At 43.4% G+C, this 53,114-nt stretch overlaps 1 protein-coding gene and 2 long non-coding RNA genes across 5 annotated transcripts; 2 read left to right on the top strand and 1 right to left on the bottom strand.

Annotated features, from left to right (window-relative positions):
• The first annotated feature begins 8,538 nt into the window (after positions 1-8,538).
• On the top strand, positions 8,539-11,640 carry LOC122175300. Its single transcript, XR_006177383.1, has 7 exons — positions 8,539-8,628; positions 8,702-9,640; positions 10,317-10,425; positions 10,547-10,733; positions 11,129-11,185; positions 11,418-11,448; positions 11,524-11,640. It is a non-coding gene; the product is annotated as an uncharacterized LOC122175300 (long non-coding RNA).
• A 417-nt stretch (positions 11,641-12,057) lies between these two features.
• LOC122175299 lies at positions 12,058-15,460 on the top strand. 3 transcript variants are annotated; one of them, XR_006177382.1, is made up of 7 exons: positions 12,106-12,125; positions 12,368-12,548; positions 12,702-12,846; positions 12,932-13,123; positions 13,237-13,339; positions 13,422-13,572; positions 14,245-15,460. It is a non-coding gene; the product is annotated as an uncharacterized LOC122175299 (long non-coding RNA). The 3 variants fall into 3 exon arrangements; XR_006177380.1 differs by having other exon boundaries at positions 12,058-12,548; XR_006177381.1 differs by having other exon boundaries at positions 12,058-12,548; positions 13,221-13,339.
• Positions 15,461-23,802: 8,342 nt separating this feature from the next.
• Positions 23,803-46,385, bottom strand: LOC122175298 (cadherin-related family member 1-like). The gene is made up of 9 exons (XM_042862857.1): positions 46,360-46,385; positions 40,454-40,549; positions 39,254-39,358; positions 38,268-38,357; positions 37,760-37,846; positions 35,261-35,404; positions 33,159-33,237; positions 24,762-24,802; positions 23,803-24,128 (listed from the first exon to the last, which is right to left on the bottom strand). Exons 2-9 carry the CDS (start codon positions 40,535-40,537, stop codon positions 23,934-23,936), a joined length of 825 nt encoding a protein of 274 aa, XP_042718791.1. The 5' UTR covers positions 40,538-40,549; positions 46,360-46,385; the 3' UTR covers positions 23,803-23,933.
• Between the last annotated feature and the right edge of the window lie 6,729 nt (positions 46,386-53,114).

Below are 53,114 nucleotides of genomic sequence, written 5' to 3'. Positions count from 1 at the left end.
CAATGCTCTGAACACATTCTGCCCTAACGTTATGCCTACTGCATGAGCAATTAGCCAGAATTAAATTGTTACTTACTTCCTGCCAGACAACAGCAGAATTTAAGAAAACAAAAAACAAAGAATAGGTTAGTGGTGTGCCTACTGATGCCATTAGCTTCTAAACAGCCCATCTGAAACAAATCTATGTAAGCACAGAGGGCAACAATTGCACAGGGGTCAGCAGTTGGCAGGGAAAATATTTCAGGACAACATTACCACATCAGTAAGGATTACCACAGGATTTAAGGTTATGCTGTACCCTGCTATATTCTTATTTAAAGGGATCATTGTACTCACCCAGAGAAACGTGCACCACACTGAGAAATAAGGAGGGGACAAAATGCCTTACATGCTTCATCCCACTGCAGAAGGGGACAATTTCTTCTCTGTTTTAAGGATTTTAATTGTTTTTCTCTGAAATGTCCAGGAAAGCGTCCTTCAGGCTGATGCAGTGGAGAAATGTGCAAGAGGCAGTAACAGATGCTAAGATGTTAAGCGGATGACACGTCTTAATTTCTAAGGAATTTAAAGAAGCTCCTTCCTACCACGTAATTAGACCAATTACTTTGCAGGGAGCTGTGGGACTCGTTTCTCAGGCATGATTTGAAGGAAGCAGTGCACCTCTTAGAGGTTTGGCTGTGCTATCCAAACATGAAAGTCAGAGAAAAGGTGAATCTGAAGGTTGCTTTCTTTCTGATGTCTCTAATTCCCTAAGCCAGCCCTCTGCTTTTAAGAGCCGGAAGAGGTTTCTTTTTGTTTCAGTTATAGAAATTACAACAAACTATAAAGGAAGAAAATCTAACACAAGCAGCAAAGAGTAAATACTGTTGTTACTGGATTAAAGGAAACAAACCGCATTTATGATGGCAGAAAATACTTAAAATTGCACACTAAAAATATAGAAATCAAAAGCTTTTTTTTTTTAATTGTGAGTTGGCACCGTTATTAAATGCTCTGCACATAAAACCTGTCTGTGTTAGTTTAAACTATATTTATCATCCAGTTAATTATAGAGCTAAAAAGCAGCCAGTGTGAGAAGCTGTTGACAAAGTTGTTGGCTGCTGGAAGAAACTCCCTCAGTGGTGATGCCTCTGGTCAGGGATGCTTATAAAGAGGGTTAGCTGTTTGGATGTGACCTGAGGCAAATGATTTATTCTTCTGCTTTGTGAAGGTTTCTGCAGCTATCAGATAACCTGGCTGAACTACAGTGTCTCTGCTGTCAAGTGTATAATATTTAAGATCTTTAATTTGTTTTGTCATTTTCAGTAGAAAAATAACCAAAGCAAAGCTGTTTTACTATCCCACTAGCCTGTTTTGAAAGGAAATGTGCTCTTTTTTGTGTGGTTTTGAATACTGGGTTGTGGTGAGAAAAACAAATACCAGCATGCAATTGAAATAAAAGAACAGGCTTTTACAAGAATAAAAGCAGAAGGATGAGTTCCTGTTAATGCTGTTTACTGTTTGTGTTCTATTTATTTGCATAAATGAATTTTGTGGAGGGCATCAGGAGTATTGGAAATTCAGACTCAGATTTCCAAGCCTTTTTTTTTTTTTTTTTCCCCATCACTTGCAGCATAATTCACGTGACTGTTGCATTTAATTGCTTGGGAGTGGCCACTCAGAAACTGAGACAAGCTGAGAAATGAGTGGATGTTAAGAGTAATTCTTAATGTTGTAATGCCAGGGGTGGTCTGAGTTGGCAGAGATAGTATTTAAAAAGCAATAATGATTTTTCTGAGCAGTTTTTCCCTTCTTCTCAGTAACGGGTACATTGCTCACTTTTTAACTCAACTTTCTCATTCAGTGTTTCCCCACATCAGTAGCATGAATCTGGAGGGTTCTTCTGAAATGATACAAATACGTATGAAAGGCTGAAAATAAGCAAGAATGATTATCCTCGTATCTTTCATACGCTGTCATCCTAACATAAATCCACTGGAATTCAGGCAGTTCTCATTTCTCCCATTGAGAAGATGGTGCTGTTCTCTTGGAGAACTTCAGAACGTTAAAACTGATAGATTTCACAGCTGCCTTGCCCTTCCCAAAACTTACTGACGTGAAGATTTCTAAAGAGCACATGTAGCTCTGTATGCTTTTCCAGTACAAAATGAAGTTTGATATAGTTGAGTTAGAGATGTAGTGTGGGCTTTAATTCCAATTGCCTCATTAGTCCATGCCTACATCATTCAATATACTTCAGTTGTCACGTGTATGTAGCAAAACCTAAAGTGTGTGGGAAACAAATCTGACCATTAAATTTGCATAACATAGTTGTGTTGCTCTAGACTGTGGGCACGGGGAGAAACAAAACATACACTTCAGAAAACAATCTACAAATACAAAGAATCAACAGATTAAGCTGGATAAATGTAGTTCAAGAACTAGCAAGGAAAATCTTTTACTCCTTCCTCGTGGGAGTTCTATTTCAGATAATTGGGCCGTAGAGTGTAAAAAGCTGAACTACCAGCTTTGAATTGTATAATGCTTATGGTAAGAAGAAGATAAGAAGCATTAGGACATTTATTGAGGTTGATTAAACATGTCAACGAAGTGGAGGAGAAATCCACAAAACCCATATGAGTGCAAACACAGTATTATTAGATAAACCAATAACTAAAAATAATTTCAGGTACGCATCTCGCTTAGTAAAACTACACTTATTTTCCATTTGCAACACTATGGATTAAAGGCATAAAGACTTTAATTTCAAGGAGAGTTAAGCTGAATACAACAAGAACTCAGGCATTAAATACTTCTTATATCACATTTTTGTTTAAAACAGGAATTAAATAGTGTAGAGGAAATGCTAATTCATGGTCTGAAGCAGTGATTGAGCACCTGGCGGGAAGGCAGGGCCAACCCAGCAGAGCTCAGGTGTACGCAATACACCTGAGTGACGAGAAGGGCTGGAGCCAGGATCCACCCCTTCCCAGCCCTCATTTAAGGGTTGAAAGTAGAGGTGAAGGTATCTTGCTGGAGATCCCTATGTGGTTTTCTGATGGTAAGCAGATTCTTTTGTTTCTGTGTCTCTAGCTGTAGTGCTTGGATGAGCCCTCTCTCACTGTAGTTTAAGACCTTTGCTCCTCTTGTCACTGCTGTGCTTTCTATCATGTTATAAGTTTGCATTCAAAATTGGAGTTGAGTTTTAGGTAAGTTTAGCTTACTTTATTTTCAGCTGTAAGGCAACGTTAAGGCTGAACAAATATTGAAGCGTACAAATTTCAGTTTGTAGTAGGTTGATGTGAGTTACTGAGACAAACTGCATTTGTGTTATACTTCTCCTCCACAGGAAGCTTTGAGTAACTCATTAAAAAATACCATATGGGTAAATGCTTTGTTAAAACCAATTCCTCTAGAGAGAAACTGAAGAAGTAAGAGCTTGAATATTCTGTTTTCCTGTCAAGAAAAGGTTTCTCTCTGGTTTGTAGAGTCAGAGCTTGAATCTTTACCTATTTGGATAATTTATTAGAACTCAGTGTGCTATGAGAGGAAAAAAGTGGATTGTACTGCTGTGTACTAGAGAAGCAGTGAAGGATGTTGTCTGCCTTTTTCTGATGCTTTTAAACATGTTTTTCTCTCTAACAGAAATGGATGCAAACAGATCTTCAAATGCTGCCTGCAGTAAAGGGAGATTATCTGGATACTTTACAGCAGAAAGTGCTGTCAGGCTGCCCTCCTCCCTCTTTTATACAGACTAAGTATTAACCTTGTAACTTAGGACTTAAAAAGTAAATGTATTCTTTTGCACGTGCTTTTCTATATATCCCAGAGTTTTACCCTGCGGCCTTTTTGAAAATAGGAGCTGTCCTACTTGTGCTGGTGACTGAAATGAATATTCATAATTTGAATATCTTTATATAATTGTTCTTTAACAAGTTTCTTTATTTTCTTCAAATGTTCTTTAACACCCTGCCTTGAGAATAGTTCTTATTTTTATTGTAAGTTATCTGTGTAAGAGGCATGATGTGCATTTACAGAAGTTTATCTCTATAACTAACAAAATCTTCTTCTATTGTCTACTAAATTTTCCTGAACTCTTCTCAAGGTGGTGGAGAGGTTAGAGGAGATCCAGGTCAGCTGAGAATCTTCTGTCAAGATATCTCTGCACATGAAAAGGTAGGTACTCGTAGTAGTGCAATTTCAACCAACGCAGTGAAGGCAGTACGATTTTGCTTGCTTAGTTTGTTCCTCTGTGAATCTTAAGTCTTGTTTGTGAAGTCTTGCTGAAGACTGTGCACAAACAAGTCTGTAGAGAAACAGCAAGTTTCTGAGAAATGGTGTTAATGAGCCATGTGTGCTCCTTTTGCTTGACTGATCCTCTGTAGGAGAGGGACAATATTGCTCTCTGGACTTCTAGAGTCCTCCAGAATTTTTCCTCTCTGAGGTCAAACTATCTGGCATTTTAATGGTAAGCTGACCCTCATTTATGTCATGGTTAAGTGTACTCAAATGAAAATATAAGGTCAAAATGATACGAAAATAATGAGTAGGAAGATTCTAGAAAGGCAGTGTTGGAAGTATGCACTCTCATTTCCAGCACCTCTAGGCTACCAGAAGCTTAGAGACAAATAGCTTTATATTGTCCTTCTGATGGAGGAGTAAATGCTCCTCCAAATTCCTGCTCCAGGGAGGAAGGGAAGGGAAAAGACATATGGAGTTGCTAGTGTTTTTAATATCACTATCCATTCAACTTTGTGTTGGAAACATTGAGCCTGACTGTTTTCCTGTACTTGGTGCAAAGATAATGTTTACTATCCAGAGAGAGGAGGACTTTGTACTAGTGTTAGAACGAATTGTGATTAGATCCTATTTCATTCTGTGTTCTCCATTATCTTGTTTGCAGACGCGGTAAGGTACTGCAGTTCTGCACAGCTCCAAAGCAATTATCAATACAAATACAGATGTGAGTATTTGAAGCACTCAGGATCTCATTCACCAAACCAGTAAGTGTTTGTCATGTTTTTTTTTTTTTTTTTAAATTGAAATAATCACAGGGCCAAAACACTTACAGACTAGCATGGAACCCATTTTGTGAAAATGGAGAGGTTTTCTAATGCTTCTATGTTGGTTTTTTTTTTTTTTCACTCAATGGAAAGTTATCTCATTCATGTAAGTCCTTAGGGTAATTCCATAAACATCAGAAGTCTATTTTCTGGCATTTATTTTTCTTAATTCTCACTTAGGTACACTTCAAATTTCAGTATAACTTCTACAAGGCTAATGTGTGAAAGTGACAGCATAATGATGCTTGTTGAAAAACCAAACAAAATCCAGCTATAATACAACAGCTATTAACTTCACTAGCACCGTGTCATGAAAATGTTTCAGAACACGAAAGTATTATTCAGAAACACTGCAGTATTATCTTCCAAGCAAAAAATGTTTGTTTTTTTTTTTTTAATTTAAATGTATTGTATCCCCTTCTGCAGTGTATATGGACAGGTACGAGGTATGTTAGTCTTACCTTAGCTCTTCACAAAGAGCTTGCCGTAGAATAAAATGTCACTTCTGCGTGAATGTAACCTCCATGATAATTATAGTTGAGATACACTCACCTAGCTTTGGGGTTAAAAAAAAAAAAACCTAAATGTGGGTTTAAAAAAAAAAAAACTTTTGAAGGCATACAGGACAGTAATGAATTACGTTGTCTCTGGGTTCTTAAAATACTGTAACTTTCTCATTGTTGAGCCTCTGTCACATATTCTGATTTGCTCTCAGAAAGAGAAATATCTCTTTGCTAAGGTTTAGAGACCTCTTTAGGAAAGGGAGAATATATCCTAAAAGACTTTCATGTCACACACAACTTGTGATGATAACATGTAATAGAATCACCTTTCACATGTTAAAGCTTGGAGTAATGTGTTAGAAATGGTGAGTTATTTAAAAAAAAAAAAAAAGTTAGGTTTGCCAGTTCATAACTAGCTATGCAATTGGATCTTCTGGTAGTGGGTTCATGGTGTTTTTTATTCATTTTTGTTGGATTTTTGTCATCCAGCTTGGAAAGATTTTCTTTAATTTTGTCCTTAATTGTGTGGAACTGTTAGTGAATCTTCTGCCTTTCATAGCCTTGTTGTACAAAGTGCTCCTTACAGTGCTCAAAATGGGATGGCCTTTTCAAGCACATCCAGTGCCCCTTTCTGAGGAGAAGAGTGAAATTAATGTCTTTGAAATTCAGTTGGAGCCATTGCTTTTTGCAGGGTTCCTGCAAGCATGGAGCATTGTTGTGTGTCCAGGTGTTCTGAGCAGCTGGAAGTCACTACCAGTTGGAACTATGTCACCATTTCTTTTTAATGCTAAGGTGATGTTCTCCTTAGTGTTTATGTACAGTTCTGCAATTTTGACGTGTTGTTTAAGCAAATGTCATGATCTAAGATGCAGCAATATGGTTAATATATGCAAGTACTGACTATGAAATTTTTTCTATCACATTTGTTTAACTCTTAGCCCCTTTGAGAGGTGTGCAGGAATGTTAACTTCCTTCAGTACTTCACTTTTTTTTTTTTTTTTTTAGAATGCAAAAAACTGTTTATCTGTCAAGCACTGTTACTTCTACTGCTGATGAAGTCTTACTGCTTCAGTATGCCTTGACAAACTTATGATGCTCTTGTCAGAGATCTGTCAGCCTCACCTCTGTGCTGGAGGAGAGTTTGGAACAGATTCTCCTGCAATCTGTGCTAGGGCATGTGGAAGAGAGGAAGGTGATATGAGACAACTAGCATGGCTTCAGTGAGTGCAGATCCTGTTTGAACAACCTACTTTTTTTTTTTTTTTTTTCCTATGATGGAGTAAATGGGCCAGGGAAGAGCTGCTGATGTCAACTATCTGAATTTTGGTAAGGCTTTTTACACGGTCCTCCACAGCCTCCTTCTCTCCAAATCCCTAAGATAAGGATTTGATGGCTGGATCATTTGTTGAATGAGGAAAGTGAGTCAATGTTTGGAAGCAGCTCAGTGATGAGTGATGTCCCTCAGTGGTCAGTACTGGAACTAAAGGTCTCTAGTATGTTCATCAGCATCATCAAGAGTGGGATCACTCTTGCCCTCAGCAAGTTTGCAGATGGCACCACGCTGTCTAATACTGTGAACAGGTTTGAAGGACAGTATGTAATCCAGAGAGTCCTAGACAACCTCAAGCCGTGGGCTCTGTAGGACCTCAACAAATCCAATTTCAGATTCCTGCACATGGGTCCCCAAGGTTCAGCAATTCCCACTATGGATACAAGCTGGGGGACGGAAGGATTGAGCAAAGCCCTGCCCGAAAGGACTTTGGGGTACTGGTGGTTGGGAAGCTGGACTTGAGCCAGCACTGTGCCCTTGCAGCCCAAAAAGCCCAAAGCTAAAATCTGCTTTTGAAAATCTAGTAAAACAAACAAACAAAAAACAAACAACAACAAAAAAAAAACTTCAATTTCCTGCTTTTTGTGACAAAGGCTTTTTTTTTTTTTATGATGAATGGTATTCTGCTTCAGCACTGTGAGTGCTTCTGAGCCATTACTGCTTTTTAAAAGAAATTTACCTGTCTGATAAATATTTCTGCCTGTCTAATGTTTAGCCTTGTGCTTGTTACATCCTGTGACAAACGGTATCTAAGGTGCAGGAATTTTATTTCTTTGGAAAGGGGTAATACTTACTGGGGTTTGAAGCATTTTTTTTTTTTTTTTTAATGATGTGTAGATCTCCTGGGGCTTTAAGTAGATGTTCAAAACATGTCTTTCACCTGTGAAAACAACGCAGCACTGATTTTTGGTTTTTTTAAGTGCTTTGCTATGTTTTGCCTTGAATGTCTCCAGGGCTGGGGCATCTGTGGCTTCTCTGAGCAACCTGTTGCAGTGCTTCACCACCATCCCCTGAGTCAAGAATTTTTCTCTTAGTATCTAACCTAAACCTCTCTTGATTACCTCTCTCTGAGCCATTTTCCCCTTGTTCTGCCCCCATCTGCCGAGGGGGAGGGTGGGGGGGAGATTTGTCTCCCTCCTGCTTTTTTTTTTAATTATTTTTTAAGCTCCCTTCAAGTCCTAGAAAGCTGCAATCTTCAGTTCTCTGAGCATCTTTGTGGCCCTCCTCTAGGTAATAGTGTTTCAAGATCTGATAAAACATTCCTGGCAGAATAGGCAAACAGTTTGATTTCTATATCGACATGCTTGGGTTTGATAAGGTTAGCTATGAGCTGTGTAGTCTGTCTAACTTATGATGTATCTTCCTTGTGTTATTTGAGAACATCGTTCACAATTAGCCTGTTAGAAACGTGCCAAGCAACCCTATTGTACATCTTTTCGGGGCTTAGTCAATGCGGGTATTAACTGTAGAAATGATGGTTATCTTTCTGTATTGTTAGTCTTATTATTATATCTCAGTTTGTCTGCCAGTGCCTGCAGCTCGTTCTTTGCCTTTTTCAGCACTTCAAGATTCTCTTGGAATGTCGGCCGACCCCAGGTGCGCCCCGTCGGCATCCCGGGGCGGGGCCGCCCCGACGCCTCTCAAGCTCCGCCGGAGGCCGCAAGGAGCTGCGAGAGAGCTGCTGGGGTTCGCTGCGTGCGGGAGTGGTCGGCGGTCCTTCGTTCGGTCCTTGCGCCGTTGGGGTGGAATAGCGGTACGAGGGGCTGCTTTTAACGCGAGACCTCGGGATTCTATGCGATGTTCTCTGTTGCGCTGTTTCGTTTCAGGCTGGAGGGAGGTCTCTCCTGAAGAGAGATTCAGCCCGAATCGGTGAGCCGTTCCGGTAACAACGGGACCGCGGAGGAGGCGAGCGCTCTGGGGCCGTTCGGGACCGTCCGCCCGCAGCAAGAGGCCGTCCGGTTCTCGCCGCGCTCCGTTCGGGGCTGGCGCGGAGCTCCCGCCGGGCTCCCCCGGCTTTTCTTCGTCTCCGCTCGGCTGCTGTCTACTTTCGGGGGGGCCGCCGTGCGGTTCCCCGAGTCCTAGGGTAGCCGTGGAATGTTTTCAGCCTTTCCAGGGCTTTGTAGAGAGTAGTTCAGTTTCTGCCGCTCTCATCGGTGGGAACGAGCGGGACGAGGCCGTATTCCTGCGGCCTCGGCGGTGCTGGGAGTAAGAAGCAACGCCAAGGGCTGCTAAAACGCGAGCTTTTTTCTATCGCACGCTGAGCGAGGGTTGCAGCAGAGCGGCTTGTCCACTCGAACCGGCGAGTGTCTGGGAGTCGCCAGGTAAGTCATCTGTTCCTGGGGCCGCTGCTCGGCCGTTTTTTTTTTCTTTGAGATCAGCACGGAGCCTCCTTTGCCGAACCGCCCGAGACAGAGCACGACCGTGGGCCGGCCTTAGCTTCCCCTCCCCTCCACCCCGAAGGATGTTGCCAATGATTCGGTCCCTCCCGCTTCCAGCACAGAGTGAGAGACTGTGGATTTCCTCAACCTCCCCTGCCCCTTATGGATAACTTCAGGAGCGTCATCTCATTCTCATAGTGGAGTCACGGTGGGACAGCTTGCACAACTGGAATGCTGTTGTGGATGGCTATGCTTTGTGTTTTGTTTGTAGGTTTTTTTTATCAGTAGGGAAGACAGAGCAGTGAGGTGGTGGAGTTGCTCTTCCGGTGAGCTAATTGGAACATACTGAGGTGTGCCTGGGAACAGATGAAGAACCAGGGGTGCTGGGTGAGGCTCAAGAGGCAGTAAATGTGGGTAATGTCACTGGGGGTTTTGGGGACAGGCGGGGATGAGGAAGCCAATGAAATTTTATGCACGCAGCTGAAAGTAACCTCAGAACCGTGTGTGTTAGTTCTCTGCAGGTGGCAGAGAAGCCAATGAGGAGAGGGGTGCTGCCGAAGCTTGTCCTCCGTACTGAGGAAGGGCCAGCTGCAGACAAGAAGACCAGGGGAGGCCTAGAGTGCAGCAGCTGCAAAGCAACAAGTAGGAATGATGCATGGGTCTTGGAAGGAGCAGAATTCCTCCTCTTAAAGGACTTAATTGGTGGTGTCCATTAGGTTAGAGCACTGGGAGAGGTCCTCAAGCAGTTCTTGATGCTCAGGTGTTACTTCCACTGTGTTCAGAGGAGGTGTATCTCTAAAAGTAAGAAAAAGAGCAGAGTTAGCAGGAGACCTGTGCGGGCAAAATCAAAGGGGAGGAGGAGGAATAGATGGGGTGAGGAGGGCTAAGGCCCACTTGGGAATCACTTTTGGGAAGAGAGGTCAAGACTAACAGGAGTTCACAAGTTTAGCAACAACAGAAATAAGATCAAGGGGAAAATAGCAGCCTGCCTGCTTATGATGCAGAGGCCTTGTTAACAGAGGACGGGAGAATGCTGGGGTGTCCAATGCCTTCTCGGTTTCAGGGGTCACTGCTGAGGCGGCTCCTTCAGAATCCTGGATCTGGTGCGGAAGAGTCTTTAAGGAGGGGTGACCCTGTCTCGATTGCAGAGTAGCTGGTCAAAGATGATTTAGGTAAAATCCATGTCTTTAAGTACCTGGGCCCTAACAGGGGATGTACTGTGTGTGCGGAGGGAGCTGGCAGAAGCAGTTGCTAGGTAGCTCTGTATCACATTCTCTATGCTCTCTCTTACAGAAAAGATGGCCAACATCACCACTATCTCCAAAAAAGGGCAGTAAGGCTAATCAGCCTCACCTCCTTGCCTGGAAAGGTGAAGGAACAGGTTGTTTAAAATGTCATCACTAAGTCAGCGGAAGAGAAGAAACCGTAAAGGAATGGTCACAGTGGATTCTGCAAGGGGAAATGTGGCCGGATCAACTGGGTAGCCTTCTGTGTTTCCCTGTTAGATGTTGCAGGGGGTATGTCAGTACAATTAGTGAATATCTTAAGCACAGGAGTCTTGTTTGCATGCTGATGGGAGGTATGCAGTGTTTACTGCACATCAGAAGTTCTATGAAAATAGAAGGAGGAATGACTTCACCACCAGTGATGAAATAGGCTGCTGAGTCCCCTTTTCTGGGTCTATTTGGGGTTGGTTTCCTGGGTGATGGGCTTTAGCAAAGTGGGACTGGACAATCTATCTTATTGCAGGGTGGTTGGCCCAAAGGTGTGAGAAGCTTCAGCAGCAGCGGGTGGCCTGGGGGAACGAGCTTTCGGACCTGAGGGCTGTCCTCCACGGCAGCCTCTTGAATGTGCTCAATAGAACTGTGCTTGCAGGTTTAGGGCCAGTGCGGGGACTCTGACAGCGAGACTCCGGTGCCTCTGTGAAGCGAGGTAAGCCACATCGTTATGTTCCATCCCAGGGGCGAGTCAGGAGTTTCTGGCTGGGTGCCAGGGTAAAAGTCCTTTGTGTTTGATGGTGATGGTTTGTCTTGGTTTCATGTTCAGAGTGTGGCAGGTCTGCTTCTGGAGCAGGGGAGGTGAGCAGCGCTGCCTGCAGGAGTATGGGGTCCTGGGGCCATTGTCTCTGAGGTCCAGCACTTTAGAGCTGTTTCTCTTTCCTCAGGTTCCTGCACAGCTGGTGTGTGAGGAGCGAGGTCTGCATCCTTGGTTGCGAGCTGCAGAAGAAGCAGAGGGGGTTCAACGGATAGGCATGAGTTTGTGTGTTGCAGGTGGTTCCTTGGCTGTGGCAGACCTCCTAATCCCTGTGTTGGTGTGTGGTGTGTACTTCCCCGGGGCTCCTGTTTATTCCTTTTCTGTTGGAGGCTGGTTGAAGCTGCGGCTTGTGTAGAGGCGAGTTGGGGTCTCAATTGGTTTAATTTGCTTGCTGTGTCTGCTTGTTCAGTTTTCCTTAGTGGTTGGATGTTTGTAGTGTGGAGTTGATGCAAAGGGTTGTTTTCTTTAATTGGAGTTGGTGTTGTTTGAGCTTAAGGGGAGAAGCACAGGCCCCACAATCTGTGAATCATCTGGGCTGCCTGGGTTGTTTTTTTGAGTAGAGTGGTGGGATAGTTTGTCTCAAGTCCAGTTTGTCTAGGGCCCCAGTCCCCACAGCTTTTTAGCAGGTGTCCCGGTTCCTCCTGTTCTCATTAGTGGGAACAAGGTGGATGACAAGGCAGATGGGGCCACATCTGCAGCCTTGGTGGTGCTGGGAGTCAGAAGCAAAGTCACAAACTGCTGAAACAAAAGCTTTCTCTGATTGCAGGCTGTGCAGGGGTTGCAGCAGAGCTTCTTCAGCTTGAAGAAGCTGAAGCGATGAGCGTTTCTGAGCCACCTGGTGAGATTTCTTTTCTTAGAAATTGCGTTGGACTGCCGCTTGACAGCCTCCATTTCTTCGCAATGAGCTCGGCACCAGTGCTGCTGCTGGGCTCCCACATGGCTTCTTGGAAGTGCTGAGACTGAGCGTGACCCTGGGACAGCGTGACACTCAGTGCCCTGAGAGGGCTTTTCGGGTGCTTCAGCCCCTCCCGCTTGCAGCACGGGAGTGTGTATTTCCTCCCTTCCTTTGTGTAACTTCAGGTGTGTCATCTCACTTGCATTGTGGAGACAAGGCGGGACAGCTTTCAAAACTGGAATGCTGTTTTGGATGGCAGGCTGTATTTCTCTGAAAAGGAGACCAGCAACTATGGCAGCATTTGGTGAGAGAACCGGGAGCAATGAAGAATCGCTGGAGCGCAGGGGAGGAAGGAGCATGTGGTAGGTAAGTGTGGGTAACCTCACTGGGGGAGTTGTTTTTACAGAGCAGGATGAAGAAGTAGATGAAGCTGTTTGCACACAGCTGAGGGCATCAGTTCTCATAGTAGACCAGAGCCTGTCTGCTGTTTGTTAGGAAAGCAGAGATTTCTCATTGCAGGAAGTTCCAGCGATGCATCAAGGACAACTTCTGCTGCAGAAGATGGAGGACCACTGCCAGAGCTCATCCTCCTTACTGAGGAAAGGCCAGTTGGGGACTGAAGGGCCATGGGCAGCCAGGAGAGCGGCAGCTGTGTGGCAGAGGAGTTGAGGATGCACCTTTGCGTACCGAGTTGGCTGAAGCAATTTTGAAATAGCTCTTTATCCTATTACTTGTGGTGTTTCCTGTAGGAAAGGAGCCGGAGGACTGGAGGATAACCAACATCCCTGAGGAGTTCAGAAAGAATGAGAAGGACGGCTCGCACAACTACAGGGCAAGCAGCCTCACCTCCTTCCCTGGAAAGGTGAGAGAATGGCTTGTGTGAGAGGTCATCTGCAAGCAAGAGGAAGTGAAGGGGTTTCTAAGGAACAGCGATCAACCAGGTAGCCTTTTCTGTTGTTGAGAGCGTGTGCAGTTTAAGAAGGGAGGGATGTGTGTGTTGTGTGGGGGAATATCAGTGCTGGTTTTAACTATTTGAAGTGTTGGAGTCTTGCAGATGGGGCTGGATGTATTTGGCAGTAGAACAGAAGCAGCACTGTTGTTTGGGAGCACCAGGAGTCCTATGAAAAGAGGAGTGTTTTCTTCAGTGGGGACACAAGGTAGGTCCAGAGGGTTTTGTATGTGAGGTGTGTTACAGAAGACCTTTAACCAAAGGAGCTGAATGGGAACATGTCATTGCAGGATGTCAGCGTGAACAGGACAGGATTCATCATCAGCAGGGGCTTCAGACTAGAGGGTTGCCCTGCAGAAGGGATGTATGGAGCTCTCAGCTCAGGTTCAGGGCTGGAGAATGGATCTGGATGCTGATACAGCAGTGCCTTTGGGGAGTGAGGTGAGACTTTTTTTTTTTTTTTTTTTTTTTCCCCAACTGGGAGGTGCTTCCTGGTGGAAAAAAGTTGTATGGCAAGTTGTTCCCTGGAGGAATGGAGTGATGAGAAGTGCTGCCTGGGTCTCCTGCAGTCTTGTAAAGTAGCTAGTGCTGCAGCTTGTTTGATAGCTCTTTTCCTTAGGTTTGTTTGCAGCTGCTCTCTTTGCCTGGGTTGAAGTTTGCTGAAAGCTGTAGTTGCAGGAGAAGTGCTACCAGGTCTCTGGTTCCAGGTTTGGGCTCAGTTGAGGCCTTGTTTGGTTTTGCACTATGTGGTGGTGGGATAGTTTGTCTTGTGTGGCATGTTAGTGATTGTGCAGGCTTTTCTTTTTTTGCAGTTGTTGGTGTTAGTTGTTTGAGGGGAGAAGCTGTTTAGACTACCTAGACATGCTGGCCTTGGAGAAGCCAGGCGGTAGCGCTTTGCAGAGTGAGGCGGAATCGCTTGTCCTTCTCCAAGCCTTTCCTGAGAGAAGAGATCCTGCAAACTTGGAGAGCTTAGCTAAAGTGCATGAGAACGGGTCAAATGCATTCAGAGGATGAACACTGAGCGTGCTGGTGGTTACTGCCAGAGAAGTTGGCTGTGGACACGGCCAGGCACACAAACTTTTTTTTCTTTTTTTTCTCTGTTTTTAATTGCAGTTCCATCAAGAACAAGGACCAAACAGTAAAGTGCATGCCTAAAGTCACGGTCTGACTTGCAGACAACTCTGAAAAGCGAGCCCTCGTGAACCTTATAAAGTTCAATGTGGCCAAGCCTGCCCCTTGTGTCAGGGTCTTCCCAGACACAACTACAGACCCAGAGGAAAACTCACTGAGGTCAGCCCTGTGGAAAAAGATTTGAGGATTTTAAAAGACTAAAAGCTCTACATGAGCCAACAGTGCACCCTTACAGCCCAGAGGGCCAATGGTATCCTGGGCTGCATCACAAGTGAGACAGCTCTCAGAAAGAGGGACAAGATGGTCCCCCTGCGCTCCACCCTGACAGGACCCCATCTACAATGCCGTACCCTGGCCTGGGGTTGCCAACACGAGGACTAACACTGAGCCACTGGAGTGGATCTGCTGCACCTCTCTTATCAAGAAATTAGATGATTAAAGGAATTAGATGTGTTAATCACAGAAGACAAGGCCTCACTGCAACACTCTAATGGAGCTTATAAACAGGAGCAGCACTACTTACATGGCCTGTGTAATGCTACAACATGATGTTAAGCAATAATCAAAGTGTGGCAAAGCCTTAGGCTGAAACAGAGGACAAACTTAAACACTGGAACTGCCACAGATACAGAAACAAAGGAAAAAAGCTGCTTACCTGCAAAAAGCCTGCCATAGGCAGACAGCTCCAGAAAGGTGCTCTCACCTCTACTGCCAGCCCTTAAATGAGGTCTGTAAAGGGCAGATCCTGGCTCCACCCTTTCCTCTCGCTAGGCTGTATTGCGTGCACCTGAGCTTCCCTGGGTTGGCCCTGCCTTCCCTCCAGGTGATCAGTTGCTGGTTCCAGCTGTGACTGAGCATTTCTGCTACAGTTGATAGTGACAGGGCTTTAAACTAACAGAGGGGAGATTTAGGTGATGTAGTAGGAGGCAGAAATATTGTTCTCAGGGTGGGGAGGCACCAGCACAGGATGCCCAGAGCAGTGGTGATGGCTCTGTCTCCAGACACGTTTGAGGCCAGGTCAGATGGGGCTCTGGGCAGCCTGATCGAGTGAGTGGTGGCCCTGCCCATGGCAGAGCTATTTGAACAACATGATCCTTTAGGTCCTTTACAACCCGAGCAGTTCTGTGATAGAAATAGATCAACTGAGGCTGAGCCTGTTTTTTTTTTTTTTTTTTTTTTTCCCCCTGGGAAAATTAATCGACTGTCAATTAAAAAAAAATTACTGATTTCAGTAGCAGAAAATAATAATACTAAAAATTACTATGCTTTGAGAAAACGCTTGTCTTTTCCCCCTTTCCACGCTTAACTTCTCACTAAGTACCTCTCTATTATCATGACGATTTACACTCAGACCCCTTTGTGATGGAGCAGACAGTGAAAGATTATGTCACGGTTTCTCTCTGCTGTTCTTTCCCTCTCGCTCTTTTCCTCTGCTCAAACAAGGGCCCTCCATTGGATGCCGTCCCTTTGGTGTGTACTCATGTCAGCGGGGGTTCATCCATGGATGGCAGTGAAGTAACTCCTACTTTGGAGAAGTAACTCCTCTTCCATGAGTTATCCGTGCCTGGGTTGCCTGCTCTGCTGTGGAACGCCTCTGTCTCTGACCTTCACGATCCCTCTGCTCCTTCCCACTAGCTCTGTATTCCCGTCCAGTTCTTTCTGTCCTTTCTTACATTCCTTTTCACCAACAGCTCTTCTAACGATATTGTCTCATTTCTGGCATACGTCTAGCGCAGAGCACTCTAAAGCCGACTGTAATCGTCGCAGGCATCCCCTAATATTTCACAGAGATTGCTCCTGCTGCTTCCCTTTCACTATCTTACCACAGAAACCCAATAAAGATACCAAGATCTATTACTAGGAGGAATGAAAACCCTAAACATTTTGAGCAGGATTTGCTAAAACAAAACCCGAACCAAACCAAAAAAACAGTGCGACTTTGATGAGATACTAGAATGAGTGGAGAAAATGAATAATAGGGTAGATCACAGGTTTAGATCTCAAAAACCTTGAGAAATGATCACTAGCTGTTAGAATACTTTCCCCAGATCACAGACTGTAAATCAGTGCTATTCCTAATTCATGACTGATGAAATGCAATATTTTTTTCCATTCCCAATCAATGCACAACAGTAGGACTCTGACTGCAGTTGGAGTCTACAGGCAGCCAGAGAAAATCCCAACATCAAGTTACAACGTGAATTCCAGTTCTCCTAAATTTGTATGTGTTCAGACATCAAGTGAATTTCACGAATTACTTCTTTTCAGATCCAGTCTAATCTTCCATAGAGAACAACTTCAAAATTCAGATTATTTAGATGTATAGGCCTGAATCGAACAACTCTTTTGATCACATTGTGGCATCTTTCCCAAGTTTACTAAAAAATTTTTTTTTTTGATTTTTTCCATTTTTACCTCAAAGTCAACAGTTAATACATGTATAGAATCATCAGGTGTTTGCCTACTGCACTGAAAGAATGGAAGTTGGGAAGCTAGAAGACAGAAAACGAGACAATCAAAAAATGCCCAAAAAACACCAGAAGCAACTTGATTCCCTTTTCTCTCTCCGGTCATGGCATTAGAGCCTCTTTTCTTATAACTGAAATCTTATACAAATAAAAATGAAGCCAAGCCTCTGCTCTTTATCCTCTACAAAGAAGGCTGTGAAAATCTTTTATCCCATCCCATTCATCAAAAGTACGCTGAGAACACTTGCTAAATCTGCCAAACCCAGTTCTGTAATAAAATATAAATCTGGTTACGTTAAAATAACAGATCATGAGCCTTCAATAGAAAATGATTAGGCTGCCTGATGAAAAAAAATCGAGCACTTCAGATGAGAGAAACCACAATTCTGATAGTAACTGAGAACAAACCAGGAGTTGTCATCACCATAATTGTCATTTGTGATATTCCTTCTGACAAGATTTGTTCATATTAACCAGCAGGCAAATTTGGGTAAGACAAAGTATTGTTCACAGTTTCACTGCAAGAGAAATATAGATTTTTTTCTACCTGATTTATCAAACAAAGTTCAGCTCTGTCCCAATATGTTCATGTGTGATGAAGCAAGCAAAAATCAGTGCCTATTAGAAATGTAGCCAAGTGCCGAGCTTCTTTCCATAGATTTCAAAATCAATAGGCTTTACAAAAACAACTCATGGGTACCTTTCAATATATCTGTTCTCTCAAAATAAGGAGGATGCAGCTTTGATCTTGAGTATGCTGATAAAATGCTGCTTCGTGTTGCAATTTCCGAAAGTTTTAAACCACTGTTTGTTTGTCAAAGCAAGGAAACCTGCCCCTCTTAGGCAGTGACACACAGGTTGCAAAGCATGGTACACAGTAGCAAGTGTCTCATTCTGGGACTGGATTCTGCTCCCCCTTTACTCCATAGTATGCCTGTGCTGGAATTTCTGTATAGTAAAAGGTAGAGAAGAAAGCATTTTATTCTATATCTTGCTGTTTTGAAGTTTAAGTATCAAGGAAGTGATACACAAAAGGTATGGGTTCAACGGAGGAAGCACCTTGCCATTAAATATTCATCTATGAAGTTGCCAAGATGACGGGAACTTGGGATGGCAGATGAACAAGCCAGGGATGCACCACAGCTGTGTGCTCACCTCTCATTTTAACAGTAGCCTACATAGATTTCAAATAAGACACAGTTTAAGTCCTAGATCAATCTTGTGACACAAACAAGCAGGCATACTTTGTATGGACTGAGAAACTACAAGCCAGATAAACTAAGACAAACCTACTCTCAGAGAAGCTTAAGGTGGAGCTTCAATTCACTTACTGTTAATGAATTATTATAATGTAGATTTTTTGCATTAACAATAACCCATTTTTAAAGAAGAATTACTTGTAAAATTATAAATTGTATTATCATCAGCATTTTAAAAGCAGCCCGTGAAATCTCTTGAATCTAAGTTCAGGTGCTGAGTTGGTCTTTGTTTACTGTGACCTCAACATTGATTTCGTTCTAACATTTTTGCTTATTGCCCAGAGACTTGAGCTTGGCAATAGCCTGATTCCTTCCAGGAAGGTACGTAATTGTCAGATGATGATCTGAAAAGGGAATACACTGTGGTAATCCTTTGCAGCCTGCTCCTACTGTTAGATCAGGAGTAGATTACAGAATCACAGAATCACAAGGTTGGAAACGACCTGCAAGATCATCTAGTCCAACCACCCTCCCATTCCTATTAGTACGACAAGCTACTAAACCACATCTTGTAGCTCCTCATTCAGGTGCCTCTTGAACACTGCCAGGGATGGCGACTCCACCACCTCCCTGGGCAGCCATTCCAGTGCCTGACCACCCTTTGAGAGAAAAAGTTTCTCCTCATGTCCAACCTAAACCTCCTCTGGTATAACTTCTGGCCATTTCCTCGGGTCCTACTATTTGCCTGGGAGAAGAGGCCAGACCCTTTTGCACCACAGCCTCTCTTCAGGAAGTTGTAGAGTGCAATGAGGTCTCCCCTGAGCCTCCTCTTCTCCAGACTGAACAATCCCAGCTCCCTCAGCCGCTCCTCATAAGGTTTGTGCTCCAGACCCCTCACCAGTTTCGTTGCCCTTCTCTGGACATGTTCCAGGGCCTCAATGCCTTTCTTGTAGTGAGGGGCCCAAAACTGAACACAGCACTTGAGGTGCGGCCTCACCAGTGCTGGGTACAGGGGGATGATCACCTCCCTGCTCCTGCTGGCCACACTATTTCTAATGCAGGCCAGGATGCCATTGGCCCTCTTGGCCACCTGGGCACACTGTCGGCTCATGTTCAGCCGAGCATCAACCAACACCCCCAGGTCCATTTCCTCTTCACAGTCATCCAACCACTCATCCCCAAGCCTGTAATGCTGCCTGGGGTTGTTGTGGCCAAAGTGGAGGACCCGACACTTGGCCTTGTTAAACTTCATCCCATTCATCTCAGCCCAGCAATCCAGCTTATCTAGATCCCTCTGCAGGGCCTCCCTGCCCTCAGGCAGATTGACACAACCTCCCAACTTGGTGTCATCTGCAAACTTACTCAGGGTACACTCAATCCCTTCATCTAAGTCGTCAATGAAGATATTAAACAGGATGGGCCCCAGCACCGACCCCTGGGGGACACCACTTGAATCAGGTCTCCAGCTAGACTTCACTGCATTGACCACCACCCGTTGAGCACGGCCCTCCAGCCAGTTCCTTATCCAACAGAGGGTAAAACTGTCCAAGCCATGGGCAGCCAGTTTCTGCAGAAGGATACTGTGAGAGACCATGTCAAAGGCTTTGCTGAAGTCAACTGCCTTTCCCTCATCTACCAGTCTGGCCACCCAGTCGTAGAAAGAGATGAGGTTGGTCAAACACGACCTGCCTTTCATGAACCCATGCTGGCTGGGCCTGATCCCGTGGACATCGTGCACGAGCCGTGTGATCTCTCCCAGGAGGATTTGTTCCATGACCTTCCCTGGCACTGATGACAGGCCTGTAGTTTCCCGGATCCTCCTTACGGCCCTTATTGTAGATGGGAGTCACATCAGCAAGCCTCCAATCCTCTGGAACCTCTCCAGTCAACCAGGAGCACTGGTAGATAGCCGAGAGCGGCTTAGCGATCACCCCCGCCAACTCCCTCAGCACCCTAGGATGAAGCCCATCCGGTCCCATGGACTTGTGACTGTCCAGATGGAGGAGGAGCTCCCTAGGCCTCCACCTCAAGTTTACTGCTCTATAATGCAGTAAACACTGAGCAAGTAAACAGCTCAGACAAAAGTAATCCATTACAGCCTTGATGTCCTAGTCAGAGAAGCCCCAAGGCTTTTGATGTTTTCACTACAAGTTGCAGTAGCCCCTGGCTGTCCCCAGGAGAAAGGAAGAAGCACAACTTTCACTAACAGCCCCAGTCAAGGCTTCTATGAAACAGTGATGCCTCAGCATTGCTGTTTTTCACAAAACTTCATTTACATAAGAAAGCTTTCTTTCAAAAGAAAGTGTTTAGGAAACACTGATGTGATAACACTTCTTCATAGGGCTGCATTCATCAAAAGTTCTGAACCAGTAGCGCTTCCAAATCCTTTGTTTGAAAACACTGTTCATCCAAGAAACAGATATGTTAACACATGACCACAGAAATAACATGTACAGAAACGATCACATGGAGAACCACACCAAACAGTTCAAAAGTCCCCATTGGGCTGAAGTTGCTTCACAAGATGCATTGAATACTGGATGGCTTACTTGCAAGAGAAATAACAAGGGCTACATTTTATAAAATATACCACGCTGAAGTATTTCTTGGCTTGGTCTTGCTCCAAACCATGCCCAGAGCCATCCATTCTTACAGCACACAAAGGGCTAGCATATGCCTAGCCTAACTTAACTTGCTTCCTGCACTGAGATACTTGAAATTCTTGGGGAGAAGAAACAGCCTCTTGTTTCTCCAGCTGCAAACACTGGAATGTAGTGGGAAAGACTGAGGGTAGGAGGAGAATACGTTAGTGAGCAGAAGACTTTGGGGAAGCTTTGAAGGGCTGTGAGGCAAACCAGAATAAGCACTTCAACTGGCATGGAGTGAAGAGGTGCAGAAGGCGAGGATCTAGGATGTAGCTCTTCATTGGGAAGGGAAGAGTTGTAGCAGTAAGCTTGAGAGATTGTGAACTATGTGGTTGAGGTAGTGGGGGTATGGGCTGTGGAAAGCAAGGGGCTAGATGCTATGTACTGGAATGAACTGGAAACTGAAACAGTGAGGAGCTCTAGGTTAGGAGACACTGAAAATCTCGAGTGAATGCCCTGCAGAACTTGGAAGCAGATGTTAATACAAATAATCTTAGCAGAGGATACACTAAGTAAGGATTTAGGTATTTACTTGAGCATATATTTGAGAATTATCCCCTGATCGTCCTATCCACACATCAAGTCTTCCTACTGTTGTTGCCAGAGATGCAGTTATTCTGACTCACATATTCTGATCTGTGTATTGCAGCATAAAGGCATTACATTCTCTCTAGATATTGGAAACCACAAAAATGTTTTGGTGTAGATCTGGATCCCAACATGTATGTGAAAGTCAAGCTTATTTCAAAAGAGACTACAAGTGCGTATCAGGAAAAAGAAGGAAACAACAGAAATTCCTTTAGACAGTGAGTCTTAAGAACGCTGTGTCTAAAAACTGTGGCGAGCTTCATGGACACACCAAAAAAACACTGTAATTCTCACAGTCCATTTTCAACTCTTAAGTAATCAGGCCTGCTGCTGCCACTATGGAATCATAGAATTAAGCAGGAGTTTCGCTGGAGTAAGACCTGCTGAATCCCTTGCCACAGTATGGCTATAACAAACATAAGCATCTCAATTTGATGAAATTAGGGTATTATACTATACTTCAGGGAGCATTAGGTGAATTGTCCACTGTAGACACTGGTCAGGAAGAAAGGGAGTCCCAGTAGGAACCAATGAAGGAAGTTGCAGTGCCAGCCTTCAAGCTTAATGGGTAATACACTTCTGTTTCATGTGCTATGAACTAGAAAAAAAAACAAAACAGTGCGAAAGGCTGATGACCACCGTGATGCCTTTTCTACACTATCAAAACACCACCACAATACAGATAGCTCAGTCCCATAAACCAGTGACTCCAGTTAGAAGAAAACATAGGGCTTGCCTGAGAAGGTCAAGGGATCACCTTCCCGGCATGGGAACGCAGCAGACTCAGTACAATTAACTGCATATTGCTCTTGTCTGTTTCCTTCAGCATTCCCAGACAGCTGAAAGGCCAGGTTCACAGAACAGGCAGGAGAGAAATCAAAGGGACCAGTGAACCCTGTTAAACACAGATTAAAGCAGCACAGGCCTGAAGGCTGCTTAGCCGCCATAATTCCCTCTGCCACAGGCAAGGAAGGTAGGCAGCAGTCCCTTTACTTACTGCCTTGACCTGTGTTTCCCACTATATTGTAGGCTGGACTGCCTACAGTCTAAGCAGTCTGACCCTGTAGTATCTTCCTGGTTAATAAACATTTGCTCTTCCTATGGGGTGAATGTTGAACCTACAATCTGCCTCACAATTGCTTTCTTTCCTAAATGCAGAACTTGGACTAACGCCACCAAAAATAAATTACATACAGTAGAAGGAGACTCTCTGCTTCTGATGTTCAAGGGAGATTTGACTACAGTAATCATTGTTTTTTTTTTTTGTATCAAAAATAATAAAGTCTGCAATGCCTGCCATAGTTTTCATTTTATATATCCAAGCAACACACTGCACTTCAGGGGCAACAACATTCCTTACCTAGAAATGGACCTAATATCTAAGAAAATGCACTTGAAAAAAGTACAATTTAAGATTCTAAAAACCAGCACTCACACTTACGAAAGCTAAGAATATTCATGGAATCACAGAATCATTTGGGTTGAAAGGGACTTTTTTTGGTTTGTTTGCTTTAAGATCATCTGGTTGCAACCCCCCACTATAGCCAGGGACACTTCCCTTTAGACCAGGATGCTCATCCTGGCTTTGAATGCTTCCTCCCCTCCCCCCCCTCCCCAGGAGAAGTTTACAGCTAATAAGGTCAGAAGCCTTCATGAGGAAAATAACAAACCTTCATCCCGCAACCCACTAGGCACGCGTAGGAGGGGAGGATCTGTGTGCTAATGAACTCTTGGGGCTGTAATGAATATGTATCTGAATTCCAGGAAAACTATTGATTATGTATTATTTTGGCCTATATCTGCAGCATGATTTTTCCAGATGCTGTGCAAATTAGGTGGATCTATCCCCCTTGCACCCAGTGTCGGTGCAGCACTGAATAAACAGTACCTGCTTTGTAATCTTACTTGGATTACAGAGTTTGATTCTGCATGTCAAGGGAAAGAACAGCAGAGAGAATCTGGGACATAATCTTTCACTGCCTACTCCATCACAGAAGGGTCTGATCGTAAACTGTGGTGATAATAGAAAGGTCCTCAGAGGACCTTTTTTTAACTATCAAGCATGGGAAAGGGGGAGAAGAAAAGTGTTTTCCCAAAGCTTACTATTATTATTACTTATCAGTCAAATCAGTAATTTTTTTTTAATTGATTGTCAGTTAATTTTCCCAAGGCAAGTCTCTTTTTTCTCACAACAGAACTGGTAAGCGATCTCCTCATTTTTCTGTTGCCCAGAGATTTCCAGCTTCAGTTCCCAATGAAGAGGTGCACAGAGGGAAAGGCCAGGTGGGAGCACGTCTGTTAGCTGCAGCTAACTCACCGCAGCATCTGAATGCATTCACAGACACACAGCCATTATGCTGGAAAGAAACAGAGCAATCTAACATTGCTCTGAGCTTTGCCCTAGTCATGATTGTACTGCCAGAAAAAAAACAAAACCATGCTTCTTGTCTGTCTCCATGGGAGTAAAAAATAGATAGCAGATAAGTAGGTCTCCCTTAAGTCTTCTAACTTAGTTTAGAATATCATTTTGAGTGTGACTGAAGTTGTACAAAAATGACAGTCTAGAAACGAGAAACTGTCTTTTCCCATCGCTGAGAGAACCAGTTTGCGTGAGGGAATACATCTAGAACACAGTGAGTGTTCAGTGGCTGTGAATACTTTTATTCGCTTCCCATTAACTCAGAAATTATTTCACAACGAAGCCAGAGAATATGACTTCTATGATAACCAATAACTTCCTGCCATGAATCTGCATTGTGACCTATGTGATATTAAGTACCCTGTGGAGGCTTACTTTGAGCGCCTCCCCAGCGCTCCAGCGATTCTTCGTCTCTCCTGGTTCTCTTGCCAAATGCCGCTGCATAGTTGCTGGTCTCCTCCAGAAAATACAACGTCTCATCCAAAACAGCATTCCAGTTTTGAAAGCTGTCCCGCCGTGTCTCCACGAGGGAAGTAAGAGGACACGCCTGAAGTTACACAAAAGAAGGGAGGAAATGCACGCGCCGCTGCCGCAAGCGGGAGGGACCGAAGTGCCCGAAAAATCCTCCTGGGGCGTCGAGACCGCCTCGGGGTCGCGCTCTGTCTCGGCCAGATCGGCGGCGGCACCGAGCTGATCGCGAAGAAACGGAGGCGGTCGAACGGTGGTCCAACGCGATTTCTAAGAAAAGAAATCTCACCGGGTGGTTCAGAAGCGCTCATCGCTTCCACCGTCTTGCCTGTTAGGGCTGAAGAAGTTCCACTGCAACCCCCGCACAGCCTGCAATCGGAGAAAGCTTCTATGTCAGCAGCTCGCGGCGTTGCTTCCGACTCCCAGCACCATCGAGGCTGCAGGAACACGGCTCCATCCGCCTTGTTCCCGCTAATGAGAACGGGAGTAACCGAGACGCCTGCTAAAAAGCTGTAGGGACTGGGGCTAACAAAACCCCGCAGCCGCGCTAGCGCTCGGGTAACCGAGCAGCAGCCCGCTCCGAAACCACGTCGGCGGACGGAGAACGGTACTTTGCCGCCTCCGAGAAACCAGAGTCGGCACGGCAGGACCCCCCCGCCGGCTCCGAAATGCTCACTGCCTCCGCGGTCCCACCGCTGCCGGAATGACTTACCGCTTTGGGCTGATCCTCGCCGCTTGAAATCCCGCTGCGGCCTGAAACAAAGCGACACAACAGAGAACGTCGCATAGAATCCCGAGGCCTCGCGTTAAAAACAGCCCCTCGTACCGCTATTCAACCCCAGCGACGCAAGGACCAGGCGACAGAACGCAGACCGCGCCCACACGTAGCGAATCCCAGCAGCTCTGCCGTGGCTCCTTGCAGCCTCCGGCGGAGCTTAAGAGGCGTCGGGGCGGCCCCGCCCGGGATGCCGACGAGGCGCACCTGTGGCCGGCCGGCCGCGGCTCCGCCGCACCTGAGAGTCGTTGCCTCGTTAGTGCGGGCGGGGCTCGCTCGGACCGGCTGGGGATCCTGACGGTTAGACGCGTGGGCTCTAGATCTGACTTAGGGACTGAAACTGCACTTTGGTTCAGTTTGTTATGCGCTTTCTCTTCGCACGTCATTGTTGAATTCATTAATAAATCAAATAATTGTGCGTGATTTGAGCGGATCACGTCCGACACCCTTCCGAAGAACATCCCCAGCCTCCGTTTTCTGAGGCCTCGCTGTATGCTTTCTGTCTCTGCCCCGAATGCAGCTGTGTGGACGAGTAGAAAACAGTCCCTCTGACTCCGCAGTCGTAATGACAAGGTCTTGAAAGAAATGTCAGCGTGGAATGTCTGTGACAGCTATTGCCCGCAGCTACTTTTAAACTACTGATATATCTAAACTTTCTCATGAAAACACCTGCAATTTGGTATAATAAATACAAGATGGTTTCACAGTGGATCAGCTCTGACTGATCGCCTGCCTGCACATCTATCTAAAAAAAAAATAAACTGCAAGTGTTTTCTCAGGAAGAAACTGATGGAAAAATAAATTACCGTATATCAACCCGGTCTCATTTTTTATTTCTAAAAAAGGAATAAAACAAATTCAGACATCCTCATTTTGAAAACTTAAACACAGCCTATCCTTTTTTAACAACATAAGACAATTTGTTCTGTTTCCATTGATCAGGCAATTTTAACTTATGACAAGTTGTGGCCGTGACAAATCAACCGGACCTCGCTGTGGCATGAGAAGTGCCTTTAAGTGTTCTCCCTTTGAGAGCGGTTCGATACCAAATACGATTCAGCCATACCATTGAGCGCGTTTAAACCGCTGACATTTGTTTCTTTAGTACCATCCTTTATCATTTGACTGTTTTTATCTCACGCTGACTCTAGCCACATCTATGACTCCTCACGGAGCGAATCCTTACGTTTGCTATTTTGCTGATTTGTTGGAATAGAGCGATTCCAACAAATGATGTACAGCCCTTCCTGCAGTAATGGATGTGCTTCGACAAAGGATAGAGCGGAGTTGCTTTATTAGTTTAAATTAAATGGTTTACAAAATATGGGAAGAGTGACTGTGCAACAGCGTTTTGGACACTTTCGGAAACCAAGGCATTTGTAAAAAAAAAACAAACAAAAAACAACAAAAAACAAACACTCATGCGAAACATACAGCAGAGAGGAACAGATGACAACGATGTCTCCAGAAAATACTTCTATTATGTGACTGGTTAGGAAGGAAAACGGAGACAAAAATGAACAGGCAGTAAATATGGCCTTTAAACTGAGCTTCTCAGCTCCTCGCTTTGTCTCCACTTGAAATTTGCTGCTTAATGTAACTCCATAGTTTTGCTTGTTCTGACGGGGAACGTTTATTGGACAGGGGCTGGAGTTGCGAATGAGAGAATAGGGAGAGATAGGCGTACGTATCAGATGGGCTTTAATCACCTTTCTCGACATAGACTGACTTACCAGGGAGACTTATATATAAAGGAATAATTCTGAAGGGTTCTTTCTCATTTTTTGTTCCTATGCTTCACCGCTGTCTCCCTGGATTTACGTCCTCGTGCTCCTATTTTAATATAAGAATTTGAACTTTGAATTTTAATTTCGGTATTGAACAACAACAACAAAAATCTTAAACCCTGAGTGCAGTTCATCAGCGCTTCCATATCTGAAAAGCTATTGTGATTTTTTCTACATTTTGCTAATGGTGCCAGGCTATAGGAACCGTTCGATCGAGTTTTGAGTATGCAGGTGAGCATATTTAGAAATTTAGATAAATAACAGACCCCTTGTCCAGTAATGGCACATAACCTACTTTTTAAATATCGAGCTTCCAGTTTTACATTTGGTATTCCTAACTCAGACTGTTCTGGTATCTTGGATATTAAGTAGCAACTGACTAAAGGTTTCCCTGTAGGAAAGACCTGTTCATAAACATTAGTCAATGATGAGTGCTTTCTCCTCGGGTTGCTATTCTATTCAAAGAAATGTGTCAAGATAAAGCCAGAACTCTGACTTAAGTAGTGAGAATTCATGCGGTTTTTTCACTTCCACTTACTGCTCCTTTTAATATATCCACATTTGAAGAATAGAACAAGTTAACACGCTTTGAAAAGATGGAAAATCACTGCTGGGTTGTGAATGGTCTACGCAAGACCGACGTGTCGGGATATTCTTAGCCTGCACTTCCAGAAAGCAGATGGAGGAAACTACAGATTGTTATGCCATCAAATAAGTGTTGAGTTCCATTCTTCCCCCACGTAAAGTTTAAATATATAAGATGCTTTGAATGCTCAGGACGGTTGGCCTTCAGAGTTCAAAGCCTCCCTTCAAAGGCTCGGTGATTTTTGACAGTATTATCCGCCCAGCCCGGATCTGCACAGAGTAAGCCCTGCTGCACATAGCAAAGCAGATAGCCGTGGGACAGAGGAGCAACGGAAGGCACGATCACACCAAGCCTTTAGTGGTGTCTGCTGGCTAAAGAGAGCGGGGTGAGAAATTTCTGTGTGATGTTCTTGCAAGATGGCATTTCCATCAAACCTTAGGCTGTGATCGCGGCTTCCTTCTCGCCTGCACCACCAGAGACCTTGCTGGCTGTTACAGAGACGTAAGTCTTTATAGGGGGAAAAACATTGCTTTCTGATCCTTGAAACTTTATCAGCCTGACTGGAAATGCTAAATCAGGGCCTCAACCACTGATAGAGCACCTGGTGGGAAGGCGGGGCCAGCCCAGGTGCGTGCAATGCAAGTGAGTGACCTGAGTGGCTGAAGCCAGGATCCACCCCTTCCCAGACCTCATTTAAGGATTGGCAGGGGGAGAAAGGAGGATTGAGGATTTTTCTTGCTGGATGTCCCTTCCAACTATGTAAGTATTTTAAAGGTAAGAGCTCTTTTCCTTCATTACATCTGCAGCTGCTGCATTTGGGCTTCTCCTTGTTTGCTCTAGCTAAAGACTTTATCATCCTACTATTATCAGGTAGTTTCCATCCTATTGTAGTGTTATGCAACCCAATCCTCATAGAGCGGTATCTTATCCTGTATTAGGAAGTTTCTTGTGAAATCTGAACAATTAGCTGTATTTTCTGCCTATTTTATAGCCTAACTTTTGTGGCCCTGAGCATTTTGTCAGTCTAGGTGATACATATATGTTTGGTCTCCAAATAAAAGAGGTTTAGTTTCTTCTGTAGAAACATCTTCAGTGACAATAGTGAGATAGACGCAGTGCTGCTTTGAAAGCAGTTGTTTATCTGCTTGCTGCAGAGCAGTTGGAGGGAGGTGGAAGAAGGTGGTGGGTTTCTTAGAATACAGCACGGTCAAAACAGCGCAATACTGAGAATGATTGAGTAAGAGTGTTCTTTCCAATAGCAATACAGTTATCAGATGCGTTAAGCTTTCTCTTGTTGCTACCTACTCTGAGACAAAGTTGGACAGATGCCCTTCCTGATGCCTATAGCGACTGTCACAATAATGTCTGTGGGTGGCAGAAGTCAGCTAGTTATTGGACTGAGATGGATGGAGTTGTCTTTTCCTTTATCTGATTATGGTTAATTTTGTGCAGGCATAATTTTTAAGATGACCTAAAAATATGACTCCAGTGGGAATGATATTTCAAAGCATGAATTACAGACTCTGGTTGTAACATAAGCTCTAGAAGGATAATACGCTGCCATAAATACAATGTAAGGGCACAGACAGAATTGTTTCCAGAGGGCTTATGAAAGGTACGGACAGAAACTTAAAGCACTTAAAGTTGCTAAAGCAATTGGGGCTTCAGTAGTTATCTAAAGGGAATATGTTCCCAGACTTCATGCTGACAGCAACTGAACATAACCAACAGACAAAGGAAATGCATGAAGACTTTTCAATTTCAGAGGTCCTCGAGAGGTGGGCTGCAGATTCGGGACCGGTGCTCTTCTCTCTGACATAATGGTCAGACTAAATGATGTATGACAAACTAAATATGCCTTAGAGTCCAAATTCTCTGTGGCAACGGTCCTGGCAAGTATTTTGCTTGCCCTAAGCTTTCTGGGAGTGCACGTGTTCCAACGTGTGTTCCAAAAAAAAAAAACAAAGGCCTGACATTTGTCTCTCTGGTGTCCCTTTCTATCTTTGGGAAGACAGGGCAGGAAAACTCATGCATTTTGCATGTACCTGATCTGAATTATAGACTGTCATCTTAACTTGTAACTTGATACAGGCAAGATAATTGCTTGCCTGAAGTGTTGACAAAAAAAGTGGAAATGTACACTAAATTTGCTGGGAGTGTGTATGGTAACTGTTGAGTCACGGCCTGAAGCACTGATTGATCACCTGGGGAAAGGACCTGGTCAGCCCAGAGAGTGCAGGTGAAGGCAATTCAGCTGTGTGACAGGAAGGGTGTAGCCTGGCTGCACCTCACTTAGATGGCATTTAAGGGCTGACTGCTGCCAGGGAAGGCTCTCTGTGGTTGGAGATCCCTCCCTTCTGGAGTTTTTCCCTGTGAGCCTAGATCCTGAAGTGGGTGAGCGTTGCTTTCCTGTTTGTTCTTTTGCTGTTCTGCTCCTGTATTGCCTTTTTACTGTGCTAATTTTTCCTACTGTAACAGTACCATAGGTGTTTGATTGCTGCTGTTCTGGAAGGGTGGCAGTTCTGGAATTCTGATAGAGAAGCTGTACTTCAACAAATTGAGGCTTGGTGAAATTTGAAAGAGCAAGATGACAGATTTGTTCTCCAATTTGGAATTCTCCTTTGCTGTTTAGATTGTCTTTGCTTAAGCTGGGTGTAGGCTGTGCAGATGAGCAAATGTAGTTGGTGTTTTCCTTAACAGAAAGATGATATCTGTTTTAATCAATCATAATGTGCAGACCGAATCACCTCCTTCATTCTAAGACTTTTGTGCTGTCTGAACACAAAATCTTTTATAACAAAACACATCCCTAACTGATGTGTTTGTGCTACGAGGGCTCAAGGAAAAAAAAGCACTTGTCTGCTGCTGCACCCCTCTGAAGAGTTACTGCTCAATTATTTGAAGCGTGCCAGACTTTGGGCAGTGCCGAATTAAATTCCTTAGCATGCTTGTTGTCTCCCATATGAAAAATTAATATGTTTGCTGGTTTGGTATTAAAGCTCTGCAATGGAAAAATATGATGAAATTTCCTTAAAAAATAGTTGTCTTTTTTTCTGAGGATGGAAAGAAAGATCCTCGTCTTGAAGTAGATGCAGTTAGAGCTAACAGCAGTAGCCAAGCAGCAGCATAATTTAGACTAGATATTAGGGGGATTCTGCAAATTGTTTCTTAACTCCCGTAAGTATCACTGTATGGATTGCAATGTCTCTGGTCGCACCAATATAAGGAACTACACTCACAATTAGCAGGAGATTTCCCCATGAGGGGTCTGCCAGGAAGGGGGTGGTAGTGGGGTAAACTGAGCACAGCTGGGGCCCTCAGTATGTACATGAACTCTTAGTTTATACACTTCTTTCTTGAGCTGATTTGGACTTTTTATAACGGAAATGGCTCCGGTGCTGTTGCTGATTTCAAAGGAACCTTCGCCTCCTGCAATAAGACAAGATAGTCTAGTTAAGTGCTGTTCTTCCTGTATCTTGAGCCAGCATGATAAACTAACTGTATGCTTCATTAAGCATATCTATCTGTATGTGTGTCTACTCCTATCACTAGATCTGTGGCAATTTTTGAAAAGTGAAGCATTTCTATGCCTGGTTGTAGTGTGGTAAAAGCACAGATGAGGGCCAACAAGAGTTTGCTCTTCTAGGAGCAGCTAGGCAGAGCTCTGACAGTGCAGGTGGCCAACCTTGGTTTCCTCTCTCCTGTGTTGGCAAGGTTCCCTTTGAGCCTTAGCAACAGGGCCTGCACATTTGGTATTCCTTCTTGCTATGCTGTCATCTTTATGTGCTAGTTTAGACAAAAAAAAAAAAAAACTGGTTTTAATTAGCAAATGCATACATAATTAAGCTTCTGAGCAACAAGAACATTGCTCTTGCTAATATCAGCTAAGGTGAGAAGTCTGACAATTTATCCTAAAGAAGCACAGTCACTCATTCTGTGAAGAGCGGCTTGGGAGAAGCATCTTCTGGCTTTAAACACCCAATTAGTTAAAAAGCATGCATCTTCTTGCAAGGCTGGCCTGCATGAAAGGGGATTTAGGAGAATCTAGGGTAAAAGCCAGGCTTTTTTCACAGAGGTTGAGACAGCTCTGCAGGCAGGATGGGGCTGCAGGCTGATTTTGATCCCTGTGCCGTAACTTCTATCTTTCTGAACAGAAAACCAGTTACAGAGCTTTGATCCCTTTCCACCTGGTGAATTTGCCCTGCTCGAGGAGGGGATGGCTGACAGCTGGGGATTGCTGCATGCAATCTCACCTGTAGGATTGTCCACAGGTTCTTCTTGGTTGCAGAATCTACCATTGAAAGGAGGTGAGGGAAAAGCTCTTAAAATGAAGGAGCTTGAGGCTTTTAGAAAAGAGGATGATCATCTGAAAGCCCAGTCGCTTTTATTCCTCTCTAACTCGATTCTAATGTTTATTTTTAAACCATCTGATAGAGTCCCATTTTGCTAATACTTGTGGTAACTGCAACTTCATTAAAGTATATTGGACATGACATTGAACAGATTGACACATCTAGGGGGTCAATTATTAAGATGTGTTGGCCTGGAAAGCACATCCTGACTGAGAAGGAGCTGAAATCAATAGCGGTTGCAACCCACAATACCTCATGTTAGCGTCTGCATACTGCAGGGAAATTGTATATAGGGCAATAGTTAACTCCAGAAAAGGCTTAAAAAGAATAAATAATTTCTATGTACTCATTTACCCCCACCCACTTCAGCCTTCCCTTCTCCAGGTTGGATGGTCCCAGATCTCTCAGCCTTCCCTCATACAGGAGGTGCGAAGGCCCCTCATCGTCCTTGTGGCCCTCTGCTGCACTCTCTCTACATGTCTCTAACCGGGGAGCCCAGAGCTGCATGTGGTACTTTAGCCATGGCAGAGTAGAGGGGGAGCATTGCCTCCTTTGACCTGATGGCCATGCTCTTTTTTATGTGCCCCATTTCCTTAGACATGGCCCCTTGTTCACCTGCCTACCTTGACGCTCCTTCAACAGTTTTCTCCCGTTGAGCTTCTTTCTGTCCCGCTTCCTTGCTTGCATTCCTCATTCTCCACCTTTCTTTTCAACTTCTCTCATTTTTCATCTATTTTTCTCTTCTGCAACCCCTACTCTAGCTATTCCCTTGCATCGGGGAGAAGAAACTTGAGCATGGGTCCCATCCCACATCAACACAAAATCTGAAATCTGCCTCTCTCTGGCCACTCAAGTCTTTGCTTTTTAGATGATGTAACAAACAAAATTTGGGAATAATTTCATGAGTAGCTCTGCAAGTAAACTGGACAGTTACTGTATGAAATGTTGGGGTCCTGGGAGTCTGGGTACCCAGTCATGGTGCAAGTCCTCTTTTGAGGTAAGAGAGAATCAGGTGGCTTGGAGGTAAATGGTTGATTTCACCAGCTAATGAGTCCTCAATTCAGATAAGAGCATAAGTACAAAACTTGAAAGAGAGGCTACAGCCACCCTCAGAAGAGTTAATGAAAAGCATTGCTGCTTTGATAATACCTGCTTTCTTACAGTACGGTTGACCTCTTCTCTAGTAAATACAATTTCTTCCAAGAAACCAGAGATTCAGCTGTTTACCCACTCCAATGAAAATAATAATAAAAATAGTCCTTTTAATGCCACATCTGGGTCTCCCAAAGCATTTTCTCATTTCCTTAATCGAATTAAAGAGATGTTCAGTGGCACTGAATGTGTCTTCCTTTAAGTTTTCTGAAGTGACAAGCGGGCTACTGATGCCTAACAAATCGACTGCGTTAATAACTCCAAGCACAGTGCTGCAATTCAGTGAATCCTATCTTATTTTCTGGTAGGCAGGGCCCTGGAGCTGTTTGAGATATATAATGCTATTCCATCTGAGTTTGTCAGAGCGTTATCAAGCTCTAGGCTTTTCTCTCTCTAACTTCATGTCACATCTAGATTTGACTTCCCCTCAGAATTCATATAAGCCAAGTCTACTCACCGTTCACGATGCAGTAATGAATGCTATTCGGCTTTCCTCTGTCTCCACCGAGTGTGACAACAGTGAGGACCTCAGAGCCCTGTGGAGAAATAGGGCGTTACGGTTTGTGTGTTGAGATTAAAAAGCAATGAAAGTGCAGTGGTGTATTAATAAACTGAATTTCAGAAAGCCTTTCTGCAGTAAGGTGTAGAGGGAATGGCGGTACTTTTGCATGAGATATATTGACTTGCAACGAGAAAAATTGTTCCTGCCAAGAGGCTGTGCCTGTTTGCCCAGGACCCAGCCTTTGTCCTTCTCTATAGATTTGGAGTAACAAATCTGAGACCTGAGGATTGCTTTGGTTTGCTACCAGCATGCCCTCTGGCAGTCACTGGAACTCATACTATTGCTGTGTGTCCCACAGTGTGCTGAGACCCCCATAGCTGCTGAAGAATAGTCTCAGCACCATCTCATCAGGTTCAGACAGGCAGCAAACGTGAGCCAAGGGTCAGAAAGCAACTTACTTCGTTGAACACATAGGACATAAAATAGCAATGAAGATTATGATGATTTAACCATTCTCAAAGCCTTCACTGTCTTTCTGTGTTAGGAAAATGTCCAGGGCCATACATAGATGTGGTCTAGAAAACATTTATTTATATGGCTGTTCCTATTGACTGAAAAGGATGAAGGCTGTCAGCTTTAAAGCGCTCACAAAAGTTGCCGTGGGCTGCACAATTTAGGTGTTATTATTTGGGACTGTGAAAACAAGAAACGCTCAAGAAACTGTCAGTTAAACACAAATGGCAGCAGGGAATGTTTTTGTTCCTTTCATTCGCTCATCCCTTGAGTAAATTTTTTAAATGAGAGCAAGTTTCCAATAGAGCAGTTGGAAATACAAAACTATTTATTACCATTCATGCTGGAAGCTGCAATAAAACTTGTCAATGGAGCAAAATACAGCACAGTCCCTTTGAAAGTGACACAGGACTTGTTAATCCTGACAACTCCACAAAGGAAAAGGCAAGTTTACGGAATTCTAGTAAAAAATAAAAACAGTGCTGAACTCTTTCATTGCACTTCTCTCTGTGAAATTAAATCTAATAGCAAATCTCTTAAAAATAGCAAATCACTTAAAAGACTTGTCAGTGCTTATATCATTATAATATCATACTTGTCTAAGCTATGAGCTCAAGGCTGGCCATAAGTAACAGTTATTGACTTTCGTTTCACGCTAGATGCTCACTTCTTTGAGCACCTGATAGTATTTCAAGATCTATGTGTAACTCTCAGAATAAGTCTATCTTCCATACATTCTGAACATCTGCAAAGCATGCAAATGTTTAGTCGGCCCTGCTGAAATGTAACAGCCTATGAACTGAGCTTTTGCCTACTGTCACACATTTGCATCACAGTTTTAGACGGAAAGTAAAGATCTGCATTATGCCAATTCAAGTGAAAAATGAGGCAAACGGGGTGCTAACATTGACAATAGTCTAAAGTTGGGTAGTTTCATAAGTAGGTACCATTTCTCATTCTCTGTATGAAGCAAGTTTTAATTAAAACATGTATCAGGGTGAAAGTTGATCCCTATTCAGTACTGTGCCTCTGCTTAGAGTTGCACCTCAAACTAATGAGTTTGCAGCTTTGGGAATGATACGTGTCTGGAAGCATCACCAGCATCAAGACTACTGTATGGCTAAAGTGCCATGATACACTGACTGGATAAACTCTACGCTCTCTTTTGAGCAGATCTGACAGTAGGACTTTCTGAGATGGTGGCACAGCCAGGAGATACCTGTATTCCTTAGGCTGTCTGTGATATATAAGGAGATGTATCTTCAGCAGTAGGCATAGCAACAAACACAGTTTTAGGACAACTCGTCCATGGTTCTCCTCAGTATGCCCCTGCTTTCTTAGTATTCTGGTGCATTTGGACCTGGGAAGATTTCCTGGGCCCTTCCTCCTGCCTAGCTGAGCAGAAAGTACCCTGCGCTACTTGGTGTCAGGTTCACCTTGGCCCAGATGAGATATTGAGAGGATAGTGCTGCAGCCCGAAGCACACGTTTATTTTGGCTGAAACGTGAAAGACTGCACTTCCGCAGGTCAAAACCAGCACTTACTGCAAGCGTATCCTCATAGACGTATCCATAGTAGGGAGTCCCAATGAACATGGGAGGAGTGTCCCGAACATCCTCCACGTTGATGGTGACAGTTGTTGTGGCTGAGAACACTTTGTTGTCTCCCCTCAGCTTCCCACCGCCATCCTAGAAGAGAAGTCGCTGTCAGATCCCTCTGCTGAAGTATGCAGGCAAATCCATTTACGGCATCATGCGAACCGTATCATTCACGAACACGGTTCCAGGAATCTCTAATGTCTCTCAGCGCACACTCAGCTCTGCTGCCCTATTCCCTTCTCTTTTCCATCTGTTCCATTTCCTCTCTGAGTGGGCAGACACCTTATGAAATCTCAGAAACAATTTCTTCTGTTAAAGTAGTTGTTCTCATATATGTAGTCACGCATTATTGCTTATCAACAACACAGAGAACAGACAATTCAGGGCTTTTTTATCCTGTTGGCTCTTCTTGTTTTTTGGAATAGGAGAAAGCTAGAAACAGACGGAAAAAATTATCAGGCCATAAAACCCTGCCATGAAACCAAGGCAACTGTACTAAAATAGGACATTTTCAGGGAAAAATTAAACAGGTGAGTTGACCAAAGCCTCCCAGGGGATCTTACATGCCATAAGTGACAGCATGGCAGCACACACCCAGGAGCTGTGCAACAGCCACAGTATATAAACAATCTCTGGGGACTTTACCACCATTGGCACTGTGCTGGTGATACAGCAATGCCAACTAGAGAAATGCCTCACGGTTTTGGAAGCTTTTAACACCCTTACTCTCAGAGCATCGGCTGGAGGTCAGTGGCCATACTGGTGTGAATTGTTCTGGGCACCTGCTGTGCCTGTTCTTAAAGTTCTGGATTTTGGAAGAGATTTGCTCTTTACTGCCCAAAAGCAGCATTTAACCCAAGTTCTGTTATTTCTCTTCAAATGAATCCTGGCTAAATAAATAAATAACAAGGTCCATACATTTTTCGCAAAACAAGAAACGTAAAGCCACTGTAAGTAGCAGTGAAATTATTCTCCTTCCACACATGCGGCCGCCAGCCTGACAGCTCTCTGCAGGATCCTGGGAGACTTTACTTCACAATCTGTGAATTTTTAATGCCTGTTATGAATCCTCAGCCATGCTGCAGGCACTGCACTACTGTGAGCAACAGTGGGGAGGAAAGATTTGCAGCAGCAATTTGTGGGATTGGTGTGAGATCCTACTGCAATGCAGCGGAGATGTGAAAAAAAGAAACATCCTCAGACTCTTCCAGAGCTCTGCCCCTGCTGTGACAGGGCTGCATGCTGAGCAGCACCTGGGAGTCCAAAGGGACTGATGCATCCCAAAGCTGGGGCTGTGTGCAACAGTGCATGCTTCTGGGTGTCTCACTGTGTACAGGTGACTTGCTGCAGAGGAGCTCGCTGTCCTGGCACTGGAGCCAGAGCTCAGTCTTTGTCCTTTTGGTGACATCACTACCTGCCCACAACCGACTTTACAAGAATGCTGTTTCTGAGCAACTCAAGAATTGTGCGAAAGGATGCAGCAGCATATTTTTAATAAGTAAGCTTATTTAGTAACCTTTCTGTTACACAAATATATCAGCTAGACCTGGAAGCTCAAAATAGCTGTTCCTGGCTTTGGAGTCTGTTGGCTTACTGGAAAAAGCCCCGTGCAAAACTGAGTCCTGCACATATTGCATTTTAATTGGCTCATAATTGGTGAAATCAAAACTAAATTTCAACAAGGTGTTCTTTCTCAGTGTGCCCGAGCTCTTAACCAGATTACCTTTAATGCTATGTAAATATATTCCAACTTGTCTCCATACTTTATCTAGGGTACATACTGCAACAAATTGGTTCATGTGGTTTTTTTTTTTTTTTTTTTTTTTTTTTTTTTAAATTCCACTGCCTATTGCATAAGAGAAACTACCGCTCATCTGGAGGAAAATGCTTACAGAAATAGTGGATTTGATGGGCATTGTGTAAAAAGTTGCCCTTTTGGCACACAAACGTCTGTCCAGCTTCAAATATGAAAGCTTTCTGTTCTTCCCCAGAGGGCAACACCAGGAAGGCTGGTTGCAGTGGGCTCTGGCTTCATCAGTAAGAACACGTAGTACTCTATAATGCAACACAGGTTTCAATTTTGCACCAGCCTGCTGCATCCAAGTACAGACAGGGTTTCCATGCACTTTTCCTTCTGAAGGAAGCTATATCGTGCTTTTGATATCCCATCTGCACACAGGGTTACAAATTAGACTTGCTCTCCCATCGGGCCAAAGAAAGGGCCAACAGGAGCCGTGCTGTGATGTGCCAGAGTGACAGTGGAGACCCCAGCTCCAACGCCTGCCTGCCAGGCTGTGCTTGACTGCTTCATGGCAGACAATACCCATTTGCCAAAGCTTATTTTCTTGTGCATGCTACAGAATTGGCCCTGTAGACACTGGTAGCAGCTCAATCCTCTGAATCTTAAATGAGAGATGAGTCTTAAAAGTACAGATAATACTTTACCTGCAAGAAGTAGGTGATACTTCCTCCAGAACCGGTGTCTCTGTCAACTGCCTCAATCTTAAAGATACTGCTGCCAGAAGGAGAGTTCTGTGACCAAAAACAGATACTACAGTGAGACAGAAGTGGCAAACCAGCAGAACTACAAGAAGTGAAAATGGAGCATGTAAGGAGACAGAGAAAGAGTGCTCGTAGAAAGAATATGAATGAATGAGGGAATCAAACAGGCAAGAGATTAAAAATGGAGGAAACTGGAGCAAAGCAAAGCTTTCTGGAATAATCAGGAGGGAAAACTGCTAAAAGAGAGTACCCTATTTCCACTGAAACCAATTCTAAAATCACATTGTGGAACTTACCCACTAAGTAGCACGCCTTAAGTCCGAACTGACTTTGGCCAAACCCCATAAGAATGCGAGTTAGTCCTCCACATCTTGTGACTTTACTGGAAACACACCAGCTCGCTCCTCCTTACATTCTACTGAAATACAGTATGCAAAGAAACTTCACCAACCTCTGGGACTTGGACTATGTAAGGTGTATTGATGAACTCTGGGCTCTCATCATTAGCATCCGTTACAAGGATCCTCACTTTCTCTGAAACCTGGATTGGAATGTGAAGAACACGTTATGACTGGAGCTGATTTACGTGAACCTGTTCATTTTCCTACTGACGTGCGGCCAAAGGTAATGAAAAGATGTATTGTAATACAATGTCTTTGCACTAACAAAACTGAGCACATAAAAGAAAAAAAAAAATCAGAAAATCACAAAAACCAGAATAACTAGCCGTGTGGAGAACACCCAGGTATCTCTAAAGTGAAAAAGGAGTCTTAAAGCACTTCATAGGTTATAGATTGGGGCTAACTTACAAAAGTCATTTTTCTTCTTTGTGGCATTCAAACTACCATGATGCATTTTACAGGAATTCATCAAAGACCATGTAAAAGTTGGCACCTGACAGCCTAGAGCATTAATTAATATCTTATTCAATATCATCTGACCAGGTCAACAGCACGCAGAATTTGGATGTATGAATACATTCTTTTAATATTTAACAGACTACCCTGAGCAATCTGCCTTTTTAAAAAATATGGAACCAAAATATATTTGATCAGCAGAACTTCCCAGATTTCTCCAGAGTGGGCACGTGGATGCAATCCCTTTAGTAGCTATTTACAGAAATGGTGAGAGCCATTGCCTCTGTAGGATGTAGTTGCACCCCAAACATGGGATGATCTCACTCCCCTTGTTTGAGATGAGGAAGATCTCTAGAGTTATCTGGTTTTGTGGATAGTTAGAGGGTCACATTTTTGTGACACCTCCAGAGACGAAGCCCAGGTCCTTTTACAGGCAGTCTAATACCTTGACCACCAGAATATCTATCAGTAAATTAAAAATGCCAAGGAAAATTGAAGAACTAGGACTGGTTGCTCATGCCTTATATAAGACCTTAATCATTAGACACGATCAAAGTTCAGCAGCAGACAAGAAAACCACCTTGGCCTCAGCAAGTCTTCTTAACATCACACCAGAGAAACACTGCAGGGGTGGAGGCCAGTCAGCTTTTGCACGTCCAATTCTGGTTCCAGTTCTGTTACAGTTCTTGCAAAAAAAAAAAAACAAACAAACAAAAAAAAAAACCCTTCAGTTCTTTCTTAGTTACGCCTCCCACTGAGCTGACAGTGAAACTTCAGGGGTAGCTGAACACATTTATAAAGCAAACTGCAAGTACAGACCAGCTTATGTAGATGCATTCTGGCCAAAGTTAGTAGTCATGAACAACAGTAGCACTGCAAATGGGGCAGCTGACACAACCCCTGACCCCTCATGGCCATATGGCTGCCTGGGCATGCACACTCTCCTTTGCCTGCCTGCAGCTCCAGACAGACGCAAGAGCGCAGACATCTCTCTGCTCTGCACACAAACGTGAGAGAAAATGGGTGCTCTGGTACTGCTTTGACAATAACGAGTGCTTTTCTTTACAAATGAGCAAAGCCTAAAGAAAACCTTAATGCTAGACTCCAGCATTAAGGTGGAGGTCTTCATCAGAGTGATTTTACATATGTAACATTTTTTAGCTGATAAGAAGTTGTCCTTTTCCCCATGGGAAACACTGATTAATAATCATCTTTTTGTTCTATTTAATTTCTTCAACTGCAATTACAGTTTAAAAAGGAAATGTTTAAGCCCACCACAAAACATTCAGTCAGAGAATGCATCAGTTTTTGAGTTTTCAGTGAAACAAAACTGAACTTGTTTCAAAAGAAACAGTTGTTACCAAGCAATTCTCACTCTAAGCAGAAACGTGCTCTACCATTTGTGCTGCACATGAGGAACATGGTAACTCTTCACAGAAAACCAGGTCTCTCACTTTGCAATGTACAGCTTGTTCTTATCAGGGCTGACAAAGTTATCAGTGATAATTTTGTGCTTTCTTCTCATAAACATTTACAGCACTGATGAGAAGATCCCAAAGGTCCATACTCTGATGCTATGAGCAGACTCACGGACCGAGGAAAGGGGAGCAAAACGTCACACTTTAAATTACAGCTGCAATTCCGATGTGCCGCTGTAAATCAAAAGCTTGAGAAGAAAACCCACAGTGTTTAGCACCACCTATGACAAAATGCATATTGCCAAGCAAAAGACCAACCGGCTTCAGTTGCATACTTTAACCATACGTGTCTGCATACTGACCAACTGGTGTGTCCTCGGAAAGGCTGAGGAGTGCCACGTTCCCATTTGTGCTCCTGGCTCCATTATCGAAGAAATAGGGGGCATAATTTGCCTGAACTGCAATTAAAACAGAAGGCACAGAAAAACACATCATCGGTGGCAGTTACCTGGCTGTTACCCGACTCTCAGTAAACACGAGCTCCATTGGGAATACTACGAGGGCACAACATATCCATTGCTGCAGTGCACTTTCAGGGTTCTATCTGCACGGGCACTTTCAATACACTCGCTTCTACCTGCTACTCTGTGTTCACACAGCAGCCAACGAAGAAGAGCATGTAAAAAAACATCGAGGGAACCAAAGCAAGCAGCAGGACCTCTCTAAGAAGTCTCAGTCAGCTCTGGGCAAAACATTAACCCTCCTGGCAATGCCCACACGCGTCTCACTGAGCTGCACACGCAGATCTGAAGCTCCCGGTGCCTCAGCACCTCTCCCAATGCTCTGAACACATTCTGCCCTAACGTTATGCCTACTGCATGAGCAATTAGCCAGAATTAAATTGTTACTTACTTCCTGCCAGACAACAGCAGAGTTTGAGAAAAGAAAAACAATAAACAGGTTAGAAGTGTGTGAGTTCTTAACAGCCCATCTGAAACAAATCCATGTAATCACAGAGGGCAACAATTGCACAGGAGTCAGCAGTTGGCAGGGAAAATATTTCAGGACAACATTACCACATCGTTAAAGATTACCACAGGATTTAAGGTTATGCTGTACCCTGCTATATTCTTATTTAAAGGGATCATTGTACTCACCCAGACAAACGTGCACCACACTGAGAAATAAGGAGGGGACAAAATGCCTTACATGCTTCATCCCACTGCAGAAGGGGACAATTTCTTCTCTGTTTTAAGGATTTAAATTGTTTTTCTCTGAAATGTCCAGGAAAGCGTCCTTCAGGCTGATGCAGTGGAGAAATGTGCAAGAGGCAGTAACAGATGCTAAGATGTTAAGCGGATGACACGTCTTAATTTCTGCAGAATTTAAAGAATCTCCTTCCTACCACGTAATTAGAACATTTACTTTGCAGGGAGCTCTGGAACTCATTTCTCAGGTAAGATGTGGAGGAAGCAGTGCACCTCTCACAAGTTCAGCTGCCATGTTTGCACTGTCCAAACGTGAAAAATCAGAGAAAAGGTGAATATGAAGGTTGCTTTCTTTCTGATGTCTCTAATTCCCTAAGCCAGCCCTCTGTTTCTAAGAACTGGGAGAGGTTTCTTTTTGTTTCAGTTATAGAAATTACAAAAAACTATAAAGGAAGAAAATCTAACATAAGCAGCAAAGAGTAAATACTGTTGTTTTTGGCTTAAAGGAAACAAACCGCATTTATGATGGCAGAAAATACTTAAAATTGCACACTAAAAATACAGAATTGTCTTTTTTCTTCTTGTTTTCCTGTTAGTTTGAACAGTTATTAAATTCTTAAATGTATAAATTTCTGGAAACATACATTCAGCAAGCAATTTCTAACCAACTCATTAAAAATGTGGAAAAACTTTAAAAATAGCTTTTCTTTCTTGCTTTGGTTCTCTATACATAAAACTTGCCCGCTTTAATTAGATCTACATTTATCATACAGTAAATTATAGAGCTAAAAAGCAGCCAGTGTGGGAAGTTGATGACCAAGTTTTGGCTGCTGGAAGGAGCTCCCCCTGTGGTGATACAAAGAGTGTTAGCTGTTTGGACGTAACCTGAGGCAAAGCACTTGTCCTTTAAGCATGCCTTCACGGTGTTCTGGTTCTGCTTTTTGACTAGCAACGCCCATGAAAAAAGTGTTGGAAGAATTAACCAAAGAGTTCCCCCTTGCGGTGCTTTTAACGCACCAGAAGCGACTGCAGCTCGGTGGCCAATGATACAAAGAAGCATGGAGCAGGAAGCAGCTCTGGATTTGGCAACGGGGGACATTTTTGGCATTTCTACGCCTTCAGATTCCACTGGACCTGCAGTATGCCTGTGGGGACTCCTTTGCCCCCTGAACGAATCAACTGTGGTGTTCCCAGAAAAGAGCACTGTGGATAATGTCAGCAAAACTCACCATCCGTAGGGGAACTTGTCAGAGAGTGGCAAAGAGAGAAAAAGCTTGGAAAGTCTCCAACGTAGATAGGATGGACTCATGAAGGTATGGCTCACTGGTGAGTAATAGCTATGACAGGACAGAAGCAAACCCTGGCTCAAGGAGGCACTAAATTACCGCCTGACAGAAGCTGAAAAATTTAAACCAGGGGAAACATTCCTCTGCCTTATGTCAACTTGCTCCTCTTACAGCTTCCACTGAAGAGATCACACCTGTGGTGTGACCCATTGTGACTACTCTTACACAGCAATGCTGGGAAAAGCATGGCATCAAACCAATGTTTGGCTGTAGCAGCACCCTGCAATGCTCAGGGGACAAGGCATTCGAATTCACAATACAAGGATCCAGTGCTGAAAACTGTGCAGGAGAGAATGCACGTACAGAAGGCAGATATCAGTTTAAGCCCCATTACAGATTTAAGCATGTCATCATTGTTAACAATAATACTGAACCACAGATAAAATAACAAAACACACTTGCCTGGTACCCAGGAAGAAACACAAATAGCACCTGAACTTCCACTTGCTGCCTCTTCAGCCCACAGTTTTTAGCACACTTCTTTCTGCAGCCTTTTCCTAAGAAAAGGGAGGGTAAGCCCTGCAAAGCTATTAGCTGTCAGCTCATCTGGCTGCACTCCGGGGATCTCAATCCCCAGGGCCCACATCTCTGGGAAGCAAAACGTCTCACTCTGAATTTCAAGGAGGCTGAGCTCTTAATCCCCACAGAGTTTTAAAACCCAGCTGATGTGCTTCCATGCACGCGCAGGTGATACAGCTAGGGAGCAGCATTCAAGCAAAACATTTTTTCAGTCAGCAAATATTCTTGCTTTAAAGCTAGCAGAATTCATGAAACCAGGCTGATTTTGATGGGAAGAGAAATGGCAGTAGGGGGTTTCAGGACAGCGATGTTTGTAGGAGTGGCAGAATCCCACGGAATAAATCCTATAGAATTAAATTTCCATTTCATAAATTAATTTTAAGTGTACTGAATGGCAAGAAACAAAATACAAGTGTCCCTGTTGGCCAGAAGCCAAGAACCCACCAGCACCCACCTCCACCCAAGCTAAGGGCAAAGCACCTGGAGATAAAAGCTGCTTTCCCATGGAGGTGGCCTTTCCACCTGGGAGCAATGCCCTCGCTGACACCTTCCTGACAGCACCCACTTGGCATCTTCGTGTGAAGTTCTCACCAAGCTGCATTTCCACCAGGCTTTAGATGCTTGCACGTGGAGTTTAAAAGTGAGAGGAAAATAAAATTAAAGAAAATAAGTGATTACGCTCCACGGCTCTGCTTTTCTTTATATTAACTGTGCACAGTCTTCATATTTTGTGCCTGCCTCCATTTGAGCTAAAGCCTCCTTTGTTTTAGTCTCCAGACAGTTTTGCTAAGTAATGAAATTCCCATTTGTGTCATAACTGCTCCAGCTCCTCTTTTTCCTATGCTCATCCTCCTACGCTGGCTGCATACACCATTAAGTGCTACCTCAGGGCAGAACATTCTGCATTTGTTATATGTACATGTGCGTAAATAAATTCAACACTACCAGTACTGCACACTTTATATAAACCTCAGCGTGTGAAGAAAGAGCCCAAATTACTCTTGCTTTCCCTCTCTAAATCAGCTGCAAAGAAGAGCAGTGGGAGCAATCAGCCATTTCTGGAGGCAATTTGCAGAGAACGATTCACTCAGAATTGCTTGGTTCAACAGCCACGAAGGAGAGAAACAGAGGCTAAGCCATTTTCCAGACCCTTCTTGAAATTCTCCCTATTTTCGAGTATTCAGGTGCAACAGGGGAGTGCTTATTTACCACTGAAGGCAAAGGAAGGGGAGAAGGGTAGTCCACCAACATGCAGCAGTAATGTGGACACTCCGACAGCCCCAAGCCTGGCACAGCTGCAACCACAGCCACATAGTTTCTACCCCTCAAAATCAACCCCCAAAGGACAGAGAAATGACTCAGACTGCGGTACATCACCACTCTCCACAACACCCGTAACACAAGGGTAAAAACAACAGTAGTGAAAAAACTAGCAACAAGCAATGACGTCTATTTCAGACAACTGTTTTTAGTCGTGATATTTCCACGTATCACCTTGAATCTGCCTACCACAGCACCAAAGCTTTTGGCTGCTGAGAGAATCTATGAGAAAATCACTGGAATCCTTAGCACTGGACCCTGAGCAGTCTGATGGCAGTAGACCAAAGCTTCAAGTTCCTTTAGGTCCCCTCCACCATCCATCATCGTCAGTTTTCTTCCCAGCTGTAAGGAAGTAGACTCACAGTACCATTTCATAATAACAACAGCAAAAAAGAAACAGCTGTGTGATAATAGGAGTTAGATCTAATCAGAGATATGTGCTTGAGACAGTGGCAACTCGATACTTCCCTGTTACCAGAACAAATAAATCACTTCCTCTATGAAGTTTATGTACCTCTCCACACTTGTTCCCGTCACTGGAAATATGTAAAATTGTTAAAAACAATAGGGAATTTCTTGATAGTCTTGGAGCCAATAAACATCTCTTTCTGCTTCTCACAATGTTCCTGCTTTATTATGAATTGAATGAGCTTAATGCTTTTATGTCTGAAATAAATGCTTATCTCACAGTTACACCATTACACATGGGGGTCTAAGTTCAGTTTTCACCTCTGCCACAGTTTATGAATAATCAGCCCAAGTTTGTTAAACTCATATTGAAGTCATCAAAAGATAGCAACTGATTTTCATGAGTGATCTTAGCCAAACTTACAAATCTTCTGCAGCTCATAGAATAGAAGGATAAACAAAAGAGGGGGAAAATAACATTACCAGTGTGTTCTACAGAAAGCATTGCTGTATTATTTGGTTTGAGTTTAAAGAACAAACAGCATGAGTCTATACTCAGCTGTCTACACTCCTTTTTATATTACAATTTCACTGAACAGCTGTGCTAAACAACAGTAGTACACAGAGTGGGAAAACCCTTGACAAAACTGGTAACTCAACTAATGTAAGAAGATGCCAATTCCCCTCAAAAGACACAAGAATAGCATTCTTCATCCTTGAGAAGAAAATGATAGATTTAGAGAAACAACTACAAGCACCTTACAACAAGCGTTTTGTCAATTTGATCCTTCTTGAAGCGTCCTATTTTGGACAACAAAATGAAAGCACTCAGAATGGCTGATTACTTTTGAAGTCCTTGCACAAAGTTTGGGAAAAAAAACAAAACAAAACAAAACAAAACAACAAGCCACTAATTAAACTTGCACACAAATTGCAGTTTCCTTGTGAAAGAAGCAGTACATTCACTTGTTTAACAAGGAAGTTGAACTAGATCATGAGTGTCCAACCTTTTGGATTGCCTCAGCTGCACTGAGTGAAGAACTGCCTTAGGCCACATTTTGAATGTATAATATAGTTACATATACAAGTAACAAAACTTTTTTTAGTACATTTTTTGTTAAAACATAAAAAAGGAGGGCAACAAAAAAGTCATAAAATGACTGAGATACACGACCTTGTCTTTTTAAAGCTAATACATCAATGTCTGGTTCAATGGCAGTGGCTGCAATTCTCAGTGAGCTCTCAAGGTATACATCAGAGATTTTGGAAACTTTTCCTTTCTTCACCCTTGAAAAGAACTGTTCAAACATATGGATCACCAAAAACCTGTGACATGAACAAAGTGTTCTAATGCGATGGAAGGTATAGTGGTGACAGCAGAGCAGCAAGGTCCCAGGCTACAGCAAGCAAGGACTTGCTCAAATGCAACAACTATGGATACAGACATAGATTAAAGAAGCTGCTTACCTTTGGAAGGCTTCGGATAGGCAGGGATCTCCGCTGGGATACCCTTGCTTCCACTGTCAGCCCTTAAATGAGGTATCGGAAGGGGTGGATCCTGGCTCCAGCCCCCCCCAATCACTCAGCGGCATTGTGTGCACCTGAGCTCCCCCGGGTTGACCCTGCCTTCCCGACAGGTACTCCATCATTGTTTCAGGTCACAACCTTGCATTTCTGCTACAGGTGTGATTGTGAAGAAAGGTTATTTCTCTCTGGTAAGAGAGGGCTTGTAAAAGTCTGTTAGTATAATAAATTAATAAAAGGAAAATACTTCTGATATGTATAATTGAAAAACAAACAAAGAAAACTCCCAAAGCTGGAAGTCTACCTACAATTAAACCTCTACTTGTGTTCAGTGCTACTGAAAAGGCAGAAGGAAGCAAAAAGTTTTGTTTCAGTAACTGCCAGCAACACGTTCTTGTCAGGTTACGTTCCAGAACCCAAAGGACAAAATACTTCGTTGTTCTAGCATACACAGAGGGAAACCAGGATATGGAAGTAAGTATGGTCAAAATTTCAAAAGGCTCAAAAAAATAACAGATTTGTTTGTCCCTAACTCCTCAAATTGTCCGATACAGTTGAGTCAGACCAGAACCTTCTCTAGCTGGGAACTATTTAAAATGTCAAACTCTATAGAAACATCTAAATGAAACTAATTTTCATTCTCTGTGGGCCCAACTTGCTGGACATCTGCTAATATTTCTGCTTGGCACTGTACGAAATGACTCACTGTTCTGCATCAGGAACCAACAAAATCTCCCAGGCAGCAGTGCAATCACGAGGTAATGTCCTGCGAAGAGAAAGTACTCACGCCTCCCTAGGACAAAGAAGGTAGTCTTAAAAAGAGAGTAATACTATTCTGTGTGATCAGACAGCCTGCAGTTTTACATACCACAGTACAGTTAATGCCATGCTGTAGTTTTATACAATGCTGTCATGAGGCAACCACAGCAGTGAGATCGTATCTCCAAACAAACTAAGAACTGACAATGGTAGGAAAACAGAGGGAGAGCAGGCACAAATATTACTGATTTGTTTCCAGGGCAACTTTCAAACAGATGTCAAAATGCTTCCCAACAAACTTTTTTTTTCCCTCCCCCCCCCCCCGATAGGTAAATTCAGGCATAACGAGACCATCCCCTAGAAAAAAATGCCAATCTGCAACACAAAACTTTTAGACCACTTGCCAGCATGACTTACCACAAATTGCAGTCATTAGCAGTAGGTGGTCATGGAGTAGGTTCGGGGAATTCCTGGGATGAAGCAACAATTCCCACTGCTTCATCTCAGATGTGGTTCTTCCTCATTACAGCCTGCTATAGGGTGTTTATGATACTTGAAGAAATGGTGCTGCAGGTAACTGGGGCATGGAGAAATTTTAACGTGTCTGGTAAGTAATTGAAATTCCTGTTAAGCCATTTCATTAGCTTAGAAGCTCTCTAAGGCTACTGAAAAATCAATTCACAATTCAGTAAATGCAGTCTGTTAAAAGCTACATATTGCTGTCCTCATTTTGTTTTGACAGGGACACAAGAACAAACAGACACTAAAATATTCAGGTATATTTAGATAGCCCATGTTCACTTCAGCAGCACGGTCACTAAAATATGTGATGCCATGGAGCATGACACAGATTTGTGTGAAGGATGCCACTTAGCAGCAGACAGACAGTCCAAGTTATTTATGAAAGAATAACAACTGTTCATTTTCCCTGCAAAAATTGTACATATATCTCAGAGTTTGTGAGGGTGGGGTGTGAATAATGAATGAATCAAGATTTTATAATTTACTTGGTATGGCTGTGAAAAACAAGAGAAAATGAAACAAAAAATAAGAGAACTTGTCAATGCAGAATAAGGAAACGTTCTTGTTTGCCCTGTAAATTTGATGGGTGGCGTGCATGCCATGGACATTACTGTATAGATGGTCTGTTTACAAGGCAATGGTATGACTTGTTGAATCAGAGGATGTATGAAAATTACATATATTTATTTTATTGGCATATATAAGTAAAATCAGCTTTTTAGTAGAGGAAATGGACAAATACGAAGATCACAGGTAAACTACGCCCCTGACTGGAGATCAGCTTTAGACCACACGAGCAATTCAGCCACAGCAGATGATGCAGTCTCTGAATTTTACTCAGGTAAATGCGTGGCACCATGGTTGCTGATAGTTCCACAACTTCTGTAGCTGAGAATGCAGATGTGTGCCTTCACTGTTCTCAGTGGGGAATCCCACAGATCAATTACACTCAACACTATGTGTCAAGGTACTTACCTTGTTAGGATTTTGAAGATCTAACTGGCTGGAGGACACCTCAGTCTTCATCTTGGATTGCTGTAATGAGAGGCAATCCTTACACCAAAGTTCATCCTTAACCTGAAAGTTCTGAATGCAAGATACATTTCAATAATTTTTCTATCCATAACACGAGATCTAAAAACTTGGCTTTGAAGTAATTTACCTTACCTCAAAAACACATGGGACCATCACTCTGTTCCCACATAAACTTTTGGTAACTGCCACTGGAGAAATTTCTACACAGTCAACAGTCCTCTAAATACACTGGTTTTCATGATTTTCAAAGCAAGCTGTTTACACTGAATAAAGCCCACAGACAGGCTCTTCACCTCACACACCTTCAAGTACTTTATCTCAAAGTACCACAGTTATTGAATTTTTCTCTCTCTCTTTTTTTTTTTTTTAACAACCCATTAGTAGATTTGATAGGACTATATAGTGAGAATCTCAACTACAAGTGCCAATTTGAGGACTGAATGGATTTCACTTCTCAGACTTCAGGATCTTTTCTCCAATCTAGTCAGTCTTCACCTAACTCAATAGAAATATGGGGGATTTCAAACATCAAAGGTGGAAATTACAAGGCTAATATTAACCACGTATGTAATCCTTTCCCAGACATAACTTGAGCTCAGGTATTTTCTGTTTCATCTCATCATCCACTCATCCAAATGCTTTCACAGAAGCAAGCAGCCTAAGTATATACTTAACCAAGACAAAGGAAAATGCTTGTTTGTTTAACCTTAGTACAATCAAACAACTTCAAGACAAGAACCCAGTGACAACAACCATCATTCATTGTTTCCCATATAATCAAAAGTTAGCAACTGAAAGGTTCTTAAGTTGAAGGGAATGTTTTATAGAGGGACTTGTGGACCCTACTGAATATCCATCCCATTCAGAAACTTGTTTCAAGACATCTGACTGCTTCTCTGATCAGATGGACTTCTTCACACTGTTTTTGCATGAAATCATCTTTCTTGCCAGGCAGATGCAAACAAGTTTTAGCTCTGCTCAGTGAGCGCACTGCACAGCCAGCACTGACTATGACATAGGGCTCTTCAGTGAGACAAATGGGAAGTTTTGACTCGAAAAACCACCTAGCAAAGATGGTAATATCCAGCGCACTGTGGCTGTAGGATCCAATTATAAGAGCATGCCACAGACATCTTATTTCCAGAAACCAAGGGAAGATGAATTGGCTACAACTAACCACATAGCACTCCCCAGGAATGTGCCTTTTTGTCCCTCGGGTTGAGATATCAGTGCTAATGACCAAACAACATTGGAGAAATGAGGAGAACAGATCTCTTCTGCCACTGACAGACACTGTCACCTTGCTTGTCAGCTGAGAGAAACCCTACTGCTGTTTCGCTTTTAGACTTGGACATCTTATTAACCAGGGTCTATTAGTGCTTTGAGTGCGTTAAGCATATCACAATTGTGTAAGCTGCGCTGTTAGAAGGCTGCACGTGTGGTCCAGTTTTAGAGACTTGATCACAATCACTCACTGAACAGGCACATTGTGCACAAAAGCTTTCAAATGTTTGGGCTGGTATTTCTCCCGTACAAGGCTTAAACCCTCTCCTGCAAGCATCTGTGCTGCACTGCTAGCTGTGACTCACTTGCTCTCCAGCAAATGCGCCGCATGCAGTTTGAGCCTGACACCAACTGGGCTTGGTTTGACAGCTTCTTGCAATTGCAGAGGTTTTTGGGAGTGTGCAAGAAGACAGGCAAGTCGTGCCCAGTTTAGGATCTCTCAAGGCATCAAGTGACCTGATTTCTCTGATCATGCTTTCAGAGGCTGACTAGATGGCACTGAGACAGTAACGTGCTTATCTTACTGCAAATCTCTGGCCTCTGTCATTCCCTCGTTGAGTACCAGCCTGAAAATATGGAGTTAAATCCCCTACGCCTAATGACAGGCATGGGGACAGACAGCAGGGCCTCTGAGACAAAGTGGCAGCTGAAGGGCTGAATGATGACTTGGACAAATGCACATCCAGATAACTTTTCCAGCAGATTTCACCAGTGACACACTGAAAACACAAGTAATTTGGGGGAAATTCTCCCATGCCTATACACCTACTCCAAGATGAAAATGTGAAATATGATGAGACAGCTGGGTGCTAGAAAGCAACTTAGTCATCCAGTGCCCACCAGAAGCCTTATAATGCTGAATTGCTGCTGGGAACTGAAGTCACGCACGAGTCAGAGCCAACATGCCTGCACATGTTACTTAATGTAGGGCTAAGGAGCTCTTTTTTCCCCCCACCATCATCTAAACAAATACTTAATTCTGCAGAGAAAACAGCAGAGACAACTGCTCAGATCTAATGAGGGAAAAATTTGTCCATTTGATGCCAAAAATAAAAAGATTGACTTGTGAAGCAATTTTCCTTTCAGCTTCAACTGAGGAGAGAAGAAAGTCACAGCTAAATTTTAGCTGGATTCTTCCCAAAATGAACTTTGGTCAAATATAGATAGAATTCAATCTGCATTCACCATCTGGCAATGCTGCTGTATCTGTCTGGTAGGTCAGTTAGCAGCAAAACTGGACAGAAGAGGATCAGGCAACGTGTCTCTAGACTCAATCCTCTGAACTCTCAAATCACCAAGAACCTTCCACTCAGCTTCAGCAAGAGCATACAGAACTGCAAGAGCAAGAAGTCATGCCTCTGCTTTCATGCTTCACCTGGCTAATCATCTGTAATGACGTTACCTATGCAGGATTTTGTTTTTTCTTAGAAAATATAATCATAGGAAACTGCCATAGTAGCCCATACTTTGGATTAACAGAACTTCTGCAGAGCTAAAATCCTGAAAGCAGCTACACCCAGACCCTCGAATGAGGTGTAGGCCAGAATCAAGACAGCTGAGGATTCAATGGCAAGAATCCCCAGTACACCTCTGAGGCTATTATTTGTACAAAGAATATGTAGCTTTGAGTCTTCTGGTACAGAGTTTGTAGGAAAAAAACAACAAACTGCTTGTGCTCTAACAGCCCCTCTCAGCAGCAACCATTTCTCTGTGCCCCTAATGGGTCACATCCGTAGTAGCATATAAAAGACCAATTTGGTGTCAGCTGATGGTATTAATCTCAGAACAAGTGGACAATATCAGACTAGGATCCAACATGTATTCTGGGAGGCATAGAGATACATCAAAAATATCTTTATTGGAACTTGAAAGCTCTACAGTCTTCATGCCTGACAGCCAGGTGCACACAAAAATGCAGGATACAAAGAAATGCATGTGTGAGCTTGGGCACGCTGAATTTATTGCTTCGTGTAAGCATACCGACTGTGGATTTTGCAAAGCCACTGAGTAAATATGTTTCTCCTCAGGTAAAGCCAAAAAAAATAAATATGGAAATAAAGGAAACAAAATGAAGAACAGGTGCCTATAAGGTGAAGCTGTGATCAGGAGGTAACTCTGTTCTACCACATAGGGAAAATAGTTCAAGAAGTAGAAGTCCGGCTTCAAGGTGAGGAATCACCTTTGGGAAGATGACAGATGACCTCTTGGATACCAGTAGGCCAGGCAAAAACCGTATTTGAGCAGCAGTCATCACAGTCAGAGCTGAAATAGCTTGAGGAGTCCTGCTTTAGTTTGTTCAGTCAAAACCAAGGCCTCACTGACATGACATATTTATATATTTGAAGAGACCTTAACCCTAGGTTGAGGCTAGTCTGAAAAGCCAGGTGAATAAAAATACCCAAGTGCCTTGGTGATGCATTTCTCTAATTATGCTGATGGTCTTGGGCAACTTCTTTTGCTACCAGAAACAACGCTGACTGAAAAAGGACCAGAGCGTGGATCCTGCTGTTAGGAGGACAAAAAGAAAAATCTCATAGCATTTTGCAAACATAAAACAAATGGCCTTAACTCATGTTGTTAGAGAGCAGAACCCCTCATAGCTGTTACTAACGCTTTGCATGGGGCTGTAAACACATTGCCACATTTTAGAGATAAAGCCACGGCTGAAAACATGTCATATCCAAAACACTTACTATATCACTGCTATTGCTGACACCTTTTGTGACGTACAAAACCAAAATAAAGCTAAACATGTTTGCTCAGTGGTCAGCATAACTACTGAACACAGCTTTTCCATCAACCTTGGCTCAGATCCTGCGAGGACCAGAGGATCCTTTTCATCCTTGATATGAAAACACCATGCGTGGTCAGCTCACAGCTAGGAAGCCGAGGGTCAGATCTACCTGAACTCAAAAAAGCAATAAAGTGCAGTAATAACAATTGCTCAGCACAATATAAACGTTGACAATAAGAGAGCATGGCCAGATCTGAGTGCCCGTTAACTTCTCTCAGGGGAAACACTTCTGCCTGGGTGGGTTACAATAGGCATCTAACCGCCCCTACACAGCTACCCCAGATTAATGAAGGGCATAGAGACC

Source organism: Lagopus leucura, unplaced genomic scaffold (genome assembly GCF_019238085.1).
Source record: "Lagopus leucura isolate 7727_CA_CO unplaced genomic scaffold, USGS_WTPT01 Super-Scaffold_739, whole genome shotgun sequence".
NCBI lineage: Eukaryota > Metazoa > Chordata > Aves > Galliformes > Phasianidae > Lagopus > Lagopus leucura.
The sequence above is the reverse complement of the archived record's forward strand: the minus strand, read 5'-3'. Positions and strand labels throughout refer to the sequence as shown.

Excerpts from the sequence above, each read along its gene's own strand:
- LOC122175298 (XM_042862857.1), bottom strand. The coding sequence starts at position 40,537 with ATGCCCCCTATTTCTTCGATAATGGAGCCAGGAGCACAAATGGGAACG. Across the intron at positions 38,358-39,253 it reads GAAGACTTGCTGAGGCCAAG|GTTTCAGAGAAAGTGAGGAT; the intron begins GTGGTTTTCTTG and ends ATTCCAATCCAG. Across the intron at positions 35,405-37,759 it reads GTATCACCTACTTCTTGCAG|GATGGCGGTGGGAAGCTGAG; the intron begins GTAAAGTATTAT and ends CTTCTCTTCTAG.